This window comes from Periophthalmus magnuspinnatus, chromosome 5, assembly GCF_009829125.3.
Source record: "Periophthalmus magnuspinnatus isolate fPerMag1 chromosome 5, fPerMag1.2.pri, whole genome shotgun sequence".
Taxonomy (NCBI): domain Eukaryota; kingdom Metazoa; phylum Chordata; class Actinopteri; order Gobiiformes; family Gobiidae; genus Periophthalmus; species Periophthalmus magnuspinnatus.
The window spans coordinates 1829870-1901580 of record NC_047130.1 but is presented as its reverse complement, the minus strand read 5'-3'; the positions used below and the strand labels follow the sequence as shown (position 1 = coordinate 1901580).

At 40.0% G+C, this 71711-nt stretch overlaps 4 protein-coding genes and 1 non-coding gene across 5 annotated transcripts; 2 read left to right on the top strand and 3 right to left on the bottom strand.

The window, feature by feature from the left end:
- Positions 1 to 17595: 17595 nt before the first annotated feature.
- On the bottom strand, positions 17596 to 24802 carry fam210b (family with sequence similarity 210 member B). The gene is made up of 3 exons (XM_033967198.2): positions 24132 to 24802; positions 21449 to 21633; positions 17596 to 18727 (listed from the first exon to the last, which is right to left on the bottom strand). Exons 1-3 carry the CDS (start codon positions 24651 to 24653, stop codon positions 18508 to 18510), a joined length of 927 nt encoding a protein of 308 aa, XP_033823089.1. The 5' UTR covers positions 24654 to 24802; the 3' UTR covers positions 17596 to 18507.
- A 13768-nt stretch (positions 24803 to 38570) lies between these two features.
- On the top strand, positions 38571 to 41490 carry eif6 (eukaryotic translation initiation factor 6). Its single transcript, XM_033966206.2, has 7 exons — positions 38571 to 38637; positions 38866 to 38991; positions 39234 to 39319; positions 39399 to 39574; positions 39706 to 39882; positions 40093 to 40277; positions 41014 to 41490. Exons 2-7 carry the CDS (start codon positions 38885 to 38887, stop codon positions 41021 to 41023), a joined length of 741 nt encoding a protein of 246 aa, XP_033822097.1. The 5' UTR covers positions 38571 to 38637; positions 38866 to 38884; the 3' UTR covers positions 41024 to 41490.
- Positions 41491 to 41615: 125 nt separating this feature from the next.
- Positions 41616 to 46433, bottom strand: map1lc3a (microtubule-associated protein 1 light chain 3 alpha). Its single transcript, XM_033966208.2, has 4 exons — positions 46227 to 46433; positions 44977 to 45032; positions 44638 to 44744; positions 41616 to 44146 (listed from the first exon to the last, which is right to left on the bottom strand). The coding sequence occupies exons 1-4, from the start codon at positions 46264 to 46266 to the stop codon at positions 43984 to 43986; spliced, it is 366 nt and encodes a 121-aa protein (XP_033822099.1). The 5' UTR covers positions 46267 to 46433; the 3' UTR covers positions 41616 to 43983.
- Positions 46434 to 47850: 1417 nt separating this feature from the next.
- On the top strand, positions 47851 to 48041 carry LOC117371712 (U2 spliceosomal RNA). Its single transcript, XR_004541464.1, has one exon. It is a non-coding gene; the product is annotated as a U2 spliceosomal RNA (small nuclear RNA).
- Positions 48042 to 48700: 659 nt separating this feature from the next.
- Positions 48701 to 60567, bottom strand: LOC117371355 (ubiquinol-cytochrome-c reductase complex assembly factor 1). The gene is made up of 9 exons (XM_033967018.2): positions 60314 to 60567; positions 59778 to 59882; positions 59335 to 59442; positions 57240 to 57312; positions 56989 to 57046; positions 56796 to 56904; positions 52590 to 52667; positions 52339 to 52452; positions 48701 to 49546 (listed from the first exon to the last, which is right to left on the bottom strand). Exons 1-9 carry the CDS (start codon positions 60386 to 60388, stop codon positions 49412 to 49414), a joined length of 855 nt encoding a protein of 284 aa, XP_033822909.1. The 5' UTR covers positions 60389 to 60567; the 3' UTR covers positions 48701 to 49411.
- Positions 60568 to 71711: the final 11144 nt, after the last annotated feature.

Sequence of the window (71711 nt, the reverse complement as noted above, 5' to 3'; positions counted from 1 at the left end):
TGTTAATGGTGATTTAGATCTGGTGGTACTCAGACAGCTAATGTACTCTTTGGTGGTGTAATGTACTCTTTGGTAGTGTAATGTACTCTTTGGTGGTGTAATGTACTCTTTGGTGGTGTAATGTACTCTTTGGTAGTGTAATGTACTCTTTGGTGGTGTAATGTACTCTTTGGTGGTGTAATGTACTCTTTGGTAGTGTAATGTACTCTTTGGTAGTGTAATGTACTCTTTGGTGGTGTAATGTACTCTTTGGTGGTGTAATGTACTCTTTGGTGGTGTAATGTACTCTTTGGTGGTGTAATGTACTCTTTGGTGGTGTAATGTACTCTTTGGTGGTGTAATGTACTCTTTGGTGGTGTAATGTACTCTTTGGTAGTGTAATGTACTCTTTGGTAGTGTAATGTACTCTTTGGTGGTGTAATGTACTCTTTGGTGGTGAAAGTTATGAAAAGCACTTATCTAGTCCTGTTTTTTTGTTTTGTTTTGTTTTGTTTTTTTACATTTTTAAGGCTGTAAAAATCAGGTACAACATCTTTGAGGTGTGTATCTAATATTATTGTAATTATTATTATCAGCTGAATATTTTGTGGCTGTTGGATGTTGCCAATGGCCCTTCCTGACTCCATTTTTCATTTAATTTCATTTGGTTGAATATTTTCATAATCAACAATTTATTGTTTGTGTGAGATGGATGTGTTTTCAATGTTGCCAATGATCAGATCTGCCTTAGAAACAACCTGACTGACAGTCAGCTTTGGACACGTTCAGACCAGTGGACATGTCCCGTGTAACTCACTAAAGTGCAGTCTAAGCAGAATGTTGTGTTTCACCAGTGTGATGTGTCCCTGGGGTCGCGACCTCTGTCCCAAATGTGATAATGCTCATTGATTGGTTGCTGATGCAGTGGCAGCAGAACTCCCAGCATCCTTAACAACATTTAGTGTAATTAATGGCAAAATGCTACGCTGAGCGAAACACACAGGTGATTACCATTATTTAAGACGCTATTTATCACCAACTGTGAGAGTCGTGCGTCATCATGTTCAAACTTTCATGAACAAACCTGTTTCACATAGTAATGTGTGTGCATATATATATATATATATATATATATATATATATATATATATATATATATATATATATATATATATATATATATATATATATATATATATATATATATATATATATATATATATATATATATATATATATATATATATATATATATACAGCAGGAAGCACCTCAACAGGCCAAGTTACAGGTCAGATCTGTGGAAATACAAATGCATGATTTTAGGGTAATTTAGAGCAACCTACTGAATGCTAGATAGAAATATTTAATGCCATACTGTGGAATATTCCCAATAAAAAGCAGTAACATCTCAGAAAAGTTATGCACTGCACCTTTAAAAATTCTAAGTACTGTTTTGTCCTCAACTGATCTGGAAGATGCATTTAAATTCCTGTTTTGTTTTTTGTTTTTTCCACACACAAGTGTACGCACAAACATTATAACATAATAAACATAATATTTACCGAACCTGAGCTGAGAAATGTCCCGCCTGCCACGTTTAGAAAAAAAAAAAAAAAAAATGCTTATAATAAATCGGATATGTTGAAATCTGCTGTTATGACTGCTTTAAAAACACATAATGCCTGTAAAAATGTCAGGTCTAGAGCAATAGAGTTCATTTCATAACCTGTAAATGTTAGCTATATATAAGGCCAAATGCAGCAGGCTGTTTACCTCCTGCTTTTCACTGAAACCATTGCTATTTCTGTAAAGCACATGCCAAAAGTAATGGGGCCCATTTTTCACCCCGCGAGCACAGATAGATAGATTGATGGAGAAGGAAAGGTGCTCAACAAAAGAGGGAAGAGATGGAGAGCTACATTACGCAGAGAAACGTCAATACTGCGCCTCCATCCGCTTCACATTGTTTCAATAACACATCTCAGAAGCTGTGCACTATCCAAATGTGTTTCTGGTAGTCATGTGACCCACAGGAATGAGACTCTAAACATGCAAATACTACTGTTTGTGTGTTTGTGAGGGTTACATCATGGGTATTTTTTAAACACAAATCTGATGTCATGTCTCGCTGTAACATCAAATATTGAAATATTGCTTTTACAAATTTTCACAAAGAGTATTTACAGTTATGGTTACATGTGTGTTTGCATATACATAGGAAGAGAGAGGATATAAAGGCTATTGTCTACACAGAGAAGTACTGCTGCCTTGAAGGACAATCTGAAGTCTGTCTGTATAATGAATTCAACTACATTATGAAGAGTCAAAGCTTTAAAAACACATCTGGGCCAATATTTTCACCAAAAAAAAGGTCACACACTCCATTTATTTCCATCCAGTGTTGCATGAATTTTTCAAGATCTTGCATTGACACTGGTCGAGTCTGACCACTGCACAAAGCCTTCTCCAGCACATCCCAAAGATTCTCAATGGGGTTAAGGTCTGGACTCTGTGGTGGACAATCCATGTGTGAAAATGATGTCTCATGCTCCTGAACCACTCTGTCACAATTTGAGCCCGATGAATCCTGGCATTGTCATCTTGGAATATGCTCTTGCCATCAGGGAAGAAAAAATCCATTGATGGAATAACCTGGTCATTCAGTATATTCAGGTGTCAGCTGACCTCATTCTTTGAGCACAGACTGTTGCTGAACCTAGACCTGACCAACTGCAGGAAGCTCGTATCTATTTGCTTAGTTAAATCCAGGTGGTGACTTTTCTTCTGGCCAGGCAGTGTCGTATCTGATTATACGCTGGAGTGGCTGAAACCTTCCTTTAGCCATTTGTTTTGAGGGAAATATAAGGACATTTAATCTTCCTAACCAATCCCACAAGAAGACAAGACAACAGGGCTGAAATGTCTTTCTCAGAAGCACAACAACAGTAGGAAGTTTTGAACCAGCAAGCCCCTGATCAACTACTGACTGTCCTAAAGCTGCTCCAATGGATATATATTCACTGTCATCTCCTCTTCCGTTCAACCGGATTAACTGGTAAGGCCTCCACTCCAACTAGTCCATGGTAAACAATAATTGGTCACATTTTTATATCGTGCTTTTCCACCTTCAAGGCTCTCAAAGTGTAAATTGCACCACCAACCTTCGGCTCACTAAACAAACGCTCCACCAACTGAGCTACTATCACTATATGTCCAAAACCCTTTCCTCTCCAGATAACATTTACAGGTAACTATTGCTCAAACCATCTCCAAGTAGGAAAAAAACACAAAAAAAAAACAACGAAAAGCTATTTAGTATTCATTCAATTTCACATCAAATCTATATTTAAACATCATTTCCTTCCACGGTGAGGGCGCCATCCTCTCGACAGCGTGACCTGGCACTCTCCACTATAACCCCAATAAATTTTAGACTAGTTTACCCAGTGTTCCTATGCGGGCCGCCCTGCTCTGCTCCCTGCTCTGCTCAGAGGAGGGGGAGGGGGTGAGGCGGTGCTCTCCACTTCAGCTGACCTCAGTACAAACACACACTGACCTGATAAGAGACCCCACCACAGAGTGTAGGGGAGAATGGATAGGTTTGTTACGTTTGTCCGTAGAGAGTGCATGACTTGAATTTATGTTGGGTTTTTTTTGCTTATGGTTTCTGTTATAGCACCGGGAAAGAGAAGGAAAAGAAGAGACTGGGTTAATTTGCATGAAAGTATTGTGTTTTAAACCTCCCACGGATGAACGCTGTCGTTATGTCCTTGGGCAAGACGCTTAACCCACGTCACCCCTAGTGTCTGTGAACGAGTGAGTCGATGTAAAGTGCTTTGAGTGCCTCGAAGGTGGAAAAGCGCTATATAAAAATGTGACCATGACCATGACCGTAACCATGACTATAAAACTGTACCTCTTTCTACAGTGTAACAATATCTTAGAAGTAAAAAGTAAAGGTTTTGGCTACTATCCTCACTATAAGTACGTCTACAAGTGAATTTAGACATGATTTGTTTTGTCTTTAACTTCAAATTATAAATCAGATGTTACGTCCAGAGAGTTACTCTTACTATTACATTTGTCCCTTGCTATAACGCGGTTCATCTTTTGCGGTCTTGCTGTTTCCTGGATTCCTGGGGCGACAGTGGCTCAGTGGTTAGAGTGTTGGTCCCCGAACCCGAACCCCCAACCCGCTCGGACTAAGTTCTGTCGTTGTTAGGCAAGACACTTCACCCACATTGCCTAGTATGAAAGTGGTGTGTGTGCGAATGATAGGTGGTGGTTGGAGGGGCCGATGACGCAGATTGGCAGCCTCGCTTCCGTCAGTCTGCCCCAGGGCAGGTTTGCTACAATAGTAGGTTACCATCACCAAGTGTGGAAATGAATGAATAATGACTGTAATGTAGCGCTTTGAGAGGCTTTGACAAGCCTGTAAAGTGCATTACAAGTGTAAGCCATTATTTTTTTTATTTTTTTTTTTGTGTGCAATTTTACATGTTTTTTCTGTAGACCATTGTCCATCAGTCTCCTGTACAGTACAGAATGTGTTCAGCCAAATTTACATAAAAGTTGGATCTCAGTGTGACTCTGAAGTGCTGTATGTTTGCAATTTGTTTTCTCCCCGACAAAACCCACAATCTCGATGAAACGTTCTGCGCTGACAAAGGCGCCTACGAAGATTTGAACTTTGAGAGAGTTTAAACGAGAGAGAAATGTGAGAAAATGTTAATGCCTGTGTGAGAAAAGTGTATAAAGTGTGTGGTGAGGGGTTTTACAGCTGCAAAACACCTGGAATAACTGTAAAAAATAAAGCTGATACTATTTGCATATACAGTAGTTTTTTTCCCCCCTAAAATGCTTTTTCCCTTGAACCACTACTTTTTAGTAATACTATTCTGAAGTAATTTTCCTCTTACTTGAGTACAACTTCACTTAAACTATAAATCTTCCTTCAGATAATAAAGAAACAAGAAAGAACATATGGTTTATTGGAGAACTCCTTGAACATGCTAAACACTTTTCAAATTTTTTCCAACCCGTACACAACTTAATCATCCCGAGACAGTGTCAACACCACCCGCACTCCGAACATTCCCAGCGTTTTTTGTTTCCTTCTTTCTTTATTACACGCTGGCACAATCTCTCAAATTGCCTAAGCAAGCAATTGTCTCCAGAGAGAGATCTATCCTCAGATTATTTTCAGGATTTCAACAGATGCTAAAGTTTACATAACTTTGATTCACTAATTAAATGTCTTTCCTCTGCGCTACTTCGCTTTCAACACTACGGCTGTTACCTGCATAAAATACACCTCTCTTTCGCCGTAATAAATGTCTTTTCATGTTTTATTCAGATGTGGTTTGCAGGGCGCCGCCTTGATGGTTCCATATCTATTTGAGCATGTTTCTGTCTGAACACAGTGATGGAGTGTATATGGGGAAGGGCTCTGGGCATGTACACTGGTTTGTCTTTGCTGGCATTTCCATATGGAGGAATGGAGTGATGAATAATATGCAGGCGGCATTACAGAAGCCTCCAGTGGCTCTACCTGAGAGGAAAGCACAGGCTGTGTGGGTAAATGGAGTAGACTCGGAAAAAAACGTGAGCACAATGAAACAGGCCTGAATCCAAATGTGTTACGGAAAATAGAAAGAGCAGATTGGATAACAGTTATCAATGTGTGGTTTATATGAATAAGAGTGTATGAGACAAAAGAACAGAGCAGCTGTCGGTGGAGAAGCCAAGTACTGAGCATTTCTTTCGCTAATTTGAGTCAATCTTTATGTATCTTCCAAATTAGCGCCAACCGGCTCTTCTAAATTTTGATTGAAAGGGAAACATTTAGAGAGTGAAGAAGCTGCGGTGAATCAAAATCCACATACATCTTTCATCTTTCTAATTTCGCAAATGTGACGATGTCTTTGTGTATAAGCTAGGACTGGGTAATCGCACCTGTCTGACGAACTTGGAAGTACTTTAAGTAGTAAATGAACATGTTTATTTTGTCCTTTACAAGCGCCGTACCTGCTTTTTACAGTTTTAAACACTTGTAATGTCAGTTTTTGTTCAAATCAAATCTAAAAAAATAAATAAATAAACCAATTACTGCGCTAAAAACGTGAACGCAGCCTATTAGCTTTGTCTCAGTGAGCTTGATTGACAGTTGAGGAAAGGTTTTATTGTTATTGTGTTATATGTTCTATGATTATTTTTTTCAGGTTTGTTCATTTTTCATCAATTTGCAATGACCCACAGTTATTCCTCACTTTCCTTATGCATTCAGATCATTCTAACTATTCCCCTTGTTGAGTTTATAAGCACAACTTATAAGCACAACTGTCAGAGACGATCAGAGTTTGCCATGACGGTAAAGTTAGCAGCGATTTGCATGCTAGCAGCAGCGTACTTCCTGATTATTGGACAATAAAATGATGCAGACAGAACACAACAGACTTATTCTGACCTCAACAGCTGCTTATGCAATATGTCTGTACTCGAGCAAGACAAATTGTGCTGAAATAAATGAAACATTTGGTCCTATGATGCCAATTTTGGTCCTGATGTAGACTTTATCTGATCCTGATTTAGCCTGTTTAGTCAAGGTTTATGTTCAGTATTGTCCTAATTTTAAAGTGATGAATGTGAAAAGGTGAACACTCCCTAAGGAACATCTTCCCCTTATGGCGCTGAGGGTGCTAAACCCTCATTCATGTGTCTTATCTTGTCCAAAAGACCCGCTGTGAATCGTCATGTGCGAATAAGGACATGAAAAGAGAAACAGTTGCTATATTCTTACACTTAGCAGTAGCAGACAAGGCCAACCCCCGCAAAACATCACTGATAAATTCATGCACAATTTGTTTAGTTCATGGCCCTTCACAAGTACGTCTCTGCCTCTTAACCACAAACAGCACTTGTCTGTGAAGAGGAGTTTTGGCAAAGAATCCTAAAGCTGCAGATGAGCGGAGCGTGCAACATCTGCCCAGAATAATCCGTCTGTAACTGATCTGCTCGCTGCTCTCGACAGTCACAGCACACGGGAGGAAGTCGTACCTAGACAGTTATTTTTCACCATTCTCTCCACAGAAGGTGCGTTAAGGCATACGGGAGACACGCTAACAGCCACGTGTGAATATAAGCATGAAAAAACAACACAATCTGCTTTGGCTTCTCTTTTTTTTTTTTTTTTTTCTCACTCTCAGTTGAGACTGACAAATTGGGAATATGTACACAAACACAAAAAGAGCTAAAGTGGGTACATTGTCATCATGATTAATTCAAGTTTAGGCGACTTTACGAATACCAGTGAAACAGTATTAGTTGGAAAAGCTACTATACTAGTTTTGAGGCAATCTAACTCCCGAAATATACAATTAAACTGTGGTACTCTCCAAAAATGTAAGTAAAATAAAGGTAAAAATTAGTAAATGTGATACTGTATCTATAACTACCCCACTCTAAACATGCAGAGAAAGTTATGCTAATGCTCTTGTAATATTGTGTGTTTTTATTAAGTGGCACAGTACTCGTTTGAACACCCTCCCTCCTTCTCTCCTTTCCTCCCTCCCCTCGCCACCGGGCCTTGGATGACGGTCATGACTCTGTGTGCCCAAACTCGGGTCCCACGAGTTCTCGCTATTGCTTTGATGCATTTTTCAAAAGGAATGTGACACGAATGCCAAAAAAAGACAGGAAAGAAAAAAAACAAACTGCACACACTATCCACACTCAGCATTCCTCCTTTTTCCCATGATCCTTTGCTCCGTATGAGTGTTAAAAGCAGTAATATCTAGTACAGAGCTGGTTCAGTTGCACATGTGTCAGTTGAGAAAATCGTTTCAGTATTTGATGTTGTAGGGAAACTGCAGTACTGTTATTTCTATTGTAGTTACGGAGGATATTGTACCTTTAGCTTTTGTTTATTTTGGGCCATAAATCTTAAACTTTTTCCCAGATATCTCCATGCAAAGATGCAATTATACTATAGAAAATAGTGTAGTAGGCTATATTAAAAGTGTGCTCAACTTTGTATTCTGTATTTTAGTTTTTACTGCAAAAACTGACTTGCTAATTCTCAGAACAGCTTAGTACTTAATAGTCAGGGTGCACAGTAGTAGTCTCAGCGAGTATGTATTTTAACAAAGTGTGTGGTAAAATATTATCACATATTATTATGTTGAGAATTTTGCTGATTTTATGTCAGAATCTTTAACACCACAGGTTTCGCATCAGCCCTGGGTGAACAACAACAATGTGTGAATGAGATACAGAAAGACAGATAAAAAAAAAACAAAAAAAAAAAAAAACTAAATAAATAACTAACTAACTAAATAAATAAATAAATAAATAAATACATTAAAAAATAAATAAATAAGAAAGAAAGAAATATGATGAATGTTTTAGTTGTCACAATATAATAGATACAAGCTTCTGCCCAATAATTGTCCAAAAGGCTCTGAACACCTCATTCCGACACCGACTCACACACCACGTACTAAGTCACAGAGGGTGAGATGTTTTGCCCAAGGACACAACAAAACTAAGCATCCATCATGTCTGGATTTGCTGTAACAACTGAGCCAGTGGCATTGTTGTATTGTGAATAGGCTTCATTAATGCTATTATTTTGTAATTGCACCCACATATTAAGGTGTTACTAAAATTAGACAGTCACTATGTTATTGTAGAGGATCCGGGCGATGCAGTGTAGCAGTGTGCATAGACCAAACCCATTTTCTGTTCCAACCCTCCACAGGCATTATGGGTGAACTTGAGTGACATAAATTTCACCAAATAGCCTAATATGACAACATTAGTGGCGACGTCATATCAGAATTTGCGAGGAATAATAGCTTTTCCTCCTTCTGTCGGCGCGTCTTGATGAAAACCTCATTTTATTGCTACAATCATAATGGAATTATCTGCAGGTGTGATGGGGGCATTTAATGAAATCATTACAAAGGATTACCTGCTTTTTTCGCCATCTTATTAAAAAGAGAGTTTGTGACAGGAGCCCGCCTCGGCCCCTCCCTCACTGGTCGCGGTGATTGCATGTTTGTCAGTCTGGCTGCCTCACCATTTATACTTGGCATAAAAGCCTGCAGGGAGCCTTGTGAACTGATTGGAATTTTTTGGCAAATATGAACACAAATTTAAAGGGCCTGTACCTAGTTTTTCTGCATGCATTTGAACAAATTTTGTCTTATTCCAGTACAAATATATAGTATAAGCAGCTCTCGAGGTCAGTCTGTCTGCATCTTAATAAAAAAGCATTATTTTGTCCAATAATCAGGAAGTGCACGTCAGCTTTACAGTCATGAGCCAAAACTCTACTCTCGCTTAAATGAACTATTTCTGTTTCCAGGCTCAAAACGGTTCTGTTCAGCTGTGTATACGACTGAAAGGTTTTTATTCTGCACTCTTCTCTTTTAATGGTTATTTTATGATGATTATTTGTGAATATTTATGTTTTGATTTGTGTGATTTTAATGCCTTTCTTATTCTGTAAAGCACTTTGAATTACCTTGTGTACGAATTGTGCTATACAAATAAACTTGCCTTGCCTTCTGTGAATCTGGTTTTCATCCCTCCAAAACACACGCACGATTTTGTTAAATAAACGGTGCACTTTGATACAGTTTCTCTGTTAGGGGCTATAATAATGAAGCCACTCTGTCTGTCCTTCCTCCCCAGTCGCTGCACCTCTGTACAGTGTATTTAACCTAAACCTATAAATCTTACCCTACATCGCCTGAGGGTGCCATGGATATAATGTGAGTGTCCAAGGCAAATCCCAGTACGATTGCCTTCCATAATTCTCTTTGATTGAGTCTTGAATTGTAAAATCAATGTCGTCTTGCCCCTTTGCACTTGTATTAAATACTTCTCCAGATGACAAAGCAAGTTCGGTATTACTCACCAGTCAGCGGCGGCCTGAGGATATCCTGTATATGAGTATTTGAACCCTGTTTATCGCTCTTATTGGCGTTGCAGTAATGTGTTGAGGTTGTTGTTTTATGATTATCTTGTTTTGCTTGAAGTATCAATGCATGTTCTTATTTATCTAATCTGTGTAGTTTAACAGTCAGATAAAACATTGCAGTTATTTTCTTTGTTTTAGTTGAGCGCACTGAAGCTAACAATCTGCAGGTCCATATTAACAAGTATAAAACATGCAGTATTTGTGTGGTCGTGCTTGGATGGACCATTGATTGTCAATTATTGCACAGATGTAAAAGTATGAACTACAATATTGCCTCAAAAGAAATACTAGATCAAAATGTTGTACAGCAGAGGTAAGACTTGTTCTGCCTCATTCTGTAGTCTTCAGTTGTGCAAAAGGTCCTTTCCACATTCTGAACACGTCAAGTATGCAACACATGCTTTGAATTAACAATGAATTCTACAATTAGCTGAATTATCTTCAAACATATAATCATGCATGATGGTAAAATGTCTAGGTGCAGTACAACAAAACATGTAGAAATAATCTGGCTTTTAAAAGGAAACCACTGTAAAACTTTAGCACGTGTGATTTATGTTTCCCTCTTGGTTTCTACATTCATATTAATGAACTAAAGTTGTTCCAAACTAAACCAGAGAACAATCAATGGCCTGTCCGTTAACTGCTGACTTCCCAAACCCTCTCCAATAAAAGCTGCTGTGTGTACAGTATATTTAAAAGCTAAGGTGTGTTCTCCGCAGGCATCACTTGAGCTGACACTCCAATGAACGATGGCTACGTGCGGCGCTCTTGTCACACTGTGATGAATAGCCCCACCTAACTACTGAGGAATAATGCTTAAAACAGAAAATGAATCCGCGTCTTGAATAAATGTATTAAACATTGGTGCGCTGCTTGGTCAGCACTGACTCCAGTTAGTTTGAGGAAGCGGCCTATGAGAGAGAGAGCAGGGGAAAACAAAGGGAGAGAGTGGCATTGTGGGACAGTGGGACAATCAAGCACTCAGCAGCCCCAGCACTACACATTAGTCTTCATTTTGTACATGACATGCAACAGGGCCCCCACGTCCCAACAACAAACGAAAATGTATAGAAGCAGCCACTGCGGGCTAATTGAAAGAAATTGGCTGTCTGTGCGTTGAGTGCGTGGGTCAGCTGGTCCAAGAGGAGGTGAGGGGGGCAATGGTCCATGTTGTCCCAAACACGTCACCTCAGCCCTGGGTTCTGTTAATGCTTTGATCCATGAGCCCCCTCCACTGAGCAGACAGTCCACGCTCTGGGAATCATTTAAGGAGGAATCGTTTAAGGAGGATTTATGAGACGCATTCATTATAAAGTGCAAGTGGCAAACACAATTGGATCTGGAGTGCAGGCTTACACTGCTGTTTCACAACTTCACACTGTGACCAAAGTTTGCCCCGCTGAGCACACCGCACCTGCATTTTACATCAGAATCACACTGCAACTGTGGCATTGAGAGTTGAACTTTGAAATACTCTAGAACTCTTAAATATTGTTCTATTTACTGGGTTTCATCTCCATAGACATCTCAGCAGGCTTACATTAATTGAATTGCTCTTAAACCTCCAATAGTTTACCCTAAAAAGACTATTTTACATGACTGAATACTTAGTTCTGTTGTTTCTTACAAAAACAAAATGGTGTAGCCCAGTGTTTTGGTTTATTCAGTTTGTCCAGTCTGCTGTGGCACTGCTCCTCTAAAGAGAAAAGGTAAAGGTTTTTTTTAATTCTTGATCCATTATAAGAAAATATAATGTCACTGTTCGATGTACTATACTCTCTGTCATAACTGAAAGGTGCTGTACCTGATTTTCACTCTTATTTTATTTTTAACTGTTTGCAGTTACTTCTCACTTTCCTGACACATCCCTCAATCCTAATTAATCTCAGCAACTAGTTTATAAGCAAGTTTCACAACTGTCAGAGGCTGCTGTCACAACACTAACAACAACTAGCATGCTAACAACACACGCCCTGATTCTTAGGGAATAAAATGCCTTCTAATTAAACACAGACGATATAAACATTCTCATTTCTACCTTAAAAGCTACATGGAAAAAACATACATTACAGCCTTTTCAACACAATGCTGTAATGCTCGAAGTATTTCCATAGACAACAATCTAATTTCTCCAACATGAACACTTTAGCTCATTTAAAACTGAACATTTCCACAACTGCATTAAGCCCACGTTAACCCCAGGCTCCACAAAAGTGCTTGACGTCACAGGCACCTGGAGAGAGAGAGAATGACAGAATGAATAGTGCACCAGTGTGAGCTGTCAGTGAAAAGGCAATAATTAAATCCATTATTATGGCTCTGTTTATCTTTTATCAAGAAGTATAAAGTATTATTTCATTTCCTGTTTGCTCGCCGGTTTTATTTTTCAGGGCATAAAAAGGACAAAATCATATTAGTAGAAAAAGGGTTTAATTAATTAGACTGGGAGGATAAGGGTTTAATGTACCATGCCAATAAATGAGAATACCATAAGTAAATACAGTCTATTTAAAGGTCCACTATGTAACCTTTCGGTTAATTTAATTTTTAATTTAACAGATATTGAAATAGTTACTGGTGCTACACTGTCTAAAGTATAACCACTATCCACTGAGTTATTCTAAATATACATATATTCTTGTCTCATCTCACTGCTCCATGGATTTTACTCACATTTAAGAGTCTATGACTCTTAAATGTGAAAAGGAAGTACACAATAGAAAAAAAAGAAACACAGATGAAAAAAAATACACATCCATGGAGATGGGTGACTGTGTTTAAAATAATTTGATGCAGGTGTTGGTATATTCGCGTGTGCCTGTTGGTTAGCCTCCCCGTTGGCCCTGTGAGCTGCAGCAGTGATGAAGGCAGACAGCTGACAGGTGCTGCAAGGATCAGCCACCATCAGGTGCACCTGCTAAACTTAACTCAAGGAAGCAGAGAGGCAGGAGTAAGAGTGGCCAAAATACAAAGTTTAAAGTTTAATGGGGAAGTTGGCACAAATGGTACTGCTAATTCATTTACTGGTGAGAATATCAAAAGTCTTGTGAAGCATTTCTTGAAACAGAGATTGAACCCTCAACCTTAATTAGTGGCTGGATGCCCACTTGATCTTCTAAACCTGTGACATAATGCATTTGAAATATATAGGTCTAAAAAAAAAATAGCAGTTGCCATAGCAGTTAACAATTTAAAACAATATACTCCATCTTTTGATAGGTCAAAAGTCCTCAAAATGTCAACAATAAAAATGAGGCAGCCCTTGCCCTGCTATCAGAGACATCTCCCTTTATTTTAGTCAGATTTTCCAGAGCAGACACATCACGATTTGGCTGATTTTTACATCAGATGCTCTTTCAATCACAGCCAGACACACATTTTTACTGTGACTGGAGTGTGCATGGTTAAGACTTTGCCAGTGACTTTATTATTTATATGTTTATTCCTCTTGGTTTTATATACATTTTGTCCAATGGTTTATAACTAAAGGAGGTGGGTCATCACACCAGTCCTTCTTGAGTACGTGTTGACACTCGTATATGAGAATACACCACATTTTACCTCGAGAATGCAGTCACGTAATGTCTATTTGCATGAAACTTTCCCTCCAATCTTTCCCAGGGAGACTGAGCTGGCAGTCTTTGAAAGTGTGATTCTGACAGAAGAGGTGGCTCCATCTCGACGGCACCACTCTGAAGGTCTGACGAGTTTAGTGAGCAGGTCAGGAGAGGAGGAGGCGCGGGGAGGCCAGGTAATAAGGTGAGATAATGAGCAGGTGCAGAAAAAGACGCTCAAGAAACGGCAATAATAAGAAAGGTGCTATTGAATAAAAGAGGCAGGTTGTCAGTGAGGAGCAGCGAGTGCCATATGTTTAGATAGCACCTCATGCATCAGCACTTTGCAACTAAAGTATACAGCGAGCGAATCAGCCTGCACAGCCTAAACAGTCCTAACTATTCTAACCATGTGTCAGGGAGGAGACAAACACTGGGTTTAGAAAAGGATGTAAAGACTGAGGTTTGGAAAAGTTCATGGTAACCTGGTCAGTCTGTTTTTATTCTATACATCAGCGGGAGTCTTTGATGGATGGGACTGGAGTATGCAGTGGTATGTGAAGTCTCATGCTGCAGATAATGTGAGAAAGTACGATTTGTGTGGAGAGCACTAGACTGATCCTGTTTTCAGAAAGAAAATAAGGGCTATCTTAACTGTTTCTGGTCTTCTCACGCCTTCTCTCATTGTGAAAACCGGTTTGTCCCTCAACTACCTCTAGCTCTTCTTAATAGTCTCTCTCCACTGTGGTTTTCACTATGTGTAACCCTCCTCTGCTTCATCTGGACTTGCAGCAGGAACCTCAACCCCCTCAGCCTCTCTGTCTTCTTCTCTTCAACCTCACACTGGTTACGCCCAAGACATTTGGCCAAAAAGAACATGCTCTGCTTTCATTTCAGGGTCAAATATATCTATATACTGTATGTGTGAGCTTCTCCTGTCTGTCTTGTGTGCCCTGTGTTTCTTATTTGTGGATGCTTGTTTTGTTTCGTAATGTATAATGCTTATTGCTTGAATTGTGTACTGTCTTAACTCCACTGTTTGTACATTTGTAATTTTAACTTGCACTGTTTATAATTTTACTATGTTTTAGGTCCTAAAACATAGTAAAAATTTAGGATGATCTATTACCATCGGTCCAGGGACTACAGAAGAAAAATAGCCTATATAGCAAATTCTGGTGCATTTACAGAAATGTTAATTAATGTACATTGTCCCTGTCAAATAAATTACATAAATAAATAAATAAACTACATACATAAATAAATAAATAAATAAATAAATACATCGCACCTCACTCATTTGTATGTGTCTGTTGACGTTTATAATGATTAGATTTCCTTTAAAAGTCAAATAACATCTTCCAGATTGACTTGCAGAATGTTCAATAAACCTTTGTAAAACCTACTCCTAAAGTGCTCTCATGTGGAACCACACACCTGAGCTTCACTCACAGCCACAGTCTATAAACGAGCGATTAAACCGTGCGCCTGGGCATCATCTCTCATGACATCAGTGTGATGTCACATGCCTCTTAAATTGCAGTGGCAGAGTTTAACCACAGTTTAAACTCAGGTTGACACACAACACTGCCACATGATGCAACCCTCACTTTCTGTCAAAGAATTGCATCTTCAAAAAGCAACCCCACAAACTAACATTTCACCAGGGAATGAGTCAATGTGGCGTTCAAATGTAAATAATAAACAGCGGAAAAAAATGCAAAGGTGGAAGTGTGCAGCTGACAGGGGGGCACAGAGCATGGCAGGTAAGGAGCGACAGAGTGGCCGGGAGCGCTGTCACCAATTTGTTCTTAGCCATGGGGGACATACAGGGGATGGAGAGGCGATGGCAGCTCAACTGTCCTCATCACGGATAATGAGGCCCGGGCTGCTGCTCTGGCTCTGCTCTGTATGTGAGAGAGAAAGAGAGAGAAGAGGGGGCACAGAGAGAGGCGGGAGAGGGGGCACAGAGAAAGAGAGAGATGGGGAGGAAGATAGAGGGAGAGAGAGTGGTTTGTAGCAAAGTTGTCACCGCTGCCACTGCTCCTGCTCCCAAAAAAATCCACCGGTTGATACCTGGCTCAGACCACCCGGCACTCTTACCTCTTCTTATACGAGTCTGAATTATTTACCGTGCGGACCAAGAAGATCTCCTTTTTATTCACTCACACACACACACATAGAAACGGGGCTTGTTAGGTTTGCATATCTATCTACTGTGCCAGAGTGCCAAAGGATGCGTGACGTTCCGTTGGCTGACCCTTCGAAACCTACAAGAAAGCAGCTGTGATAAAGTAAAGCCAGGACTAATTATGCTCAGTGAGTGCAGGGCATCGCTCAGCCATTTTTATGCTTATTTTACAATGTGGTACTGCATTGTATGTGGCTCAGCAGTAAAGCAACAGCACATGTGTACAGACTGCATTGATTCACTGTTTATTTGTAGGTTTTTTGAGTTTTTTGATAAAACGTAGGTTGATGGCTGACACATTGTGGGGGCTAAAATTAGTTTAGGGTTCAACAATATGTTTTAAAGTTGAGCTATGGGTTAAAGTTAAGATATAGGTTAAGGTTCAGCAAGCAGTATCTTTGGTTAAGGTGTGGATTTGTCTTCAGGAAAAATGTAAGTCAATGTAATTTCTCTGTAATACATTTAAACACAATATATATGATTTTGTGTGTGTTTATCTATTATGTTTTTGCAATATTGTTTTGCATGTTACCTGCTGCTCATCCTGATTCCCTGGGAGAAGAGATGTTACCTCAATGAGACCTTCATGACTAAAAAAAAAAGGATAAATAAATATTGGTTGTTTTCAGATACTAGAAAAGAATGATGTCGTAATGTCAGATGTGGAACAAGAGGCAGATTTCCCCCTTTTTTCCCATGAAATATCCAAAAAAATAATGGTAAATGCAAAAATGTTGCTATTATTGCTTAGATCCAAGAACTCACTGCATTATAAAAACAAATCTTAATTTTAGCTGCTCCTATCTGTATAACATTGGCTTATAGAATGTCTGTAGTCTTTGGACAAACAAGTTAATCCTCCTTAAATCTAAAGAAAACTGCTAAAAGTATGCTTGTCCTATCCCTTTTTTTACATAAATTGTGAAAAATACACTAGGTTTAAAACACGTTCCATAATAATTAGCAAATTGCAGTACAGATTGGTAGCTCTAGCCAGCATGTGTGCCTGAAAAAAAAAGCAAATTGATTTTAACATAACTTTCTGCACTATGTCATCTTTCAGCATCCACCACATCTAGTTTTTGTTTTTGAATCATTTTACAAAATCAACTCCAGACTTGTGTTTATGAAGAGCACTTAGGAGCAGGGATCATTATTTAACTTTACAAAATGTGTGTTGTGCTACAGCTTGTTGTCATCTAATGCTTGTACTTGTCTGGTACAAAGGCATTTGTTCTGGTGACAGATGAGGACTGTAATCTTATGAGAGATGAAGTGTGTGCGGATGGTGTGTGTGTTTGTGTGTCAGATGCACAGGAGGAAAGGGCCAGCAGATGGATTTGTGGTTCAGGAGCGCCTCTGTGTGGTGGAACAGAGAAGTGCCAGTGAAAGGAAATGGATAACCTCTGTATGAAACTGTAATGAAAATTAGATTAGAAGCTATATATATGCAGGGGTCTCAATGAAACTACTAAAAACATTGTCATATCTTAGCAACAAGAAATTATCGTGCCTCAGACTTTTTTTATGTTTATCATATTTTTCCAAAAATCCTAAATGGAAACCAAGTAATATGCTATTGTCTGATAATTAGCTGAAGTGAGAGACTGATTACAAACTGAAATAAGAAACAAACTGAATCATTAAGAATATCAGATATGAACAAGCCATGTCTTTGCAGATTAATAGAGGTTCCTGGACAGAAATATTAGAATATACTTTAATATGGGTTAGGTTTGCAGACTTGCTGAGAGCTAAATGACCTGGAATGGACATGGCATTTCTTGTACTTTTTTTTGTTTGCTTTTGGAAATTTCTCCATCAAATAAACTCATAAATACAGAAAATGATATGCACCAACAACCAGTGAGGGACCACAGAGAAAGTGTAAAAAAGAGAACATACCTTTTAATTAAATTAATTATGTTAGGTAATACAACACATTTTTTTTCCAGGTTTTGTATGCGGCATAGGAATGGCAAAATGGCACCTGTACAAAAACAGAAACAGGCAGAGGGGGTGGCAAAGCAAGCAGAGTGAGAGTGTGGAGAGATAATGGTAGAGGGGAGCAGGGCAGAGACAGAAAAACACTGAAATATTCTGCTGATTCGCAAAGCAGCACAACGCGGCTAGTCAGCTAACAACTGAGAGAAATCAGCTCTTTCTACTGACACCCATGGGAAACTTTCACAGCTTTAAGAGACAAACCCTGCCTCAACCAGTCAGAACTAGACCTCTAGAACACTATTCTGATTGGAAATACATATGAAGGCTTTAACTGCCATGGCTTAAGGCAAATTTACTTGTTATTGCTAGAAACAGGAGGTCAATACAAAATGAGATGTTCTTTAACAGACTTTTTTTACTCAATTAAGGCTTGAACATAAACAACATCATTCTGAACTAAATCATTTTCTTCTTAAAAGACGAGCCACTTCTAAGAGACAACAATTATTTCCAACTAAACAAAATAAATTAAACAAAAAACTATCCAGATCAACCAATACTTTCAAAGTTTCAAGAGGTTTTAATCTTCTGATATGTATTTTTTACAAAAAAAATGAGCTGAATGAACCTTATATGTTGAATGTCTTTGAAACCTTGACTGGCATAATTAGATTAGCAGAAGTCTGGTTAGCAGAACTTTATAGTTCCAAAGGAACAGTTTGTTGTCGTTTCCCAGTATATGCTTAGATTACAATGTAAAAAAGCTAATCTCAGAGCTGAGAATTAATAAATTACAAAAAGACCTTAGAACTCTGCATGTGCTTTTCATGTCATTAAAACTTTAGTGTTACTGAGGTGCTGTGGGAGAAGCTTTAAACAGTCCAATCTTTCTAAAATGGCGGACGATGAGAGGCACTGACACCAGGGTGATGCTGATTCGGACAGGGGCAAACAGCTTGTGAATAGCATAGGCCAAAACAAAGGTGCTGGTCCCGGCGGCCATCTTGGACTTGACCACAGTCTCACTGAAGCCCATTTTGCAGAGCAGAGCGGCCATATCGATTCCACTGTGGACAAATGACAAAATAACTGAATTAGATGAGTAATGTGCATTTTTGCCCACAAGAGGGAGACAATTCTCCCATAGGTGGACTTTGCTTTCTTTAGTGGTTTATGGCTCATACAGTAAATTCCTCTATATTAATATCTCATTGTATAAAATTTACATCTGAAACTAAATATCATTCAATTACTGTAACTTGTTGTTAAACTATGAGTAATAATGACTATTTTATCAGAAATATTCAAAAAAACAGCTTCATCCCCTCTGCCACAAGGACACTTAAAGAAGCTCTGGATTCAATGTGACTTTTTAAATTGTTCTGTTTGTGTATTTAAAGTTTTATCTGTCCGTGTTGTTGACATAAGTGAGTTTCTTTTCAATGCTCTACCTAAAGCAAATTCCATCAAATTGTTTGTGTGGTCATTAATAGGATTGTCAAAAGTATCAAAAGTCAGCTACTAATAAATACTAAAACTAATATCAAAAGTAGATACTATAGTACTTATTTAAGATAAACCAATATTGAAAAAAAAAAATTATAACTTGGACCTTTCCTGAACAGTTTCATCTTGTGCTTTATCAGAACTAGTTATTATTATTATTACAACATTATTGTCAGAAAATAAGCTAAAAAGAGAGGTTTTTTGTTGTTTTTTTTAATCATCCTTTGGGCATCAAAATCAGTATCGAGTCTATTCTTTAGAACTGAATCAAGTTTGAAATTTTAGTATTGTGACACTAGTCATTCTGATTGTGATTCTTCTTATATTTCCTACTAACTCTGGTGTTATTATATACAACCTTAAAATAGAAAATTGGACTGTTGGAAAAAATATAAAATATAAGAACCAAAAGGCCAAAATAACATGCAAACACAAAACACAAGTGTCAAGTCATTTACGAAATTGAAACGCTATAAAAGTCTGTCAATGTAAGCAGCTCAAATCAATAAAAGGGACCATCACCCATATTATCAGCTCGAGTGCCAATAAGCAGACTCAGCTAAATGCAAAAAGGAGTCAGCTAAATATAATGCTCCATCTGCAGAAGGACAACTGTTTAGCTAACACAGAGGAGTTTAGCGGGCCACATGGCGGAGCTCTGTGGCAAACTGGTGATAATGCTTATGGTTGGACACTGCAGTCACTCTTTGGTTCTAGGGTCATTATCAGCTATAAGAGAAAGTGGTGACATGGTGCGTGCCAAGTCCCTGTGGCTGGGGCGGTTTGGCACAGGGCCCACAGACAAGGGGCTAAAAACTGCATGTGCTACTATCACTGCCAGAGCTGGTCACATGCTGGGAGTTTAGTGCATGGAATTGTCTTTCACAGTTGATTCCATTGAAAGAAGTATGGGTACACAGCATGCAAATATAGCCTTTGTGTACATAATTTAAACATTATGGTTCATAGTTACATAAGGATGCATTTAAAGCGCTAACTTAGAGCCTCTTGAAAATTAGATAGTACAGCTCCAGGGGCAGTGGCAGAGTAGCAATAAGGAAACATGGGAGACTTCCTGGTTGGCTCCTAACCAAAGGAGCAGGGCGGCTGCACTCTCCGGGAGCCACTCTTCCCTTTCGCATCTCTCTCATCTGGCACGCCGACTCTGTTGTGGCTCTTTGAGGAGCTGTCAGTGGCCGACCCTTCCCATTTCTTCATAGCTTTGTGCTTTGTTTCATTGCAGGCAGCACAAAGCCCCATCAAGTTGTGTGTTTATTCCCATGTAGTCCACAACTTCATGAAAGTTCCTCCAGCGCATATTGCTAGGTCAATGCACTGCTAAAATCAACTAAACACTATAACCCTTTCAAAAATAAAACCATCTGCATTGATGAACAGCCGAATGGGCTTTATTGTGAATAGGTTTTAAAATGACAATACAATAACTGCGCAAAACACAAAATGCTCTCCTGTGCAGAGCAACAGTGGGTTCATTGATTTTTAGGAGTAAATTATATATTGAATTGAACATTTTACTTGAAATAATAGATAATTTAACGTAACAAAATGAGTAGCATAGGCCAAGTTTGATCCATAGTTTTAAGCATAGGCCAAGATCTCTTATTGCAGGCTAATAGGCCCACTATTATTAGCAAAAAATAATAACTAAAATGCAGCAGAAGACAGGAAATAAAGGAATTTACGTGATATTTTTCCACAATTCATTTAGGTGATATTTATGTTGGCTGTTTTTAAACAACCATGCTGGAAAAGGGTGTTAGTGGACTGGTGATGGGCCGTTGCATTGCCAACACTCCAAGTATAGTTCAGTGGAACTCTGCCAAACTGTACTTTGAGGGAAATAGATTTTTTTTTTGGTAACAAAATTGCTTCATGCTTTGAAAGTATTTCAAGATATGTTTCACAGAACTTTATAAAATCTTGCCTGAAACATGTTTGACCATGTGAGAATCCGGGATTTAAAAAATAAAAAACACAATTACTATTTGAATGGGAATCTTAGAAGGATCTTATTATCTTATTAGAAGGATGCATCAAACTGAAATATCCTGAAGTGGCAAACCAAGTTAAAAAAGAAAGTAATTTAGTAGTTGCCTAGTTGCGAACTGTATCAGTATTTTAACATTTTTAAAGCACTCGTATCTCCCTGTTCCCTACTAAACAAAAACAATCGCCTTACCTATGTGATGCAAAATATGTGTTTTCTGGTTATTTAAAGTATTTACAAAATATATGTGATAGTGGTAGCAATAGGGTCTTACCTGGACACAAGGAGGTAGAACATGCCCAGAGACATGAGGGACATGCAGATGTGGAAGGACACGCCCACAGCACCGTACTCTTTGAATACTTTCTTTAACTGTTGGGTTTTGTTTGGTTTCCCTCCCTCTGGAGCTGGTTCAGGATTGTCAGGAGGTGGGGAAGGGTCCTTCAGAGTCTGTTCCTCCTGGACATGAACACAAATGTGAGGAGGTCGTCTGAGAGAGCATCAGACAGAAAGGGGAATTTTATATACAACATATTATCGTGAATCACTGCTCATCTGGTTTGATCACGGTAGCTTATTTGACCACATCAAAATGATTCGACTTCCAACATTACATTCAATAAAGATTTGTTAGTGGCTACATTTCAAGATGCAAGATTCTACACACTCAAAATTTATTATCTGGCATTAGTTAGACAAGCTGTGTTCATTTTAATATTTGGTAAACTTGCCAACAGTAATATTGGATTTCCAAGGACGTGGCTGCACATAACTTTCTTTTTTTTTTTTTTTTTTATTCACTGTTTTCATGCATGGTGGGCTATTATGAGGAAAGAAACACTTTCTGCAACAAAAATAATTTAGTTAAGGACATTATAATTGGTATAAATATTATACCAGAAACAGAATTACAAGATTTTGCAATAAAAATTTGCAAAATCACAAAAGACTGTTATTATGTATCATAATGTCCTCTGCAATGACCAGAATACTGCGTCACCATAAGGGCTTTAATGTAAAGTCTGCTACCCCGGTTTGGCATGCTCTGGAAGACATGTGATCCTTCCATTAGTTTGGCAGTTCTCTCAAATGTTAATGTTTCCTGGCACTTACACTATAAGTTTGAACTGCATCTTGATTTAATATTCATCATAATAAATGCACCATATGAAAGTCTTTTGAAATTTGAAATTCACCTTATGTTGATCACCATGAACCATTCATGCCATTTCAAATTCTACCACAGAGAGAATAAATGTTCAATTACACATAAAAATTTACTTTAATGCATTTTTATCAGTGTCAAACAGATACACAGAGACAAGTTCTTATCAGAGCCTGATGAAGAGCACTAGTCTGTTAATCACAATGGTACTCTCACACATGGACAGTGGTGACCTTTGGGGGTGATAGCAGAGAAGGATAAACCCAGCACAAACAATGAAGCCATCACAGCCACAGCTGCTCTGCACTGTACAGTAGTGGTTTAACACAGCTGTAACTGCAGTACAGACAAAAGGACAGAGACTACACGTCCTACAGGCCCAAGAGTGTCAACGGAAAAGACTCTTGTGTAAATGCAACTTCAGCACAGTCAAAGAATTTGTGGTGGATTTTTATAGGTGTGTCAAACAATGACATAAACTAAAAAACGTGTCCATTAAATGTGAATAAAACCATAAGAAGTGAGTAACAAAATGTCAGTCAATTGAATTAGGGGAAAAACAATAAGCTCTTGTGTCTACATTTAACTAAATATTTTAAGTATTGAAAATAATTCAATGGATCAATTGTTGATAAGTAAATTTTTGGTAAAATATTCCACAATATGGCATAAAACTTGTCTATTTCCATCCATAGAGAATGTTCAAAAGTATGAATTTAACTATCTATTTCCATGGATGTGCCACCTGTAGAAAGGTACATAGTGTACTTTTATAAATACTTTCTTCTCTCAGCCCATCTCCCTTCTGAGTCTTATAGTTACTAATGTGAGCTGACACCCAAAGGCCAAACAAGGGAAAAACAACAAGATCTTTTCTTCCCCAGTAAATGTGGCGGACTAAAATTTGGCGCTCTCTCCCTGAATGAAACATAAGCACTGACGTAGTCACTGGTTTCCAAGAATGGACAATAGAGAGCAGCAGAGTGGGCAAGGGGGCGCACTCCTGCTGCTCTGAGGCGGGATAGTTCTAACACAAATATAAGCAGCAGGCAGTAGTATGGGAGGGTCATGGGAGGAGGAAAGACCAGGGTGGGTGCAGGGGAACAGAGGCACTGCTGTCTCTGATAACAGCTTTTCATTGCAATGATAAACACATGTGAACAGACAGTAAAAAAAACACATACAAAGTCACAGTGACACTCAAAAGGCAGAAGAACAATGAGGATACATGAGCAGAAGTGTGTAGGCTAAGTTAGTCTTAGGCTCTTAATGGTCCTGACATCATAGTCATATTTTACAAGCTGTAGTTTTATGACAGAAATCAAGATCCTTCAGAGGCTTACAGTTCTTTTTTACAGTTATTTTAGGCCTGCAATATTATGAGACATGACAGTTCAATTCAACTGCAGTGGCATAATGGTTGGGGCTTTGGCACTGACAGCACAAAAATGGCCAACTTCAATTTCCAGACCAATATCCCCTCTCAGGGTCTGTCACTGCAGAGCCACAGTCTAAATGCTTATTTAACCCCACAGGACGAGCAGGGTCAGAACAGGAACAGCCCATGATGTAGACACGCAGGGAAATGTGGGGTGAGTCAGCATAAGCTGTGAACATGACCAAAGGTCTGCCAATAATAATTTTTGATGACATTTACGCAAAAAAATTACTCAAGGTGGCGCAGCACCAGCTGCACATGATCACTGTATGTGCACACACTGGAGTGCGTCTTTGCGCCCTTTTGACTTCACTGTGGGTAAAGATAAACATAGACTAGAATAGTTTCATTTACCTCTTTGTGGCTCACACTGGGCTGTTCTTCGCTGGCCTCTCGGTGCTTCGCGGCTGCAGCAGTGGACGAGGCTCTGGTCTGCATGGTTTCGAAGGAGCAGTGTCGAATAAAAGGCCCTGGAATAAACACATTACTCTCGAGCCTGTTCCTCGTAACGTGAAGCCCGTGATCTGAGCTGGATTGAGGCGTAAGGATATGTCCTCTCCCGCCTCGACTTTGTACACTAGAAAGACACGTAGCAATTGTAGCTATTCTGTCCCAGTGCTGCCAGTCTGATGTAAAACCACACGACGTGTCCCGCTTTTGGGTCAAATATATGTCGTTTTCTTGTCCTTTCGCGTCATTTACATTCGTTACGTGTCCAGTGAGCGCAGTTCGACACAAAGCCCTGTTCGTGTGCAGCGTGTGCACCTTGTGTAATGTCAAAGTGACGTTTCTCAGTATATTTGCTGGGACTTGAAATGAAGACGATCCGTGCGTCATGAAAGTCTTTCCCAGTGGCTTCACCAAACGACACAACATCTTCCCCAAAAGACTTCGAGAATGTATCCAGGAAACTGTGAAAGGAAACGTTGTAGCTAAGGGTTGTAATTAGCAGTGTATGTGTCTGTAAACATGCTGCCCTGGCCCTGCGGCTCTCGGTCCTGGCGCTGACCGATCAGCTCCGGAGCCAATGAGCGGCCGCGCGCAATCGCACTTTGTCGTACGCACGGAGCGGGACAGAGAGGGAGGGGACATTTAAAGGTGTAACGACAGTGAACAGAGTCAATATTGACTAAGCAAATTACAGGGTTTATTACGAGTTCATTGAGTCAACTTTCATTTACCTGTGGCCCTGTCTCCATAGAATATTTTTGAACTCTATAGATGGATGGCAGAAATGATGTCTAACAGGTTCAAACTTTTATTCCAGCTGCATAACAGAGACTTTTGAAAGCACATTTAAGATTTTAGAGTTTAATAACTGCCCTTTTATGCTTGTAAGTCTATTCTGAAGGTTATCTGTTTTGCAGTTGATAAAGCAGTTTGGTCAGTGTTATGTGGGACAGCTGCCAACTAGACTGGAACTAAAACATTGCACGTCGGACTGACCTGAAGAACTGCTTCAAAGGAACAAATACATTCCCATAATTCCTCTTTCACTTCCTCTTCCCTATGTTTAGTGCACACAGTTATAGTGGCAACTGGCACAAAGCAAAAACTTCTGTCATAAGTGGAGAGAGCTCATGTGTTTTCCACAATCCCAAGAAGTGAATTTGAAACTTGAATACTAACCCAAGCTCTTCCTGAAGCCATAAAAACTCCACTTCTCTTGATGAACCTGTAATGTTAAGATATTAGTACAACTTCCTCTTTTAACATCCTCCAAAACCTATGAAAGGCAGAAAGATGAAGTCAAATTGTGGTCAATCTCTTTGACAAACGGTTTCATAAATACTGACCCATGGGCCCTCTGTCTGCTATACTCAAGACAAAAAGTTTAGGAATGACTGGTCATGTAAACTTGCATGTCAATATATTTTAACCTTCATTTTAGTGGGGTTAATAATCGGCTCCCTGCACATAAAATATTTTGATTGTTTTTGTAATATATTTATGTAATATAGTAGTTAAAAATATAATAATAATAATAATAATAATAATAATAATAATAATAATAATAATTAAAACTGCAAGCAGTGATAAAGGCCCTCGCCACCTGTGGGAGCCAAGTTTTGGTTCATGTTTAGTAATACATGCTAATTCAGATTGTTGATGTTTTAATGTTAATAAGTTATGTTTCTTGCTAATATTTCATTTCTATGCATGGGCTATATTTGATTTATGGCATTAACGTTGATTTGAAAGTATTTTAGGATTGCCATTGTTTAAGTTACGTAAATGTGTTACCGTCGCTTTAAGAGCAATAACGCGCATAAGGAAAGGGACACGCGCTGTAAAAAGGGACTAGTTGAGGCAGAGCGTAAGGACGGAGCCAAACGGGTTTTTACCGTAGTATTGTTTGTTTTTGAGAATAACTTCATTTAATTGCTATGTAAATATATTTTGCTACTGTGAATTAAAGTTGTTTTTTTTTGCAACTCTTTTTTACATCGTAGTCCGGAGCAAGTTATTTTTCCCATCAATAAAGAATACACGAGTAACACCAATGGACCACACACCAGGCCTCAACTCGCATATTTGTAAAAAACCAGCTCACTGTGGATCAATGGACATTGGTGGACGGATTTGAAGCAACAAGAAAAGGAACTGGAGTCACTGCAATTGTAATGAACGTGAGTAAAGTGGAACTTTGACGATTAAACTTGCCTAGTCATGCGCAAGTGTGCTATTAGCCAAGCTACCTGCTAACTGGAAGAATTAAGTCCTTTTCCGTTGTGACTGCTGTTACGTTCTGGCCGCTAACAATAACATGGAGCTGGATGAAGATATGCCAGGCATTCTTGCGGATACTAGGGTTGTTAAAGTCACACCCAAGGCACACGAGGAAAGGTTACATCGTGCTATTAACCTGCGGAAGGCTAAGCTAGCTAAGCTAACAAGCACAGTGACGCAAGTGCGCCAATTAATGGAAAATGAGGACAATTCCTATCTAGAGGAAATTAAACAGTTGATGGAGGATTTTGACAAGCTGTTTGAAGAGTTTAATGATTTAAACATCAATGTTAAAGAGCTATTTCGGCAAACATCTGAGGATGATATGAACAATGATCAAGATTCCTGGTTTGAGCCTAAGGCCAAAAACTTTAGGACCTTTGCTGAAACAGCTTACGCTTGGATTAAAGAGGCTGTATTGCGTACATCAAAGGTCGTTATAAACAGCGACATTTTGCAGCCATCAGACAGCATTTCTAATGCATCATTCTCAAAGAGCTCCAAGGCATCTTCAGGACACTCATCTCGTGCATCAGGAGCTTCGTCTACTCGTCTGAAAGCTGAGATAGAGCGAGCTACACTGCTTATCAAGGCATCTTCTTTGAAGCAGAAACAAACGCTGGAGGAAAAGGAGGGTAAAATCAAAAGAGAAAAGGAGGAGCTAGAAATACAAACAGCATTGGCAGAAAATGAGGCAAAGCTCAAGATTCTCAGTGAATTTGAAGAACGCGACGCCAAAGCATCAGGTTATGACGGAATGAACGCGTATGCTGAATCGCGCACAGAACGAAAATTGTCAGCTTTCCACCAGTCTCCAAGTCAACCCCTCACACAACAAGGACATGCACAGCATATTAATGCGCTTCAAGGTGCACCAAGAACAAGTGTTGCCAACACTAGACTATCACAGACAGGAGATGGATTGCAGAACGTTATCGAAGTACTAACAAAACAGCAAAAGTTTGCATCCTTGCCACCTCAGAACATTCCTGTGTTTAACGGAGATCCGTTGGAGTATCGGCTTTTTATTAGGGCTTTCGAACATGGTGTGGAGGACAAGACGGAAAGTAACAAGGACAGATTGTACTACCTGGAACAGTACACAAGTGGACAACCAAGGGAGTTGATTAGGAGCTGTCTACACATGGATCCCACACATGGGTATAATGAAGCCAAGAAATTATTGGAAGAACACTTTGGGAATGCCTACAAGATTTCAGTGGCATACATTAACAAAGCTCTGAACTGGCCCACCATCAAGTCGGATGACGGAGAATCTCTTCATACCTTTGGCCTCTATCTCACAGGATGTTGTAATGCAATGATTGATGTGGAATATATGGAGGAGCTGGATAACACTGCTAATATGCGTGCTATCGTTGCCAAGCTTCCATACAAGCTGAGAGAAAGGTGGAGAACATTTGCATGTGGAATACATGAGCGGGAACAACGCAGAGCCAAGTTTGAAGACCTTGCGAATTTTGTCAACAAACAGGCCAAAGAAGCTTTACACCCACTGTATGGAGACATTAAGGATGGCGTAGCTAGGAGCCAAGTTAAAGGTCATGTGGAAGAGAGGTTGCTAAGGAGAAGTAGTAACAAAAGAGGCTTCACTACAGCAGCAACTATCACTAGTAGCCAAGAGGATAATCCAAAAGCAAAGAGTAAAACTAGCGGCAAGCAGGTTTGTGCATTTTCTAAGCCTTGTCTCTTCTGTCATGGTGCCGAGCACGCAATGGAACAGTGCAAGAAGTTGAAGAAATCCCTTCATAAAGAAAAGATTGACTTCTTGCGAACTAAAGGTCTGTGCTTTGGTTGCCTAAAACAAGGACACATGAGTAACTCATGCAAGGAGAAAATGATTTGTCAGGTTTGCTCACAGAGACATCCTACTGTGCTACACTTAAAGACTAAGGCTAGTGGTGCTACCAAAGATGCAGAGCTTGAAGTGGAATCAAGTGGAAATGAAGAAAGACCATCAGAGTCAGTTGTGAATGGATTTGTGGGAATGGGTACGACACCTCACAGTGTAAACGACACAGAGCACATTTTGGCGATAGTACCAGTTCGAGTCAAATCCAAAAGAGGACATAAGGTGATGCAAACTCACGCTTTCCTTGACCCTGGAAGTACTGCCTGCTTCTGTACTGAAGAGTTAATGCGAGAGCTTAGTCTCACAGGGAGAAAAACAAATGTTTTATTAAAAACTATGGGAGAAGAAAGGGTCATTAATAGTTACGTTGTGTCTGGATTGGAAGTGAGTAGTTTGGACACCAACGACTTTCTGGAATTGCCAGACATGTATAGTCACAGTGACATTCCAGCATCCATTGAAAATATTCCATCACAAGATTACGTGAACAACTGGCCCTATCTTCGGCAAGTGTCTATCCCCAAGATTGATGCTAGGATTGGTCTCCTTATTGGGACAAATGCACCTAAAGCAATTGAACCTTGGCAGGTTGTTGCCAGTGAAAATGGCGGTCCATATGCAGTGAAGACAAGACTAGGTTGGACCATTAGTGAACCCCTCAAAGGAAAGGCTTCTCAAGGTACAACAAGTGGACTGATACAAGTTTCAGTTAATCGCATTTCAGTAAGCGCACTTGACGAGCTCTGGAGTCAGCAGTTTAAGAGTGACTTCCCTGAGTGTGGAAATGATGATAAGCAGCAAATGTCAAGAGAGGACATGCAGTTTCTTGAGTTGGTTAACCAGTCAGCCACCCTCGTGGATGGTCATTACAGCATAGCCCTGCCCTTGAGAAACAAATACGTTCAAATGCCTAACAACCGCAAAGTGGCCGAGCAACGTGCTTTGAACTTAAAGCAAAAGTTTTTGAAAAATTCCTCATTTCACGCGGAATACTCAATGTTCATGAGCAACATCATTGAGAAAGGATATGCCGTGAAAGTGCCCAACCAAGATCTCAGTCGCGCCGATGGTAAGGTCTGGTATTTGCCACATCACGGGGTCTATCATCCCAAGAAGCACAAACTCAGAGTGGTGTTCGACTGTGGAGCCTCGTACCAGGGCATCACGTTAAATCAACAACTATTACAGGGACCAAATCTAACAAGTACTCTTATCGGTGTCATTACCAGATTCAGACAAGAAGAAGTAGCGCTTATGGCGGACGTAGAGGCAATGTTCCACCAGGTCAAGGTGCCTGATGAAGACTCTGACCTTCTGCGATTCTTGTGGTGGACATCTGGCGACATCACTCAGGAAATGGTTGAGTACAAAATGGTGGTACACCTGTTTGGTGCTACTTCGTCACCAAGCTGCGCCAGCTTTGCCATGCGCAAATGTGCTGAAGACAACAGAGATCAGTTCAACAGTGAAACGGTTGACACAGTGCTCCACAATTTCTACGTGGATGATTGTTTAAAGTCTGTGCCCTCAGAGGAGGAAGCTGTGCAGCTATACCACGATTTGAGAGCAGTATGTCAAACAGGTGGATTCAAACTCACAAAGTGGATAAGTAACAACAGAGCAGTGCTGTCTGCAATCTCAGAAGATGAGAGGGCAACAGAAGTTAAAGACCTTGATTTGGATCGGGATGTACTTCCTATTGAAAGAGTTTTGGGAGTTCATTGGTGCATTCAGTCTGACAGCTTCAGGTTCAGGATCATATTGTCAGACAAGGCTCCCACCAGGCGAAACATCTTATCCATCGTTAGTTCAGTCTACGATCCGTTGGGGATCCTAGCGCCAGTTATCCTTCAGGCAAAGAAGATTCTGCAAGAACTTTGTATGCAGAAAGTTGGCTGGGATGTTGTCATACCGGATGATCTAGCTCATAAATGGTTTGAGTGGAAGAACCAGCTTCACCGACTGGAGAACATTAGTGTCCCAAGATGTTTTAAACCTGTGGGCTTTGGTGAGGCAGTCTGCAACCAGTTGCATCACTTTGCCGATGCTAGTGAAGAAGGCTATGGGACGGTTAGTTACTTGGTACAAAGAAACAGCAGTAACCATGTTCACCGTTCATTTGTGTTAGGAAAGGCAAGAGTGGCCCCACTGAAACCCATGACAATCCCTCGCATGGAACTGACTGCAGCCACTATGGCAGCTCGCATGGACAAAGTATTGAGATCCGAAATACATCTTCCACTGCAGACATCAGTGTTTTGGTCAGACAGTACCACGGTGCTTAAATACATTCGCAACACAACAAGTAGATTCCGTACTTTCGTTGCTAATCGTGTAGACGTTATCTTGAACAGTTCCCAACCAAATCAGTGGAGGTACGTGAACACCTCACAGAACCCTGCAGATTTCGCATCAAGGGGGCTTAAGGCAGAGAACTTCATGCAAGGCCATGCTTGGATACAGGGACCGGATTTCCTTTGTAAGCCCATGGAAGAATGGCCTGTGAACCTGCAACACCTCGGAGACCTACCTACAGATGACCCAGAGGTAAAGAATACCCTGGTCTGTGCCAACGCAGTTGAAGAACAAAGGGATGCAGTGCAGGAGCTACTGCTATACTTCTCTTCATGGTTTCGTCTCAAGAAAGCAGTTGCATGGATTTTGAAAGTCAAGAGCATTTTGCTCAAACTATGTCACAGAAGAAAAGAGTTGAGTGCTAATAAGACTCAAGCTGAAGTTGGGAAGGAAATAAATAGCTTAAAGAAAACACTGCTTCAAACCAAATTAACAATGGATGACCTCACAGCAGCAGAGGAAGCGATTATTCGTTATTGCCAAGCAAAGACCTTTTCAAAGGAGCTTGCTGCTATCAGACAAGGTCAAGGCATTAAAAGAAGTAGTAGTGTTTTTAAGTTGAATCCAGTGATCGAAAAAGACATTCTCAGGGTTGGAGGAAGGCTCAGCAGAGCTGCATTACCTGAAGAGTCAAAACGTCCAGCAATCTTGAACAAAGATCTTCATGTCACAAGACTTATTATCAGTGAAATACACGAGAATCTGGCTCACTGTGGTCGCAATCACGTATTGTCTAAGTTGAGAACTAAGTATTGGATTCCTGGTGCCAACTCTGCAATAAGAAAGATTCTGTCGAAGTGCATAGTCTGCAGACGTACACAAGGAGTGGCAGGACAACAACAAATGGCTGATCTTCCTAGAGACAGAGTCCTGCCAGACGACCCTCCCTTTACTAACACGGGAGTGGACTACTTCGGTCCTTTTGAGGTGAAGCGTGGTCGAAGTATGGTGAAAAGGTACGGCGTTATATTCACCTGCCTGACCGTTCGTGCGGTACACTTGGAGGTAGCTTCCTCATTGGATACAGATTCATTTATCCACGCTCTTCGTCGCTTTATAGCTAGAAGAGGCCAAGTAAAGATTATTCGCTCGGACAATGGAACTAATTTCATCGGTGCTGAACGGGAGCTCAGGAGAGCCATGGAGGAATGGAACGTCTCCAAGCTTGATGGTTGGCTTCAACAGCACAATATTCAGTGGATGTTCAATCCTCCCACTGGATCCCACCACGGAGGTGTTTGGGAGAGATTAATTAAGTCCATAAAGAAAATCCTGAGTGCAACTCTAAAACTACAGACACTGGACGAAGAAGGCCTGTACACTCTGCTGTGTGAGGCTGAAGCCATTATCAATAGTCGACCAATAACTAAGGCGTCCAGCGACCCAAACGATCTTGAGGTGCTTACACCCAACCACCTCTTGCTTCTCAAGACCAAACCCACCCTACCTCCTGGTCTGTTTGATAGACAGGATCTCTACGCCAGAAAAAGATGGAAACAGATTCAGTACATGTCAGACATATTCTGGAAGCGTTGGACAAGAGAATATTTGCCTCTGCTCCAAGAGCGGCAGAAATGGACTCGTCCTAAACGCAACTTTGCCGTAGGAGACATTGTGCTCATCGTTGATGACTCTTCCCCACGCAATTCTTGGGTCACAGGTAGAGTGGTCCAGATAACCTCGGACAAGTCTGGGATGGTACGTCAGGTGAGAGTCAAAACCAAGACAAGTACACTGGACAGGCCCATTACGAAGATTTGCCTCCTGCAAGAGGCCGAGTTGGACAATCACTAAAAGAGACTGCTACATTCTGTATACAGCAGATTTGTATACTTTGTCCCCACATGTTTGATTTTAGAATTGTAACAGGGTCACAATTAGGGGCCGGTATGTGGGAGCCAAGTTTTGGTTCATGTTTAGTAATACATGCTAATTCAGATTGTTGATGTTTTAATGTTAATAAGTTATGTTTCTTGCTAATATTTCATTTCTATGCATGGGCTATATTTGATTTATGGCATTAACGTTGATTTGAAAGTATTTTAGGATTGCCATTGTTTAAGTTACGTAAATGTGTTACCGTCGCTTTAAGAGCAATAACGCGCATAAGGAAAGGGACACGCGCTGTAAAAAGGGACTAGTTGAGGCAGAGCGTAAGGACGGAGCCAAACGGGTTTTTACCGTAGTATTGTTTGTTTTTGAGAATAACTTCATTTAATTGCTATGTAAATATATTTTGCTACTGTGAATTAAAGTTGTTTTTTTTTTGCAACTCTTTTTTACATCGTAGTCCGGAGCAAGTTATTTTTCCCATCAATAAAGAATACACGAGTAACACCAATGGACCACACACCAGGCCTCAACTCGCATACCACCCCTTGCGACCGCGGGGTACACGCCACCGCGGAGATCCTGCCTTTCGTTCCCGCTTACATCGTTCCCCCCCCAAAATCAGCGACTGAGTAATACTACTCCATTCATTCCAATGACACCATTTATCACATTTTCACGCCTGAACGGTTGTAAATAGAGGTATGTGTTCATTGGCTTTTTTGTTCAGTATGATGAGAGGAATATGTGTACCAAATTTCAATGGTCTATGACAAAGTAATAATTTTTCATCCTTGTTGACCAAAACCCATGTATTTCAATGAGAAATGTCAGATGTTGTCATGGCAACACCTTTGAAAATAGAGGTATAGTGTCATTGACTTTTTTGTTAGGTATCGGAATAGGGATGTCCATGCCAAATTTCAAATGTTTGTGATAAAGTAATTTTTTTGTGCACCATTTAAAATTTCAAGGGGGCGCTGTGGAGCAATGTAATATTTGATGTGTGTAAATTGCATATCTATGCACTCAAAATAAGATTTTAAACAAAACGTATATTAATGCTGGAAAATAGGACACAGCATGTTCAAGTTACGGACAATTTAGAATTTCAAAAAACGTCTTTTTTCTTTGAAGGCTGGCCACACCCACATTTTATAACTTAAAAAAATTTAGGAGAGTAGCCTATAATCCCACATGTGTCTAATTTATTTTGACCAATTCGCAAGTTTCTTGAATGAATATCCAATGCGCAAAAAATTCAAATGTGTGAGGTAAAATTTTGAAAAAATTGGGTTCCGCCCACAATGGCCGACTTCCTGTAGGGTTTAGGGTGGGGTCATAATATATTTTTTTACTTGTCTTGACATGTTCTATGTTTGTACCAAATTTCATTTGTCTACGATGAAAAACATCTCTCATTGCCGCAATGTATTTCAAATTTTGAGGTGGCGCTATTGAGTCATTTTGTTACGTAAATTTTTTTGCACATCAAAATACAACATTTCTTGCCAATCTTGAATTTTAGGCCATAGTTTGATGAGTTTAGAGCATCTATGTAGTCTACAACAAAGTCCAGTACTGTGAACCCCATTCATTTCAATGACACATTTATTATGTTACCACGGTAACATAGTTGCAAATAGAGGTATGTTGTCATTGGCTTTTTTGTTCAGTTTGCCAAGCCAAATGTACATGTCGAATTTCAAATGTTTACGTCAAAGTAATTTTTTTGGTCCAATTCCAAAGTTCAAGGGGGCGCTGTGGAGCAATATAATGTCTGACCTATGCAAATTGTATATGTATGTGTTCAGATCCACATTTTGAAAAAAATGTATATTAATGCCGGGAAATAGCAAACTGCATGTGTGAGTTATGTGCACTTTAAAATTTCAAAATATTGCTTTTTTCTTTGCAGGGTTGCCACACCCACATTGTATGATATAGAAAAATCCAAGACAGTTCCCTATAATCCCACATGGGTCTAGTTCATTTTTACCAATTTGCAAGTTTGTTTAATGAAAATCCAAGGCGCAAAAAATCCAAATGTGAGAGGTAAAATTTTGAAAAAATGAGGTTCCGCCCACAATGGCCGACTTCCTGTAGGGTTTAGGGTGGGGTCATAATATCATTTTTTACTTGTCTTGACATGTTCTATGTTTGTACCAAATTTCATTTGTCTACGATGAAAAAGGTCTCTCATTGCCGCAATGTATTTCAAATTTTGAGGTGGCGCTATTGAGTCATTTTGATACATTAATTTTTTTGAACATCAAAATAATTAATTTTTCACCAATCTTGAATTTTGGGTCCAATAAAATTGACTTTTCGTTAACGTTCAGGGGGTCAAAAGTGGATTCAAAGTCGCGACCAAAATAAGAAGAAGAAGAAGAAGAAGAATAATGGAAACGCATTTTCCACCCATTATTTTTCTCCTAAACCATAACAGCTACAGTCATGTGACTTTCTCACATTGTGCCCCATCACAAATAAGGCCCCTGTGAATTTTTTCACACGTCCACGACAAATCGCTTGTCTTCTACGAATTTTTGAAAATGAAATTTGAAGAGGGCGCTAGAGAGCCATTTTGTGAGAGAGTGCCTTGATTTGCATACCATTGCGTTCAGCTTACAAATGTGCATAAACGCTGTATTAGCGTTTTCCCAACAAAAAATGTGTGAAAGAGAAATATTTTATTGAAATATTGCAAAAATTGCGATTTTGTTGAAAATTCACCCTGACCACACCCAAAGTCATAATCAAAATGTAATTGTTAATCTTTAATCACACATGGGTTTAGTGGGATTTGGCCAAATTTGACGTGTTTGTGATGAAAACTGGGCGAGAAAATGTCCTGAATGCGAGGGTGTGCACTTTTGTCGTTCTCGGGTTTGATCCAATATGGCCGACGTCCTGTACATTTTAGGGCGGGGCCATAATATCATTTTTGTCATGTCCCGACATGTACTATTTTTTGATGTGAGTTTCGGATTTTTACGTCGACTTTTTTCCGAGTCGGGCTCCCATTGGCCCCATGAAAATCAAAGTTTGAGGTGGCGCTACCGAGTCATCTTTCGTTATTTTTTCTCGGGGTCTTTTGTGACAATTAGAGCTCGTCGAGTTCTAATTTTTGACACCACTCACTGCCATGTCGGGGCGTGTTTACTACTTGATTTTTGCCATTTTCCACGCTCCGGACGCGGTTTTAATGAGTCCCTCGCCGGGACGGAGTCCCAGGCTCGGGCCTAATAATAATATTTTTAGCAAAAACAATATATCCGATAACATTACAATGACATATTATACGTTTTTTGAAAGCTCTCGACTTTCCCCACGTCACCGTGGGGTCAATGGCGAATGACGAGCGCTAACGCGCTAACAACAGGACACAGGAGTCTGTGCAAGGTCGCGGTGCTGCCACGAAGTTGCGCGCGAAGCGCGCAACTTCGTGAAGACAGTCTGCAACGATGAGTGCGAAGCACTCATCGTTGCGGAAGCAATAGGCCCTACGCCCTGTAGGGGCTCGGGCCTAATAATTGTACGGCAGAGAATAAGTGTCACATTATATATATATATATATATATATATATATATATATATATATATATATATATATAACCTGCTCAGGTTCCAGAATTACATTTTCAATTCATTTAGACTTTTCAAAAAATTCAAATATTAAAAGTTCAAAAACATTGCAGAGGCTAAACAGCTACAACTAATGTACATAAAACGACTGTATTAAGTCCTGTGAAATGTTTTAATAAATTTCACAGGACTTTTTATTAATACACAATATGTAACATTTCAACTTTAAGGATTTCATTAGAATAAAGTTGAAGCCAGAATAAGTTGACATTTTACAAGAATAAAGTCATAATATTTTAAGATTAAATTGTGGCCCAAAAATTATGTTGCCCCATTGAAAAAAATAATAATAATAAAATTGACATTTAATCATTTAGGGATTGACACCAAATCAAAATGACATTTTACATGTCCCATATGTGTATAAGTTATTAGACAAATCGTCACTGTGGTTTAGCTGCCACCTCTTCACTCATGTGCATCAATCACAAACTGTTGAATGAAACACATTTGTCCTCCTTGGACAGAGCCTGGAGCTCCCTCGGGCTCATTGGGCAGGACACAGTCTGTGCTCTGAGCTGCAAACAGGTGAAGGAGTCTCAGCATGATCTTTACTCATCCACCGCTTTGCTTCACTTCCCTGTTATTCTTAATGTGGGCACTTTGAAAGTACAATCATCGTTTCAAGACGGGCTCATTGTGGATGACTTCAGCCCCTCGTCTGTGCACATCCATTATAATGTAGCCTAATCTCTATTACTACTGTGCTGTGTTTCTGTCTCCAGATGTGTACAGTTCAGTCCAATACACAGAGTGGAAAGTGGTTTTAGTCCCTGATCCAGAATCGCTTAAAACTGTCACATCATTTTTAACAGTGAAAATGCAATCTTTAATTGAAATTGTCACCACACAAGCCTCCTATATACAGCTGAAAGCAGAAGTTTACATATAAAAAGACACATATACTTTTTTTTCTCTCTCTGTCTGACATGATATCAGACTAAACTTTTCCTGTTTTAGGTCAAATAGGTTTACTAAAATTATTTCTATTTGCTAAATGCCAGAATAATAAGAGAAGTTATTTTTTTAGAAATTTTTTCATGACTTTCTTCAAACTCAGAAGTTTACATACAGTATATATTTTTTTGTATTTGGTACCATTGATTTTAAACTTCATGACTTGGGTCAAGATAAAGTTTCATTTAATCCTTCTTTAATCTTTAGTCAAATCTTTTAACACCAGGGGGGGCCGTGGAGCCAACTATTTTATTGTCAGTGAAGGCCTATGCAGAACTGTAGCATTTTCAGCACAGTTGGCACCAAAAGGCCTTGAATACCTGTATCACCTAAAATATAAAACCATGTCATCAAAGCAAGGGGATATGCAGTATTATTAGGGTGCACGTGGACCTAGAATGAAGTGATTCAGGAGACAGTGGAATAAACCTGGCACAGTGTCATTGGCTGGACTCCTCCTTTGGTGCCGGGGCCGGTCTGAGGGGCCAGTGCCACAACAGGTGGTGCTTGAATGAACCTGACAAGGCAACATGCCCAGGCCTGTGGGGTGAAATGGGGCACTGCGGACTGAGCGCTTCGCACCGTGCGCCACAAACAGTGGGACGATGAGAAGCATCAACAGCCCAAGGTCGTAGGTGGCAGCAGGTGTTTACTCTGCCTGGAACATGCCACGTGCTCCAAAACTCTCACTGGGGAGCAGGACTCAGTATGCTGTGGTCTGTTCTACATAAAGAACTGGATTAAACTGTGCACATTTGGAAACAGAAACAGAGTACTCACTGCGTAATGTTTTATTTATTTATTTATTTATTTATTTATTTATTTATTTATTTATTTATTTATTTATTTATTTATTATTATTATTATTATTATTATTATTATTATTATTATTATTATTATTATTATTATTATTATTATTATTATTATTTTAGAGATGGCAGGTGCTTGAACTCGGTCAGTGTGGTGGCCCCTGCTCAGCAGCACTCAGAGACATGCAGAGGCTCATGGGAGTCATTCCCAGAGAAAAATGTTCAACAGTTGTTAATGTTTAAAAGGCCAGCAACAGGGCCACAAGGGCCACATCTATCGTAGGTTTTTATTTCAGTCTTTAACTCAAATTAACTCCATTCTTTTGCACTCAGGTGGTGATCTGCTCTTGTGCGTTTTAACGTTGATGTCAACCCCTAAATCTGATTAAATCACGTCTTTACTGCTTGACTACAACTTTATTCTTGTAAAATTACGACTTTTCTGGCTTCGACTTGAATGTCGAAATGTTAAGACTTATATTTTATATAATTTATTATTTTAAACGTGACCCTTATACTCCGTCGTAGTTTTATATTAAGAATGTGTAAAAAAAAAAAAAAAAAAAAATCTTTTCGACGTCTTACGTCATTACGTCAGCCCTGGTGCGGAAGAGCACACGTGCGGAGTCAACGCGCAGAAGGCCAGAAATATCACTTGGTACTTTTATTTCTTATTTTTCCCTTACAAATTAAAACAGTGTGGATTACGTGTGTTTACCAGTAGCTCTGTTGAAAAAAGTGTGGATGTTGTTGGATCTTTATCTGTGACGCTTTTCTGTTAAATAACTTGTGTCATTTTACTGTTAGCATAGCAGCTAGCACAGCCACGTATCACCGTTTTCTTTTACTCTTTATATGAATTCTCTTCTTCCTTTTCCCCGAACAGAAGTCATTTCCTCCTCATCATGGCTGTCAGAGCTGCGTTTGAGAAAAATAATGAAATCGGATGTTTTGCTAAACTCACAAACACGTACTGTCTGGTGGCGATCGGAGGAGCCGAAACATTTTACAGGTATTTATTTACTTTATGAGACTGAGGAGTTAAAATACAAAACATGTGTTATATTTGACTGTATCTGGCTATATATTTATCAACCCTCTGATGTAATGATCATGTAACTGCAGCTGAGACACAGTTCAGACTCAGAATTATGAGTCATTCACATTCTCTATCTTTAAGAATATGCTTGAACTGTAATGGATCAGATATTTTAGAAAGCTGTTCAGAAAGTGTATTTATTTCTGTTTGTCCAGTGTGTTTGAAGGTGAACTGTCAGAAACCGTGCCAGTAGTTCATGCCTCAATCGCAGGCTGTCGCATCATTGGCAGGATGTGTGTTGGTAGGAGTTTTGTTGATTTGTCCTATTTTTTTATTGCATGTCCTGTACAGAATTTGATATTATAATGTATTTTTTGTAGGAAACCGCCATGGCCTTCTCGTTCCTAACAGCACAACAGATCAGGAGCTCCAGCACATTAGAAACTGCCTCCCAGATCCAGTGAAAATTCATCGAGTTGAGGAGAGGTTGTCTGCTCTTGGGAACGTCATAGCCTGCAACGACTATGTGGCACTTGTCCATCCCGACCTTGACAGAGTGAGAAATGTGTTATATTTTACACTTGTATCGGCTTAAATGTTGTAAATTCAATGGAAATCTTCAATAACATGAAGAATGTCCATGTAAGAGTTGAAACTGGCCTTGACAAGCGTGTGTTCTTTTATCAGGAAACAGAAGAAATCCTCGCAGACACACTAAAAGTAGAAGTTTTCCGACAGACCGTTGCAGAGCAGGTGCTAGTTGGCTCTTACTGCATATTCAGTAACCAAGGAGGTCTAGTCCATCCCAAGACATCCATAGAAGATCAGGATGAGTTGTCCTCCTTACTACAAGTTCCTCTTGTGGTGAGTGGCGAAACGATTTGGATCAGTGGCCAAAGCAAAATATCAAACTGATTAAGTGCACTGTTTGTATATTATGTGTGCGCCTTTGTTTTAAATGACATAAGAAGTTAAAATAAGTGTTTTTAGAGTAATGAAAAGTACACTGGATTTTGTATGTAACATTAACACATGTAATTGCTTTCTTTAAACTGTTGAATGTCTTAATTTCAGGCTGGCACAGTGAATCGGGGGAGTGAAGTGATCGCAGCCGGAATGGTGGTGAACGACTGGTGTGCTTTCTGTGGGCTGGACACCACAAGCACAGAGCTGTCTGTTATTGAGAGTGTATTCAAACTGAGTGACTCCGTACAGCCTTCAGCCATCGTCAACAGCATGAGGGATTCACTTATTGACAGGTAAAAACACACTTTTAATTTGGCAGAACCCACTGTCCATTTGCTTGCGTGGTGTGGTAAGATATCGTTTTCTCTTGTTTCAAAAGTCACCAATGTCTTAGTAAATTCTCTATGCTCTCACTTATATAAGATGATCCTTTTATTGTCTGTCATGGGTGAAATTTGTCTTGGGACAGGGGGTCACACGCTCAACACGGAAAAAAGACAACATAAACACGTACAAGCAACATGCACCACTGAACAGCCCAGAATAACCTTGAGTAATACACCATCAGGGGAGCTTTAAGTCACTCTGCACCCAAACACTTCAGTCGTATGTTCTATTAGAAATGGTGAAATACTGGTGAAGAAAACAGGAAAAACAACAATAAATTGAGAGTTGTCAACACAAGAGACATTTTCCCAAGTGGCTCAAGTGGCTCACGTTGTTCCTCATGATACACACAGGAAATGTGGTTCTATCTGAGAGAAACTGGAGCTTTTGCCAGGACTGTGTAATGACAACATGACCCACACTAATCATGTCATTTTTCTGCATGATTACACGTGTCTCATTCCTAAATAGAATGTACATGCAGGAAGTGTAAGTTTTAGGATATTAAATGTAATACAATTGAAGGGTCTGAGTACAGTATATTTAAGTATTCAGGGTAACAATGTACCTATAGATTTGGGAAATGTTATAATAACCTCAAACCAAATTTTGACCATTTTTATCCTTTGTTTTTTCTTGTAGCATGGCGTAAACCTGGGAAACCTCTGCAGCAGATTCAAGTGACCATGTTCTTCGCTGTGTGATCCAAACACTTTCATTAAAACATGCCTTTATGTAAATGCAGACAGTTTTATGATCACACGTCTAACAGCTGGATTATAGTCATGTGACATTAGACGCTGATGTGTGGGGTGTAAATGAACAAAACAAATACTGTGGTGGAACTGTGTTTTATGTTCTGTAGTCTTTGTCACTACATACACTTAGCATGTACAAGACGGATTGTAAATTGTGTAAAATAATGATTCTTCTTTTGCACAAAGCCACAGTCTAAAATAATAAAAGTTTAGGGGATAATGCTCCAATCAATAGTTTCACTGAAAAGGCAAAGCCAAACTGGTTGTGGGTGACAATATGAAATTTCTGAAGGAGTTTCTCTTGTATAAAATGAGCTTTTGTCTGTTAACAGATGGACTCTTTTCAAATAAAAATTCATCTTTTTACATGTTGGTCAGTCTTTATTTTTTCAGTTGATCAAATAGTGCAGTTAAGAAAGCACCGTGTGAGATGCACATGAAAATGATTTAAAACTATAAAATGTACTAGTACATACACAAAAATGATTTTTAAAGGCAACTTTTTTATTGGCAAATGCTTTGAATAAAGTAGCAATGCATCTACTGTATATACAGAACACTTTCAAAGTGTGACAGTATAAGAAGCCTAAGACAATTTGTAACACAGCTTGATTATAGGATCCTTTATACACAATTTCAAACACACTTATTTTCAGTTTTTGGTATGGGGAATCTATAAAAACTAAGAAAAACAAACAACATGGTTAAATCTATAGCACACAGTAAAAAAAAAAAATCTGCTAAATTTGTAGTGCATTGCAACCTGCATTTTATATAAAGTCTTTCAAACAAAGTAGATGTGGTGGAAGAAAAAACAATTTTACTGAACATACCGTAATTTGAAAAAGAAAAACATGTCGACCCCATGCCCCTTTTTATTAATTTATGTGCAAAAGAAGCTCATTCATTTTCTACAGTAAATACATTGTATTATGTCTAATGTTCTATGCTAACACACACACATAGCCATCGTACAAGCTCTCAAACACAGATGGGAGAGAAGTGGGGCTCACAGTGCAAAGAGCAGATATTTGAAAGCACCTCCACTCAGATGGAAAGCTCCACTACAGTTTGGGGAGAGATGCCTCCTCTATATAGTGTAATCATTTAAACATGTAAATGTGTTAACAACAGCACGGCAGAAAACAACAGCTAAAAATGAAAAATATGTCATTTCCAAAACATCAACGTGTGATCCTCATCGCTTTCAGTATAAACAACTTTCTTATGGTTGAGCATAACAGTATGAGTGGTGGTGTGTGCATGTGTGGCCAACAAGTGGCGATAAGGTGATTTGTGCTCAAAAGGCTAAATATACATGAACTGCATGGTAATGTGCAGCAGCATTTGGCTAAAGGAGCTAATCCTAATGTCCCTTTATTATGACAGAGCAGTTTTTAATTTACTAGTTAAAGGGGGTGGCTTTGAACAGGTCGACTATGACAACAACATAGTGTGTTTGGACCTGTTGAGGTGTGTGTAGGGATGGGACGATATATTATAATATCGCTAATTGCGATCAAAAAGGTCCACAATTAATCGTTTGTGGAATTTTTAAATAATTTTGATCATTGCACATGATTATAATCGCCTTTACGGCACCAGAAAGAAGGTGAAGTTTGATGTGTGGAATTATTATGGATATTAAAAACAAGACCAACAAGATGAGCCACCGATCTGCAGAGGCTGAAGGAAAAAAAAATACGTTTCTTTACAGACGCACATTTACGACACAACCATCTGCATCGTTTGACAAACCGAGCCGAAAATATCCATCATAAGAAACACACCAAGAGAAATAAACTATTGATGTAGTTTGTGTTAGTTTGGATTTGTGTGAATAATGGTACGTGTTTGTGTCGACTTTGCTATCGCTAGGTTAGTGCTAGCTTAACAGCCTTTTGCACAACTGATGCCTGATGCAGCATGTCCTTTATCATGTCTTTTATCATGTCCTTTATCGTGTCCTTTTTTGTGTCCTTTTTCTGGGGCTTTCTCAGATTGGTTCATGTGTTTTTTATAGTCAAGAGTTATATAATTGACATATTTATTATTTAAACATTGTTAATTTCACCAAAAAAAGCAACAAAGGTGATCGCTCAGACGCCTGCTAACTGTCTGGTAATTGATGTTTTAGTAACTTTTAAAAAAACTATAAACCTTGGTTAAATAATTATTGTGATAATATCATTAATTGTGATTATTTTGGTCAAAATAATCGTGAGTCTAAATTTGAATATCGTCTCATCCCTACGTGTGTGGGGACAAATATTGCACACAAATGAACACAAATAAATCAGGATTAAGGTAATTCTTTCAAAGCCTGATTGTCAGTGAAGCAAATACTAGACTTCAGGCTGACAAAATGTAAAATTATACTGAAAATGAGAACAAACTCAACTAAATCTACAGTAATAACTCAAAAGAAAAAAAAGTATACACATGATAAAACAACTACCTACAGATCTCGCCTGGTATTAGAGTTGTGGTAATAAAAAGTCACTGAAACTGTTCTGTTGTGATGGATTTGTTTGCACTTCATAATGTGCTCAGTTGCTAAGCTGTGATGTTTTTTATGCCTAGCTTGTAAATTAAGTGAACTGGAGAATTTAGTGCAAAATGAAACAAAAAGCATAAGAATAACTCAAACTGACGCACATGATCCATCAGAACGTCCTCTAGTGTTATTCAGTTGTACTTACTGACCAATGCTAAGTGGGTACAGGCCTTAACTCAATGGGGAAAGCTAATGTGGGTCAATGGAGCACAGTGTACAGGATCACGACATGTGGTGGTTTTATGCCCCCAGCCCCTGATGTCTCCTCCAGACCCCACCCTTGATCATTACTCCTCTCTAGCACCCAAAGGTCTCCTGCGAGGCGTAGACCATGTAGAGGAAGCCGTCCTCGTCACGCTCCTGCTCGTAAATCTCAGAGATTGGAGTTGACACAGACACCATGCTGTGCTGGTTCACCAGTAAGAAGAAAGCCTGAGTGGGGTTCAGCTGCAGACGGCGTCTGGCAGGAAGAAGGAAGACAAGATTGATGTGCCTATGTGAATATTGTGGATGACTTTATATTATCTTTATGGGTCTGTTGTCACTGCTCCATACAACACTACATTAGTGTTTGATATAGTAGGATAATGTGGTGTAAAATGGTTGTTTTCAGTGTAAAGCCCTGTTTAACATTTAGTCCAGTGCACATCAGGTTTGGATTTCTAATGTGAGGACAGTTGGATTTCTGCCTGTAGGTTGTGTCCTCTTTATGAGCGACAGCTGCATTTTAAAATCAGCTTTTACACTACATTTTAAATCTTGTCCAAAGTTTTTTATAATGTATTAAAGCCCACTTTCTGGTTTTGGATCTTCTTTTGTTGTTGGTCAGTTACAAGGGGTTGACTGGAGTGTAACACTATCCGTGGACAGCTTTAAATACACACATACCACACATACGTTCAGCCTAATAGTATTAGCAGTTTTACAGCTTCAGTTTCTTTTGTAAACTACCTGATGATCTTGACAAGCTCACTCATGTTGACATGGTCTGGTACCAAAAACTTTGTCTTGTCCAGAACTGGAAGTTGCTTCTCCCCCTTATATCTCTCAATAATTACCTGTAAATGTCAGAGAAGAAAATGCATTCACTACCAACAGATACATTAGAAAAGCACTTCCCTGATTGTTTTAGAGATTTGGTGATATATTAGTGGTGCTGGTGTTAGTTTAAGGAGACCAAACACATCAGTTATTAGGCTGTAACATTACTTGCAGTGTAAATTATGGTAAAATATGTAACAAAGAGAAAAAAGTAGCTTGACACTCTTTCTGAATAAAAAGGTGACTTACAGGGATTTTATTTGGGTGCTGCTCCCGGATTTGCTGGACCTCCTTGCACCGGTCAGCTAAAGGGAACAGGTAAAACAATTTTATAACCAGCTGTTAAAACTGACAACATGACACGAGATACCAAACAAAATGCTGCAAATGCAAATTTCTTGCCAATCCCAGAAAACCAGGGTCATGGACAAAATGGCTCATCCTTGGTTTCTGGTTACGGAAAAAGAAAGACTGAAGAGTTTGTATGTTTGGTTCGTTTCAGTATTTATGTTGTTTGTACCTGTATATTCTTTATCTCTGATTGCTGAAAAAGTCTGAGCTAAGTCTTAACACGGATAATGTTCAAAGCTCAGAGGGCACTGGGGGAATAATGATTTGAATAGTCCCTTTGTTAAACTGGGATGTTTTGCTCAGTATTGTGTGGCAGCTATTTTTTAGCTATTGATGCAAGAGATTCGTCAAATCTACTGGCATAGTGTCATACTTAACCCGATGTATCTTCTTGCAACTAGTAAATTCAATATTTCGTCATGAACAAGTTTATTGACAAATCACACTCTACAGCATGTGAAAAAGAGCTAGCACAGGGTTGTTTGTGAATGTTTTTTTTTAAATCTGGGTCACTGAGAATACAGCTATGACTGCCTCGTACTTCATGCTTTTTATATCTTTATTTGGACTAAACTCTGCTTTATTCTGAGCATTATGTTGACAGTGACCAGTCCCAGGCCACATATTATGCAATGAACGCCTCCCTTTACCAGCTCAAGGACTACAGGCATCACATTACAGCAAAATGCACAGAGCACGTGGACTTGGTTAATGTGCAGAGACATATAAGAACTAGTAGGTTTCGTTATGCAGACATCTAAGGCTAAATGTGATTAAATTCAGCTTCAAGGTGGATGTAAAAAGGGCAGGCATCAGGAGCTTCATAAACACCAGAGCCACTGTTTGTGACCTTGTTTAACTGCCCAAGCTTTTAAGAACTACTGCACGGAATCTAATCCCATTGCATACTTTTTTACACTTGATTTAAATGATGACTACATTATTTAGACACTTGTAACAGAATATCCCGGATCAGATCTATTAGTTCAAAGCTGCAGTTATTACTACGAACAGCCATCGTTGTGTAAGATGCAGAAACAGACACGGTAGTAAAGCGTAAAAACATCTGAAACAAGTAAACAAGAGGCTAGCAGGCCAGCTAGCTCTAATGCTACTAGCACCTTCACATCCCACTGCTGAACTCTTACCAAATGTCCTCCTTTGTTTGAAGGGTCTGTCGGACGGCATCGCTGTGTGTAATTACACAGTTATTACTCTATGAATATCCTCTTCTGTCCCTGGTGTATAATGGAGAATAAAAGCGCAGATTCCGTGTATTCCTGGTCCGCGGCTCGTTGGTCTCAAGCCCAAACAGCTCTGGACAAACAAAGCAAGAAAACCTGCCCCTGACGTCATACGCTGTCTTTAAACAGGACGTGCCTCTGACGTCACGCGCTGTCTCCAATGGCGACGTGCGGATCATTCAAATAAACTCCTGAAATTACTTAAATCTGTCTGTGCCAAAAAATATATATATATATTCAGTTCCCAAGTCATTTTGTTTTAATTTTGGTTTTGTAATTTAAGTATAATCTGCTCATTTTTATGCCTTATTAAAGCTGTAATCCACATATTATTTGTTCATATGTCATTACCTCTGCAAGATATTGTAATGATAACGTTTAATAAAAAAAAGGAAAAAAAAGAATAACTGGTTCATTTATATCTGTATAATTACACAAACTGGTGCTTTTGTTCATTAGTTTAATTTACTGTACAGCCTTGGTCCTCCAGCCTCTTCTTCTGTGTTTTTGTTTCTTCTTCGTGTGATCTTGCTTTGCCCTTAGTATAAATTCGGGGTTTTGGTAAGTATCTATTGTAATCCCGTGATTAAAGTGTCCTTTTGTTATTATTTTTCCTTTATTTACATTTGTAATTATATTTTACTTTATTTAAGTTCATATTGAGCTGTGATGTTGCTGTTGTTTTCATTTATTCATGTGAATGTGTGCGGGGAGATGCTAACACTTATCTTCTGTATTTTTGGACAGTTAAATAGCGGCACATGTTGGGCCTATTTTGTGATATTGTATATTTTTATATTGTATTACAGTATTTCCAGATTAAACGGAAAGTGCCTTCAAAAGTTCCCGCTGTGTTTCCACCGGTCACACGGGACTGTGCAAAACAAACATTCCAGGGAGAAAACCCACAAAAAAGCAGGCTGGAAAATAGGAAAAAAGACTAAATAAAGTTGGAGTATATTGCCAGACTTTTCTTGAGAACCTGGCACTGATATTTAACGGCCTTTATTACAAAAAACTCCCCGCACTACGCTCACATCCAGTCAAAGGTGGCGCTGTAGATCAATACTTTGGTCTGTGTCTTTAAATCTGGTCTCGAGACCAGACGAGTCCCACGTGATCCGGAAGTAAGTGTTTGTTACGTGAGTTTATTCCTTATTTTCATAAGGTTTGAGAGCTTCTTAAAAAAAACTATCCAAATCCTACACTAAATTGTGTTTTTCTCAATGTATTCGTTTCATAAATCTGTGAGTATGAATGTCGTTTGAGAAAGTAATCTTTTCTCGATTGTAATTGGATCCCAGTAAGCCACGTGACCACACTGAACCGTAAACGGGTTTCAGATGATACGTTTTTCTCTCAAATATTAAACATTACAAGTTGCGTAAATGTTGCCTGTTTAACGTATGTGTTTATTCAAGTCAATGTGTCTTGTTTTGAAAGTGTTTAATTGACCGTGTTTTTTTTACACCATGACGGACATTGGCGTCACAGAGAATCAGACCTTCTCTCCAAACGAGTCGAGGTTATCGCTTCTCGGCCTTTTGGCTAAGATCAAGTGTAGTATCTGTTCTTATCAGTTTAATATCTGATACGTCCCCTACCCGGGGACCATATATTAAATTGATTTTTGGAACTGGGAGATGGAATAGGGGCTTGCTCCGTCCACTCCACGCATCGACCTGGTATTGCAGTACCTCCAGGAGCGGTGCACCCCCTAAGTATGTGAAAATAAACAATAAATGAATAAAATACAGTTCTGTTAAATTGATGCATGCATGGCAGTTACCCCCTGGATAAGAATGAACTGATACTGAAATTGTGAATGACTCACATTTGACATCTTGTCTTCTGCTTTTATTCAGTTATTCTCCTCATCTCTTCTTCACGTTCACTCTGGGCTTCCTCAGATCGACACTTTGTCAGGATCACTTGACCAAATGTATCCACACACACACAGATGACACACGCAGGTCACTCACACACTGGTCTCACACACACAGGTCACACACACACACACAGGTCTCTCTCACTCACACACACACACACACACACATACTCCTGGACACGGCCGTGTCCAGGAGTATCTGACCAGAACTGCAGACGTGCCTTGGACCATCAGCCAAACGTCTTCACTCCTACAACTTTTTGTCCAGTGACAAATTTAACTTTTGGCTTTAACTCTTCATCTCCAGTGTTTACCAAAAGATGTTCTCATACATGTCCTATTTCAATTATTTATCGTGACTCATGGAAAAAAAAAACAGTGATTTTGATCTACAGTGAACCGATCCTCACCGATTAAAATGTTATTTAAAAATGTTATTTAAAGTCCTGTCCCACCCAAGACCTGCCACTTTTAGAAATGTGACCAAATGCACAGTCATAGTTCACATCCAGAGAACATTTTATTCAACATTTTATTCAACATTTTCTTAAAAACTGACGTCTTGTTTAATACAGTAATCATTTGCTTTTGCACCGTCGTCCTGGTGGGTCTGAGAGCTTTGTAGACAAACTTTATGTAAAATAAGAATATATCAGTACAGCAAACCAGAGAAATAAGAAAGAGCCATTAACTTGAAACATTTACAAACCTGATTGCCTCGTATAACGTATGTTCAAAGTTAAATTCACAGTGACAGAGCAGTGACTTTAGTCTTTAGCCTCCACCTTAACTAGAGCAGAGTGTAAACATGAGGTACAGAAATATATGTATAAATAGAAGTATTATAAATAAAGAGGTTTGTTCTCTCGTTCACACAGAATATAGAAGCTCTCAGACCCGACAGGATAAAGGGATGGAGCAGTGTGTCCTGGTTATGTCAGATAGTCGGGGTCATTGATTAATGTGTGAACGTCTGGCTGAAAAAAGAATCCCAGGCTCAGTATCCTTCTGAAGGCGCCCGAAGAGGCCTCGGCCTGGACCATAACATTTGGGAAAGCAGCAAAAGAAAACAACAGATGACATGAAAGTGAGTCGATGGTTGAAATGAAAAGCAGAGCGTTTAACGCTACAGAGAACATGCAGATTTAAGATGAAACACGTGAAGCCTTTAGGAGGGACACTTGGACTCTGCATCTCTGTTTCACAGCCCAGCGTCGTTGTACGTCGGCGTTGTCACCTTCAAGATACTCTGTGCATTCTCCTCCACTAGAGGGCGCCACTTGACCTCTCCTGTGAGCAGCAGGTCGTCTCCATCCAACGCGTCAATGAACTGCATCTGTACAGAGTCAAAACAGCAGCATTTACATCAGCTCAGTGCTGTTCAGGGTCACATGGCCTTTGCTCCAGAGCAGGAACTAAATAAAAGTTTAATCACACAAAAAAATGTAACAATTTTCAGTATCAAGTTGTTGTTGTTTTTTAACTTAATTGTTTTTGGCATTCGATGTGTGATTCGATGTGTGATCCACCAGCTAGTGCTAGTCACTCAAACAATCAATCTAGCGCCAACTGGTGGCCTGTGCAGTCATGACAGGACAGGGCCTGGTCCAGCGCTGAGCAAACCGCTGACCTGGGCGGGACTAAGCCAATGCAGCAGTGCTGGTGTCTGTCAATCAACTGTAAGGGACAATCTGATTGGTCAGTTTTATCACTGGGGCAGCGGTCTGCAGACACAAGACACAAGGACATTTATGAACATGTGACCTCCAAAATAACAACAAATCTGAGGATATTCATATTTATGTGATGTCTGACAAAATTAAAATCTAAAAAAAAAACTGAACTGTGATTTAATAATGTAATATAATCATTAGTTTTACATGTTTTTGTTGAAGTCGCCATCAGTAAAACTCTACTTTTTACCGTCCTGAGCTGGACTCTTTTTTAGTTATAGAGGCAGTTTAAGGCGTCAGACTAATGTCTGAACCTGGTCATTTTACTAAAACATAAATCTTGGGATCAAATCAGGTTACTGCAAATTTGAGCGCTACATAAATTACTTGAATACTGTTGTTTATTTGCTACTTTTTCCCAACACACCTCAGTCACTTCATACTTCCATCTTTCAGTCAGAGCCAAATCAACAGGTGCTGATGGCTGCATTGAGAAACCAAAGGGCTTCTTTGTTCAGTAAACTACATCCTCTCAGTGAATGAACATTTAATACAAGAAAATGATACAACATGTAAAGTTACTGTATCTCATGTCAAAATGTGGTCAGTAATTTCAATAAACAGTTTACAGAAATGAGGCCTATCACGTCTGTGTGAATAATGAGTTAAAGGAGCGTGTTTTTGGAGGAGCGGGGCCTGGCTCTTCACGCGTTTCTGTTTGTTTGGGCATAAAGTCAATGGCACAGAGGCACTTCACCTGACAAGCTGTTTACCTTCCCCGTGTAGAGGAGCAGGAGGCGCATGCAGACCCAAGAGCATGTTCTCAGGCCACGACCAGGAACACAACAGTAGATCTGTTCAAACGTATTCTACCTCAGAGGCCGTTTAGATTGACACGACTGCAGGGGATTCACAAAGGCTCTGTGCCATATTCACATAAAACATCACAAAACAAAGATCATTTTCATCGTGACAAAGCACTGGCTCACTGGATTAATGTTTGCTGCACAACATAAAAGCGTATTTTCTTGGTTTGTAATTACGTTAACGCCACCACACTCGAAATCAAAAGCTCGCTGGATCACAATCAAAACTTTGGTTGATCTCGACGATAAGACGAGCGCATTTTAATCGCTAGGTCTAAAGTTTACGGCGGTGCGATCGCGTGGTCCTGAAGAACAGTCGCCGCTCACCTGTTTGGGTCAAAGTCACAGAGCGCGTCTTTCCATCTCCACGTGCAACTCGAGTTTCATGAGTTTTGACTAATCGTCCAGTGTCTCTTTCCCTCCTGACTGAGCACTGCCGCCTGCCCCGCTCTCCCTCTCTCATCCATCTCTCCACTCCTTTCTCTTGTGTTTCCCATCATCCCATCAAGTATTGCTCTCAACTGCAGCCATTTCGTATCATTATAATCCAAGTTAAGGAAAGTAAACTACTATTTTCTCAGGTTTTACGAGTCAAACTTAAGACCTAATTTAGCACGTGGACATCGCATACGTTTCAGTCGAGAGCAATAGTCTGAATCTGCACGTGTTTCTTCTGCTGGTGGTAATGTGCACGCGCTTTTAGGCTTAATATATTTCACATTATTATTGGTCCTATCAGCACAAAATAAAACTAAAGTGATCCAAACACCCTGCTCTTTGTGCTTGAAGTCAAGACGTTTTCAATCAGATGAAAGTCGATCGAATTGAAAATCAAGATCGATCGATATGAGGAAAAAACGGATTCTTTTTTTCGCTCACATTGCCCAGCTCTACTCTAAATAATAGAACATTTACTGAAATCATCTGGTAAATATATGAGTCTAAACACGTCTGAACATGTTTGAGTTTAGAGGCGGGACACACACGATCCTGAGGTGGTTTTTGTGTCATTCGTGTGTCGTTTCTGACGCAGGACTTTCTCCTCAGAGTGACTTTATGACCTTTGACCCTCATGCAGGTACGTGTGAGCGTGTAATCATCAGACCCGGTGTGTCTGACATTAACGACAAGCAGAGAGCGTTCAGGTTGAGACATATGCGAGTATTCGATGTAAACACTAAAAAAAGGAAAACCAGAGTTAAACAAAAAGCGGCCCACGCGGCAGATGGAGGCCTGCAGGTGTTTCCAAAACCAGGAGTGTTTTCAATCACACAGAGGCAAAGAAAACATACAGCAAAGTGCAGGGAGGGGTAGGGGTGAGTTAAAAGTTTCGGAAAAGTGCTCAGTGGGGGTGGGTGAGGCGGAAATGGGTAAATGTGAAGGGTCAAACTCTGTAGAAAACTGCTGACATCACCGACTCACACGGAGCGTAACGGTAAAACATCACAGTTAACACTTTTCCAAAAGAAATCACTGACCAGGAGCTCAATCCTCACCCCTGAAAACGCTTTAGCACCAAACCAGTGTCAAAAGGTTTGTTTAAAAATGAAACGCGATGGTGCAGATTGGTAAAAGAAAGTGGCACACACCTGTTTGCGCACGTACTCCACCATGTGCTCGAGCTGTTTGGGGTCTTCACACTGGCAGTTGAACAGGTTCCTCCACAGAGCTGCAGCCAACACGCTGTCATCAGAGAGGATTCCCTGTGAAATTACAAAAACATAATCGCATTAATCATCAGCGCTGCACAAACCGTCTATCGAACCAACGCCACAACCCCCCGTCGGACACGTTTAAAGTGGGAAACGTGTTCATCATCTTCGTAACTTCAGACTCTCACCTCATCATATCCAAATATCGCTGCATAGAAAGTCTCGGTCATCGCCTTTGTGGCTTCTTTTCTTTGGATGGCGTCGATCTGCAGAGCAAAAGCACAGAACGGTTAGCTCTTCAGACGTAGAGTAAATCCGACGTGTCCGAGTCGATGTACAGTGACGTGGACTGAGAAGAGGGAGGTGGTGAAAGCGAATCACGCGTTAATCGGTCGAATTACAACTCTAAACGATGATCTGTGTTCTAAGTTACACAAAACTAAACTTTTTTTAAACTTCTACCATGTTGTTGAGGTGTCTAGCATCAACAGGACACAAAAATAGCATTTATATTTTCATTTTAAGTCAATTATCCGTTAAAAAAAGCAGCCGTACTTTTCATACACACACGGCAAACTGAATTACATGGTCAACAATGTCGTGGCGGTGAGACATGTCGTCGTGAAGTTCAGGCAGAGACGACGTGGGTCATTTACTCCGTGTTCATAATTGCTTGCGCTTTCACGGCTCCTTTCCACAATTATCATGAAACCCGAGAGCGACTCCAATCACCGCTCCTGCTTGTGACTTGTGCAAATACAGAAGCCGCTGATGCAGGATTTCGACTTGAACACTGCGTGGACGTCGTGCCCGTTTAATCCGCAGAGGACGGCGTTTTAAAAAGGAAAACACAACACGAATCCAACAGGAAAAACATACATGCGCTTTTCACGGCCTGCTCTTCCAGAAAGTCGTTAGTTTTAGGCATTTCCTGAACCACACAGCATCAGGTGAGAACTTTTTTTTTGTTCCAACAACTTATTTTTATATTTTTGTTGTCACGATAATATGATTTCCAATTTGATCCTACAGAAAACGCTCGATACTCCAGACTAATTTCAATACCACTTGTTGAGACTTGTTCAAATCATTATCTACTTTTGGATATTTCACAATTTTTTACTAGTCTCTGTACTTTTGACAACTCCATTTTACCCACGTGTTCATGATTCTTTACTATTAAAACAAATAAAGTTGCCATTTTTGCAAATTCAACGGTGCTACTGACATAAAAGTTTCACCAGATAAAGGCAACCGAGAAGAAACCAACCTATAAATATTTGTGCCAAAATTGAAATGACTAAAGGAAAAATACTGAACGCATGAAAAAGTGAGGTGCAAAAGGCATGGAAAGTCAAGACACAAGCAGAAAATTACAGATTTCTGAACTTATAAACGTCCCTGTAAGCTCTGTTGAGGCTAACGTTTGGAAAAAGGAGGGAAATAATTTCAAAATTTCTGACAGAGGAGAGAAAATAATGATCAGAGAAGTCAAAGAGTGCGCGACCGCTTAAGAGAAGCTTCAGGAAGATGAGGAACCAGCAGATACAGCCATTTAAATAATATAAAGACTATTACGTTCATCCACTACACATGGCTGCAGTTTTTATGTAAAATCTTGAACCTCTCTGAAGATTTGCAGCACGAGACTGAAATACTGGGAGACTACAGCCAGATTTGATTGAACTTGTAGTTTGGAGGTCAAAGTTCCTCAAGTTCCCACAGTTTGCCTCTTTTTTTTAAACTCAGAGCAACAGATTCATCCACATTCCCTCGGCAACTTGAACAATCAACTTTCCAAAAATTAACAGACTATCGGTATAAAACAGTTGAGCAAAGATAAATGAAAGAAGTCACTGGACGCACTTGGACTTAAATGTGAAATAGCGTTGAAAAGAGTGTAACTTTGGACTTGAGGTAGTGCAAATCTGACTCTTGTGTTTTTCTTTATGACCGGTCTGCGCCGTTTGTGACGAAGCAAAACGAAACCAAACAGGCTCCTCTAGTCCTGACACTGCTGTAGATGGTTATTGTCGATTCTAGTTGTAAATCTTGATCGATTCTTTGCACTGGATGAAGAATTCTGACATTTTGTGCCAGGCAATAAGAATATACAGAAAATATACCTTAGCACGCTGACCAAAGTTCACATGGGCAGCTGTGAAAACACCTGCAGAAAGAGTCCCTCACTGCACCTCCGCGCTCCACCCACAGCACACGCGCACACACCGCTGAGCTCACCCAGCACAATGTCATTTCTCATCTCTGACCTCCTTCTGTCACACAAAACCAAATGAGCAAAACTGAAGGGCTCATTCTGAAACGCCTGCTTAACCTTGGCTCGCGCTCAGCCGTCCTGCAACGTTCACATCAAGGACAAAAGTTAATTTTAAGGTTCATGACATTAAGACTGACGCACGGTAGGAGGCAAAGGCAACGTGCCGATTTCCAGCGGGTAACGGGACCAAACTCTGCGCTAAGATTTTCACAGATGCTGATTGGAACAAAAAAAACAAAACAAAAAAAAGCCATTCTTGTTTTTAATACAAATACTTAAACCTCTTAACGATTCACAGGTTTCAGCTTCTGTTTTTTGCTTTTTCCCCATTCAAAAAAGTACAGTAATTCATTTTAAGTTGTTAATCACTATGGCAACAGTCTTAATTTCTCCTCATTCGGAAACCCACAGATATAATCTTCTGCGTCTCCAAGAATAAACCACTGCATAATCGTATTTTTAAGGGAAAAGGCTTTGTTTTCTTATAAATGGAAAAAAAAAAAAAAAACATTAGCTGAATTTGTGTTTGCTTCTTCATCAGTTTTGAAGATAAATTCCGCGTGGAGCGTGGCCAAACTAAACGAAAAACCCTGTTAAAACACCATTTCCTACAGTTCCCCTCTACTTTCTGGTTATGTAAAAGAGTTCTGTGTGGTGATATTTACACAGCGCTGGCTGTGGCTGCTCTATGTGACGTCAAGAACACAGGATTTGGTGAGAGGCTTAAGCACAGGTTGACTTTTTAATTTCTTGTTTTTATATGGATTTATAGTGCCTGCCATTTCCAATAGTAAAGCAAGTGTGCTGGCTCATTAGAGTAATGTTTGTCTTCAACAATTAAATGTCAAGAATCTACGCCATGTTTTTTGTAAGTAATCAGCTTCAGTTAATTCCAGGTTTAAGTATGACAAAATGTTTTCAAATGCCCAATGCAGCAAAGCAAAAACATAAGTCAGTGCTGGTCCAGTGACAGAGAATAGAGGAGCAGCTCTGTGGGCACAGGGCTGCAGCCAGGACAACTCTCTCGGGACTTGGCTCCACGTTTGACTGGAGAAAGACTGGCACAAATACAATGAGGCGAAACCTTACACAAACCGAGTCTGCATCCTACGTTGCAAGAAGCAGCACGAATCAAACTGAGTGCAATTCTGAGGTGCGGTTTCAGTAATAATTATATTTACTTAAGAGAGTGTGACAGACATTACATTAGGTTGTATAAAGTTTATAGAAGTACACTGCATTGGAGGCAGAAGAGGGAGATGTATAAAACAATAATATACCACAAGTACTGAGTTGAAGAAATGCAAATTCAGAATATTGACCGTACGATAAAACTGTTTAAAAACCCTACAAAAGAGAACAAAATAAACAAGGGCGTGACACGATGTTTATGCACTTTTGCGGTTCAGTTTATGGCCCATCCACTTCGTGTGAGACTTAAACCTCAATCACAACAGGTGGATGATAACATAAACCAAACAAAACAACTCGCACGCACCTCAAACGGAAGATTCTAAAGAGCCATCAGCTCTAACATTAGATTTTAAGTGATAATGGCACAAATAAACCGATCTGCTTTTGTGTAAAGTCTTCAGGAAATATTAACTGTATATTTCCGCTGATAGACTCGCGGTTGTGGACTTTCCGTTACTGTAACTCCTCGACCAATTGTGCTTCGTGTAAATTCAAACGGCGTCTCAAAAGCAGAGGCATGAGGCTCTTTAAATATGTTACTGTCACTGTGGTAATGCGCTTACGATGTCCCTCACAGACGACCAATCAGAGCGCAGAGTCAGTTAAGGCAAAAGTACATGCTGATACTTCATTTAATATGATTTTTATGGTTAAAAAAAAAGTCTAAGCAAGATATAATGGTCTATAATGTCCTTAAAGAGAAGACGCCTCTGCTTTGAGACGCCATTTGAATTTACATGAAGCACAATTGGTCGAGGAGTTACAGTAACGGAAAGTCCACAACCGCGAGTCTATCGGTGACGACAGCATTCGACGCTATAGAGTTAAACACTGACAAAAAAAGGGGCTTCATTACAGCCGTTTCAAATTGTCATATCTGTTTGTTTTTTTACCAGTTTTATGAAGGACAGAACTGACTCACCCCCATGATTTTGCTCCTCTGCTCTACGTCCTCCCACATCGAGTGAACAACATAACGGCACATGTATTTCCCCTCTCGACCCTCCTGACGCATTCGCACCAAACACATCCTAAAAGCAAAGATAAAACTGTAATGAGCGCATGGGTTTAACTGAAAACTGTACACCGCATAATGCTAAACATCAGCCACTTACCAAACATGTAACTGTGCAACCAAGAACCAGGAGTTAAGTGTGTCTGGGAGCGAACATTCTGAAACACACAACAGAAACTACATCACACACAGAATGCACTTTGAGCCCTCTTGACAAGTGATAAAAGTCAATAAAACAAAAGGAAAAACATGTATAAAATGTGCCAGATTTGGTTATCTGTCACAAACTACAAATCTTTGAATCCCAGAACTTTAATCGTGTAAACAATCGATCAGTTTAGTGTCACTTACTTTCAAAGAATTCATCATAATTGACTCTTTCTACACAGCACGTGTACATTCGCAGGGCAGCTATCTTGATTTTCTGCAAAATAAAAATGAGAGAAATATTGACAAAAGGGTAAAATTGTTGCTGTTCAATCTACGAGCACTTATTTAGTTTTCGAGGTCCATCTCAGGTCAGCAGCTTTTGTCCAGGACACACAAATTATAAAGAGAATAATGATGTCAAAACAAAACCCTGATGAGGAACAAGACATGAGGTCAGTGATAAAGAAGAACTTTTGGTCCAGCTCGCCAACCTTTAGCGTGACTCTTAAAATGACACAACAACCAACATTCCTGTTCACAGACGTAAGCCCTGTTCAAAAAGCAGCCAATAACTGTAACAGAGTAAGGCTGTGGTCCTTGGCATGTTCAGAGGAGATTGTGATGTAATACTGTTACTGCCATTTTCTACATAGAACACATATTTTATTTGTTTGAAATATAAACTTTTGCCACACCCAGCACCATCTCTACACAAGGGGCGTGTGACATTTGTGTTAAACTATTACATACAGTATACACTTATCTTAAAGGCAAACTAAACACCTCTGCCAGAGCTCACTCCAACCACAATCTAATTACAAAAAACTGCGGCAAACTTGGCACTGCCCCGAGGACTGAGGGAGCGGGACTGTGAGTGTGTGTGGGGCAGGCAACTGTAGAATGGACACAAACACACGTGACTATGCCTGTGCTAATGTGAATGAATCAATAAACAAATCACACCAAATACAACTTGAATGAAATGAGATTGGGAAACAACTATGGGTAAAAGCTCTAAGAAGTGGGTTTTGCATTACAGGTCTGGTTTAAGTAATACAGTTGAGTTGTGACTCGTTTCCACATGTTACTAATCCTCCATCTTGTCATAAGCAAAAATGAAAGATCTGCATGTAGAGTTTCATTAAAGTACTAAGGATTATGAAAAAATGTGTGTTCCTCATTGCACAAAGGTAGATGAAGAACTTGACAATCATTTATAGCTGTGTCTTAGAACAGCAGGTTAACAAATGCATATCTTTTACTTAGCATTAACATTATAACATCAAAGACAGATTTAGTAAAGCAGCTATTCCATTCCGTGGCATTCAGAGTTTGTTGGAGAAGCTCTCACTCAGTGTCTTGTTAGGGCACCATGTTGTATGCCCAGTTGTTACCCTTTGTACACAGGCCGGGGGCCCGCTGCGCTGACTGCAGAGAGTATGTGGTGTCTGACAGTCTATGATTTAAGCCTCCCACTGAGAGACTCGACCTCATCGCTCCTGTGACCAGCTCTCACATAACTGTCCTTCAGATTCTTCACTCTGAACACTGTAAACCCACTGGATGCAACTGCAAACAGTCACCGAGACATAAACTTAAATGCACCGGAGAGATTAGACAGATACTTTGAAGAAATTCAACAGAAGTACTTAAATCTTTCCCACTTGTCCATGTGACTCTCATAAACCCTTTGGTACATGGCTAGTGTTCACATGCATGGCTTTGAGAACGGCTTTTTCAGACAGAGAAGTGAAAAAGAAACGACTTCTGCACATCTTATCCACTGATGCACACAGCTCTTTACTGCAAGTTTCTGATTGTTAAAATGTTTTACTCTTCTATACAGAGAGCAGGCAGTAGTCACATTTTGTCACAAAGTGCTGCTTTTACAATACACTTCATGGGGGTAAGAACTATTTACTGAAGAGAAAAGGAGCTTTAAAGTAGTTCTTGTCTAGCCAAGAATAATATCAAATTTTTTTCTCCTAAATCGAATCTTCCCTAACACATTCTCCGGGATTTTGTAGCTCAGCAGAGGTCAGCACAAGTGCACACAACAGGGCTGCCCACAGGCAAAGACTGGGTTAGATTTGCGTCATCAGCTTCTGTACTACGCATTTAGGACCTTTTAGGAACAGCAGGAGCATCTGCTAATGTGTTAGCCCACTGCTACCATGAAGCTCTAGTCATCAACAATATATATTTTAGGTGCAAAAATCCAGCGCTACAACCGTGCAAGAAGAAAGTATTTAAAAGTGAGAAAAACTGACAAATGAAAACAAAACAAATTACTCACCCATTTGTTGTACTTGAGAGGTCCTGTAAAGCCCATGGCCTCAATGAGCTTTGTAAAGGCCCCAACTTCTTCTTCTGTGTGTTGGGGAGTTTGTTTTACATGAAGGAGCTGAAAGTTTCACAACAAAAAAAGCTTCACTAATAAGTCCTTAATAAAACTGTGTCTGTGCGTGTGGTGTCCACTAAATATCACAGGCTCATTCTCAGGTCATGGCATCACACACCTGGACACTGTGGCCTTTACTGGATGAGTGCAGCTGCACAAATTAATACTGACCTATTCTACAGAGTGTGTGGTTTTCATGAGCTGTCAGGTTTGATGCAACTTTAGTAGTAATCAAAATGATGTAATAGTCATTATAAGGGCTTCTGTCAGAACTTTCAACACAGAGACATCCTCCTGTAGTTAAACGATGTGCTGAGTACCTGAGAGGTGCTGAGTACCTGAGAGGTGCTGTGTAGTGTCCGACATGGTGTTAAGGTGGAAGGGGAAACTCTGGTAAGTTGGTATGCAACAGATGCTCGAGCAAAACAGCCTTCTTCCAACACCTGAAAACAGAATTTACAAGTTATAAGATCAACACATAATGATGAAGTTTATGTGACAACCTGAGCTTGTCAAACTAGTCGTGATTATTTATGTGTTAGTGTGTTCATATTTCTTTCTACATTAACATTTGAAGGACAGTATATAAATGTAACATTATAGTGTTCTAAACAGGAGGGTGTTTGAGTTCAGGGTCATGGAGCAACTTCAGAGGAAGATCATCTTAAAACTGGGACAAAGTATCATGTCAAATAAACAAATAGAGCACGTGATATTTTCTGACACATGTCTTATACTGTAAATACTGTACAAACAAACTGCTCTGCTGCTTTGGCCCCGCACATGTTTGTTGAATGATCAAGTTCAAAGTGTCGTCTTAACCCACTTAAATCCCATTAGCAGCTAAGCTAATATTAGCATGTTAGCACGTTACCTTTGCGTACGCGCCTCTAGACACAGTCACATTAAAAATGCTTTTTACGGCAGACTGCAGTGTCCGCCGAAACATGACTCCACAGATCCAGACACAGCCACAATCCCGCGGCTTCACTACAAAGCCTCAAGTTTAGTAACGCGAGTCCTTCCCCTCCTCCTCCTCCTCCTCCAGCAGCAGCAATGTCAACGAGAGTGTGCGCCGCCGAGTGCGGTCCGTGCGGAAACACGGGCCTGAGGAGAAAGGTTCCGCCTGCGTGTTTCAGCTGCAGGGAGGATTAAATACACTACTGCGGCGTTAGATTTTTCCTAAATATATGTAGCCCTTTAATATCACTTATATAACTTGAAGCTTAATACGTTTTCAGCTGAAACCCTGTAAATCAGCTCCAGGTCTAGTCTGTCCTACTTGTAAACTGACACCAGGGGCTCACAAGTTTAACACACTTCTCCAAATAATAGGCACCATTGATATTTTAAGTCTATATTATAAATCAGCGGTTCACAAACTGTAGTAGGCCTATTATAGAGGTATATTCTATTCAAAACTGACCCAGGGGCGTCTCCCAGGCTTGATGCAAATGATTTAAAGATATTCAAACGTTTAGATTTTGTATAGGATATTCTGCACAAACTGGTTTAGAAACAATCATTTCTTTTAAAAATATGTTGAATTGATTCAGAAAAAGTGAGTCAGAAGAAGTAATCATTCAGTGTATGAATGGGGAATTGATGAAACTACCAACAATGCATCTATCAACAGTAAATTAGAACTGAACTGTGTTTCGCATCGTTCAAGTTCAAGGCCTGTGGGCCATTTTAACCCAGGCTTTTTCTATAACTTTGGGGTCATAAATCTACAACACTAATGGTCATCATTAGTAAATACATTTTAGTTGACCTTTCTTGATGTGTGTAGTATGGAGTTCAACAGTGACTCGCTCTGGTCCCAGACCCGCATTTTACATTCATTTTTCCCATAGACTTTTTGAAAAACTCAAATATTAATAGTTTAAAGACATCATTGGGTCTAACCAGCTATGTGGTAAACTAATATCCATAATGCAATCGGTTTAAGTCTAAAAATCTGATTTAAAACACAAGATTCAGCAAAATGTTTTAATAAATTATCAGTTTATAAAGTTTCAGAAACAGATTTTTAGTAAAAATATGGGTCTTGTGGTCATTAGTTATCCTGCAGCTGGTTTATTATTATTTATTTATTTATTTATTTTATAAAGTTTATGGGAAAATGACTGAGAAATGTGTTACTATTGAGCTCCACTGACGCTGAAATGAAACAAACTCGTGTTATCATTTTTCAAACAAAAATGTGAAGGGAAATTGCTGCACTTGGGTCATTTTACACTCTTTTCACATTTGTCCGACACGTACAGTAAATCTCAAGACTTTTACACAATAAATTCAACTATCCGTAGATTTATGTGATAAAATATGATATGTGCTGTGACTAACACCAACCGTCGTCTTTGTTAAGCTCTAAAACACTGTAAATATTCAGATAAAAAATAAAGGAAAGTCAAAAATAATTGAGAGAAACAATATTTATGGGGGTGTGATTGGCAACACAAAGGTCAGCTGGAGTTTTCTGGACTAAAGCTTTGTTCCACCTCTCAGCGTGTATACATTCAGATGAAATGTGACTTGTGTGGTGCTTACAATAATACTTCAGTGGTGAGTTATGAGACACAACCTAGAGGGGTAACGTCAGGTCTAGCCGGTGCTATTTCCTCGGCCCGACTCCCTGCAGTGACCTCACCTGACACACACACACATGCATACAAGCGCACAAACACACACAAACACACACACACGTCCTTGATCTCCTCATATCTCATCTATCTCAGAGGAAGCAGACCACAACTTTCTGCCATTGTTTCATTCTTAATACACGACAGCCAAATTAATCTCTGTGTTTCCACAAAACGTCATTCCAAACTGTGCCTAAGTTTGTGGTTTAAGTCAAAAAAAAAGAAAAAAGTGAACGCCAGACCATCAAATATCATCAGACTGTGCAGTGGCGGTGATTTTTGCATATAGAGGATCCCACTGTGCAAAACCATATACAGCGGTTGTACTGTCAATATTGATATTATGGTCCTGCAAACCCAAATGGAGAGCGCTTCCACCCCCAACTCCTCACGCTGAATTGATTTTCTAAACATTTGTGGTCAGTTACAGCAAAAAAAAGTGTTATTTTATCTTCAGGAGGCGGCAAACCAGCAACTTGCTTGTTTAGGTTTGACGCAAATTACTGGGTTGGATTTTTTAACATGATAGCTTAACTTTACACATAAACATTTCCGAATAATTTGATTTATTTCCCATATTTCTTTTTGTATTTACTGTTTTGAGTTTCCATTTCAGCTTCTTCCCAGCAACATTTTATTTATGTTTTTGCTTTAACACCATGTCATGTCAAAAAAAAAAGTAGATTTGTCCATCAGATTGAATAATACTTTTCAATATATCGCCTTTAATACAAACCTGGCAGCGATCACTGTTTAGTCTTACAAATGCACAAACATGATCGAGGACAATGGATCGTAAGTCTGTGTCCAAGGAACATAATAAGTGATGCCAAGAGCGTGAATTCCACTACGAAACAACTCAACTTGCAAAAACACAGCTGCATTTAAACGTGGATTCTTAAAACATGTGATAAAAAAAGTGAAATGTGACAAATTATTTCTTAAAATGCCATTTAAAATCACGTTAAAACTGGCATCCTACTACACCAGTTGAAGTATTTAGTGTGTAATATAAGGATGCATTGGTTGTGTTTTCAAATACATCCTGTTAAATGCACGGCTCTTCATGTAGCTGTATGTTTTTGTATTAATAAAGAGTGATAAATGGCGGCTCAGAGGAAGTGGCGAATTCCTCCAAGGCTCCAGTTCCTGTGAGAAACCTGGCTAAAGAAAGCAGACATAAATAACAGCTGCCATCCCACCATCCTGGCGAATACTAAACTGAGCGTGACCACTCGTACATGTGTGTTGGTCCGCTTTTAAAACCATCCCCACAGAGAATGAACGCAAAGAAAACAGAGACCCAGGATGTATTTTTACGTAGAAAAACCTATCGGAGTGATGCTGTCTCTGCTCAAACGCACGTTGTAAAGTGTGGGGCCTAAACGTGCTGGTTCATTCAAAGTATTACTCAATCGGGTCAATGTTTCTCTGGTGTTTTTAGGAATACACCAGACTTATTTCAGATCAAACTGTATGAGAAAGATGACTACAACTTCATGGATTTTATGTGTTTCCATGTAATTACCAAATCCATCGTGACAAAATACATGTCAGTTAAAGTAAATTTCACTTGTGTCATCTGTTGTTGTCACGGCGGTATCATCTTTTTCATCTCTTTTCGCTTAAATACATTCAGCAGCACACAATTAAAATGAAGAAAAGGGGCAAAAGAAAGTGTTGCAGGGTGTGGGGTGACAGCACTGCTCTCCCACTCGGGCGAACATTTCCTGAGTGTCTACATGGTGAGGCTAAAATAACAGCACAGATGACTGGTTAAGCCCCGGGTTTTGCAAACACTCGTTGCTTCAGCTCTTTCTATCCCCCTTCCCCTGCTCCGTTCTGCAGCTCTTCCTTCCTTTGGACCTCTGGCTAATGTTGGCGCTAACAGGTTGTGATGTGAAACAGGGTGCCAGCCCGCTGTACAAACGCATGATCTAACCTCCACGGCTCTTTCATTTGGTGTTGTATGTTTTGTGCAGGTGTCTTGGTGAAACGTGTTGATTCAGCAGGGTCTTATATTATCTCGCACATGGGACCTTTTTTTAGGTATCCAGTTTGGTTTTAGTGAAATAATCAGCCATCAAACTTTGCAAAATCTGTGTAATTGAGACGACTGCAGGCTCACGGGGCTGTAACATTTAAATAAAACAACAACTTTTTCATTTACGCACCTTTCTTTAAACCTAACAATGCAAATAATCATACTTTTCCTTAATTTGAACCATATCATAATTACCTATTTAACTATTACCTACTTAACCAATCACGATCCAGGTTTATCTTGAACAAAAAAGAAAAAAAAATGTAATCAGACTGTAAACTGTAGAGCCGCAGATGAGATCAACACTTGAATAAAACATTTGATCACAAAAAACAAAACCTGTCGCTCCCAAAGAAGTAGCACCACACAGGGCCGGTTCAGACTATAATCAGACTGAGCAGTTGCTGAGGGCCCCGAGGCCACCAGGGGGCCCCCCAGAGTCATACATTTATACTGAAAATAATATAATATGTCAAGTTTTATTGGACACGGGGCTTGTGTGTTTACAGCCTAAATATCCCTCTAAAACAATGACATTTGTTTTATATCTATAGTCGTAAAATATCTGCTGCTGCTGCGTTTGTTTTTGAGTCGGGCAGAGGTGAGGGCAGCTCTGTGTTTAGGACCCGACATCATGTAAATTTAAGCCCACTGTTGCAACTGGAACACATTAAAATCCACCAGAAACAGAGAAAAAATGTCTGGAACTTTAAAAAATCTATAATAGTTGTGTCATTCTGGATGTTTTCAGTCTGATGTTGTTCAGATAAACACAAAAACAACTGGTCAAAGTGATGAGAGCAGAGACAGAATGTGTCAAATGTGAATCACCAACAACTGAGGTAAGAGGGGGCCCCGGAGACACATTCAGGTTAGGGCCCCTGAGAGGAGGGGGGCCCCAGAGACACATTCAGCTTAGGACTTCCTGAAACCTGTGACCGGCCCTGGCACCACATCACAGCAACGGGTAACTGTTTATCACTGTGGTTACTTATCTGGTTTAAAGCGTTTTGTGCTTCTAAAGAAACATAAATAAAGTAAAGCATCTAAAATAAGAGATTTACAGGTAAAACTTCATCACATTTTCACGTTATTCTCGTCAAATCCGAGCCGAAACAACATCGATTCTGTGTAAAGATGCTCTGCGAGTGTCATCTCCTGTAAAAGTCCGTGGTTATATTCGACTTACAAACAGCTGTTTTCTTTCTGTTTGATAATTTACTTAGAAAAAACATGTCTGATGAAACACTAGAAGCTTTGGAGTCTTACCGTGGAGGGGAATGTGCTGACAGAACGCTCTGGACACAACAGAAAGTACAGGTTTTGGCCCGAATGTTTTGTGTTACGCGGATGTTGTGGGCAATCTTGAACGTTACATGATTTTGTGGCGTATCTGCGGACCATCACACATATTTGTTTTTATAGCTTTAGACTGCGTTATTAAATGTTCACTCTAACAAAATACCAGCTCCTCAGTTCTTCCTCCTCTCCTGGGCTGGAGCGAACAATCCGGCCTGATGGTATCTCCCCCTCAAGCCTCCAGCAAACATTTTGACGCTGGAATACGTTTTCATCAGTTTGTCTTGGCATCGGTGTTTTAATAATATTTTACGCCGGTGAGACAATGCCAGTGCTTGATTTCTGTAATGGTAAAAGCTGGATTTCCTCGTGAAGCGAAGGTCAGACTCTTCAACCTGTCATCACTTCAGTCCGACTACAAACTCGCAGCACCGACAGGAACATTAGCATATTTTGATCCTACTAAAACCCGACTTATTCATTTCTTTACGACACATGGCTTCTCACGCATAATCCTTTGTCTTTTATATGTTTCTCTGCACCTTCAGACCGCACTGACCTGAGGCTGGTGGATAATATTTCTTTATTGTATCACCTACTCTATAATTTTCATCAGATCGAGTGTTCAAACGCAGTATTCTGTTTGTATTCTCTCCAAAAAAAAAAGCCCTTTTCTATCCTCGATCTGTCGTTTGAACATTACCTTTGTGCTCGTGGATCCAGCTGGAGGATTGTTCTGTTGTGTTTGATTTGATCCAGAAACAAAATGAAACGTCTGAATAACGTTTTGTCACTCCACAGGTTCAGAGCAGGAATCCATTTACCACTGCATCAAATAAAGTTCAAGTAGATCAGTGGAGATGTGAACTGCTTAGGGTTTTTTCCACTGCGTTTTTTGAGTTTTTCCTTGTTGAGATGGAGGGTCTGAGGACAGGGGGCGCTCTGCTCTGAGACACTTCTCCATTTGTTTGTTTATTGTTGATTCATTTGTTTGTTTTTCTGTTTCATTGCTGATTTTCTAACTTTCTGTTGGTTAAATTAATCCTCACGTTCAGCCCAAAGAGGCGACTGATGCTGCTGTGAGTTTGAGCTTTACAAAAATTAATTGAATTGAATTTTGTTTTATTGCAAAGGTAGATTTTTATACCTGTGTGTGTGTTTGTGTGTGTTGTGTTGGCATCAGAGGGGCCGATGGCAGCCTCACCTCTGTCAGGTTGCCCCGGGGCAGCTGTGGCGACAGTAGAAACTTACCACAACGAAGACAGAAAGAGGATGACGCATGAAAGACACGCCTGACTACACCTGCCGTGAAGTTGAGCCAAAAGTGAGAATAACGCACAAAATAAAGGCTCATTAAACCAGAGGAAGTGAAAACAACGGCACAAACGCAACGGTAAAACTGAAAAGACTCGGCCAAAGTCAGAAAATAACATCTGAGGTGACCTTTGTAGTAAACTAAACAAGTGGAAAAACTCTTGACAAGGAAGCGGACGTCTGTTTTGTCACTGTTGTCCCGGCAACACAGATGCTAACAATGGTTGTTATAATAAATGTTTTTGCTGGACTTTACAAAATAAAACATTGTAATGAATGACCTCAAACTTGGTTGTTTTAATGTAATTCATGGACATTTGTTTGACTGGGCCACTGGATGAATGTATAATATGATTTGCATGGTGTTTTGACAGAACAACAGAAAATTGTTTCATAAAAAAAAAATCCTTTGCCATCCATCTGACAGTTTAAAAATGCTTCTGCCACAAAACATCCAGCGTGCCAGTTCTTCCCCGTTACACTTCAGTAAAACACCACGATGTGAGCTGGACTTTACTGTTTTTTCCATCTCATGAATAGAATTTTTCCTTTTAACATAAATTGACATTTAAATTACAGTTTGCTGCAAATAATTAAGTCAAGAGGAGCAGGCCAGTGTGTTTGTGCAAAATACTGTTATGTTTTTGGACTTAGTAAAAGTTAAAGATGAAAGTCTCATCCTAAAAGTAAAAATGTGCCATGAAACTAACTGTGTGTTGACAAATGTCTTTATAATTTCTGGTTTTATACTTTAAACCCTTGTGAATAATTAATACCAACATAATTAAAAATGACGTGTGTTTTCTCTGGTTAAGGCCGTAGTGTCACTGTACCATATAATCCTATTAACCAAATTAAAAACCTGACACATGAGTGACTCAATGAGGTAAGAGAACAAACAACAATAAAAAGTGTGTGAATATAATGAGAGAAACGTGTGAGGCATTAACAGTGACGGGCCGGGCTGACCGGGGCTGTGTTGCTCTTGGTGCTGCACATCCTGAGCTCACACTGCTGAAGTTTGAGGAGACTTAACACACGGCCTCCTGGAGCGGAAAACACACAGATGTTTTATAACATGGACACATCAGACTTTGTCACAGCGTTTGAGCAGAGATTCTGTCACATGTGACTGGAGCAGTGGAGTTATTCTGACTAAAAGAAGAAATGAACAGACCCTCTGCAGTGAAGAACATTCACCAGCAGCACAGTCTCTCTCCTTTTGAGCAAAACACCAAAACATTACACCAGGGGAATTTAACGGGATGAAGGGCAAATACAGTTTAACTTTCTCATTCTTATTGTGTTTCTTTTGGTGTTGTTTGTTGTTTGCATTTTGTTTTATGCTTTGGAAATATTATGCTTCATATTTTAAAGGGCTTATGTGGAATTTGAAGATGACAGAAAAATGTCTCAGATGTTTGGATTAACTGGGATTTTTTAATTAAAAATAACTTTGATGTGATTATCTGAGATCCCTTGTTTTACTTTGATTGTTTCACACACTTTATGATTCACTGGGAACTTTCTCTGGATCAACACTGTGGTGGTTTTCTCCAGTTTAGCTGCACATTAGATAAAAACATGTTTTTTTCAGTTGTCAGACTGTGGCCAGGGCACAGAACTGGACCAACAGGACACACAGTGTGTCGTTTTAGTTTTTATGGAGGACTCGATGTCCCTGGTGCGTGGAGTCCCACCTGAGTGTGTGTGTGCATGTGTGTGTGCATGTGTATGTGTGTGCACCTGTGCGGGTGTGTGGGGGTGTGTGTGCGCGTGTGCAGGGGTGTGTGTGTACATGTGTGTGTACAGGGGTGTGTGTGTGCGTGTGTGTGGGTGTGCGTGTGGGTGTGTGTGTGTGTGTGGGTGTGTGCATGTGTGTGTACATGTGTGTGTGTGCATGTGTGTGGGGGTGTGTGCGTGTGCATGTGTGCATGTGGGGGTGTGTGGGGGTGTGCATGTGTGTGTACATGTGTGTGTGTGCATGTGTGTGGGGGTGTGTGTGCGTGTGCATGTGTGCATGTGGGGGTGTGTGGGGGTGTGCATGTGTGTGTGTACATGTGTGTGTGCATGTGGGTGTGTGTGTGTGCGTGTGGGGGTGTGCATGTGTGTGCATGTGTGTGCATGTGTGTGTGTGTGTGCATGTAGGAGGCTGTGGCCTCAGAGCCTCGTCCTTCAGTTTCTCAGTTTTCTTTGGTCCATCAGAGTCTTCACACTGAGCGGCTCCTCAGACTCTAAAGTCCACGTCCATCTGGGGTCACACCAGAACCAGGACGTCTGAAATCTGTCGGCTCTGAGGTAAAACGACCTGGAGCTCGGGCAGTAGATACAATTCACATGAAAATGTAACAGCAGCAGAGAAATTGACGACAAAAATGATTTTATAATAATATCAAACAAAACCCACAAACTCCAGACTCAAACCCACTGATCCACCAGTGTCACCAGGGTCTTCGTGTTGAGATGGTGGTTAGTTTGAAAATGTCCCCCAGAGGCTTTAAATCACAGTAAACGTGCACTTGACTCTAGCACAGACTCTGGTGACTGAAGGGCGGAGCCGCTCTGGCTCTGGATAAGATCCAGACCATATGTGAAACATTCAATGGAACCTCTGGACCTCGAGTGACAAATTAGCGGCCCACTTTATCTTGTTTAGTCGTGTATAGTGGAAAATGTTAATAAGAATTGGCCTGAATCAGTGAATAATGCAAACCTCTGAGAATAATGACATTTTGAGTCGATCGTTGGCCACGTGCAGCCTCAGATTTTCCACATGTTGCAGTTATGGAGCAAATAATCTATTTAAGTAACAAGAACGCAAAGTGGCACCCAAAAAGCACAAGTGTAATTTACAGGTGGTGTTAAGTATGACTAATGGAGCCGTTTGTTTTACTGTCACACTGTTTTCCTGCAGCTCTGTGGAAATAGCTGCATGTAGAGCTGATAATGACTTCATCACTCAGAGCTGGGCCTCACTGCACAGTTTGTTTGTCCAGAAGAAAAGCCAAAGGTGAACGGTTCACACTCAAAGTCGGGGATATAGTTTTTGCAGAGTTTACATTGATTGACGCACCGCAACGGCTGAGAGGTTGGGACTCTTTCCTCGCTACGAGATGGTTCTCGGTTCAATTCTACACCAGTTTCTATAGTTACTTAAGGCCTGTGTCTGATGGGGTTTCCTCATCAATATAAATGCGAAAATGTAAAAGAAAACATAAATAGGACATTAACTGAGCCTTGACCTGGTTTTATTGTTGGGGAACATGTTATTCTATGGTATTTTTGTTTATTTAGATCTGTACAAATACGTTGAGGACTCTGCTTTTTTTCTTTTGACAGTACAACATATTCGCTCATCGTTTTCTTAACACATATATTACTTCACCCACAGCTGTATAAGATGAGTAAACCCCGTCGACAGCCCAGTGTACCCATGAATCTCACATTAAGAATCATTACTCAGCATCGCTCAGGGCAGAGCTCCTTCTGGCCGTGTGATTACAGAGACATTTGGCTGTGAATACGAGCCTCAACTCCCACTCGCTCAATAAATATGACACTTTCACTCAATTCATTTTATGTTTTATAGCAACCAGCCCAGTTTGAATTGAACGCACTCTGAAGAATGGGAGTGTTAGCGACAGAAGGATGACGTGCTGATGTTTGTGTGTGTCGACCACATCCAGGAGCTGAGGAAACAGTAGGTGGCAGCTATAATATGTAGCGGAGCAAAGAGGTTAGGCCTGTCACACCAGGGGAAAAAGTGTGAGTGAGAGAAAAGAGAAACTCCATCAGCGTATTGTACGGCTCCTGTCAGGATTTATTAGGCGAGGTGAGCGCAGTGAGCCCCTGGACTGAGCACAAGTAGCCCGCACTGAAAAGCACACACACGTACGTTTGAGTCATAAAGTGGCTCGAGATAAAGTGGCTCAGCGCTGGAGCTAAATGACATCATGACAGCTATTGGGGCAACGCTTCCTTTTGCATGTTTTCCTTTTCCAGGGTAGAAAGTTTAAGCCTCGCAACCATGAAATATATGAAAAATGTAATATGTAGAGAGATGGAGAGCGTCTCAAATTTAAGCCGAAGGAGGAGTTTGGGTCGAGCTGCTGTTCTGTTCCTTCCTGTCGAGAAGAGCTGTGGTGGTTGAGGCGTGTGTCCCGGATGCCTCCTCCTTCCGGTGGAGCGTGCACGGGGCAAACCGGGTCGACTCGCTCTCGTGGCTGCTCTGGGAACGCCCCGGGATCCCCCCTCAGCCCCCTGCACCTGTCTGGATGAAACCTGTGTGATATTGACGGGAATACGTGCATTATAGATCTCATTCCTTAAGACCAACTCGGGTAACAACGTTTAGGATGTCGGTCTAAACTCAGAGGTGTGTCCAAACTTTTCTCATTAACGGCCACGTATAAAAACACAGACGAAGCTGAGGGCCAATCGAGGGCCGCAGACTCGTCGGCAATACGGCGAATACTTCAAATCTGCGCGTTTGTGACAAGTTAGACTGAACGACTCGATGTTTATTCACTCTCTCATCCTCAGTGGGACACATTAAATATTTGATATGGGCTTGTTAAAGTAGATTTTCAGAAATATACAGTAAAAAGTGCTGTTTAAAGTAATGTGGGCCAATTGAGGGCCAAGAAAAATTAGTCTGAGGGCCACGTTTAGCCCCTGGGCCACAGTTTGGGCATGCCTGGACTAAACAATAAAAAAATATTTGAATTAAGTGCATTAAGTGTTAAGTGACTAACAATATAAATCATGTTATTACACTGCCTGGCCAAAAAAAAAAAAAAAAAAAAAAGACGTCGTTACCTGGATTTAACTAAACAAACAGGTCCGAGTCTGTAGGTACGAGTCAGGTCTAGGTTCAGCAGAATGAAGTCAGCTGACACCTGAATAAACTGAATGACCAGGTTATTCCATCGATGGATTTTTGGGCATATTCCAAGATGAAAATGTCAGGA

Bases quoted from the DNA above. Each gene is read 5' to 3' on its own strand.
- LOC117371355 (XM_033967018.2), bottom strand. From the start codon at position 60,388: ATGTTTCGGCGGACACTGCAGTCTGCCGTAAAAAGCATTTTTAATGTG. The intron at 59,443-59,777 runs GTACTCAGCACC...TGAAACTTTCAG, and splicing joins CACTACACAGCACCTCTCAG to CTCCTTCATGTAAAACAAAC. The intron at 49,547-52,338 runs GTGTGTGCCACT...GACTCTGTACAG, and splicing joins TGGAGTACGTGCGCAAACAG to ATGCAGTTCATTGACGCGTT.
- map1lc3a (XM_033966208.2), bottom strand. From the start codon at position 46,266: ATGCCGTCCGACAGACCCTTCAAACAAAGGAGGACATTTG. The intron at 44,745-44,976 runs GTAAGTCACCTT...TGACATTTACAG, and splicing joins AGCACCCAAATAAAATCCCT to GTAATTATTGAGAGATATAA. The intron at 44,147-44,637 runs GTAGTTTACAAA...TCTTCCTGCCAG, and splicing joins GAGCTTGTCAAGATCATCAG to ACGCCGTCTGCAGCTGAACC.
- eif6 (XM_033966206.2), top strand. From the start codon at position 38,885: ATGGCTGTCAGAGCTGCGTTTGAGAAAAATAATGAAATCGGATGTTTT. The intron at 38,992-39,233 runs GTATTTATTTAC...CTGTTTGTCCAG, and splicing joins GGAGCCGAAACATTTTACAG to TGTGTTTGAAGGTGAACTGT. The intron at 39,575-39,705 runs GTGAGAAATGTG...TTCTTTTATCAG, and splicing joins TCCATCCCGACCTTGACAGA to GAAACAGAAGAAATCCTCGC.
- fam210b (XM_033967198.2), bottom strand. From the start codon at position 24,653: ATGTTGTGTCGTTTGGTGAAGCCACTGGGAAAGACTTTCATGACGCAC. The intron at 21,634-24,131 runs GTAAATGAAACT...GTTCATGTCCAG, and splicing joins CCAGTGTGAGCCACAAAGAG to GAGGAACAGACTCTGAAGGA. The intron at 18,728-21,448 runs GTAAGACCCTAT...ATTTGTCCACAG, and splicing joins TTCTACCTCCTTGTGTCCAG to TGGAATCGATATGGCCGCTC.